At 37.4% G+C, this 72,089-nt stretch overlaps 1 protein-coding gene across 1 annotated transcript; it reads left to right on the forward strand.

The window, feature by feature from the left end:
• The first annotated feature begins 2,955 nt into the window (after window positions 1-2,955).
• On the forward strand, window positions 2,956-45,618 carry LOC127791850 (uridine kinase-like protein 3). Its single transcript, XM_052321985.1, has 15 exons — window positions 2,956-3,122; window positions 5,607-5,784; window positions 8,422-8,513; window positions 15,256-15,325; window positions 15,940-16,058; window positions 16,642-16,738; window positions 28,143-28,222; window positions 29,078-29,272; window positions 29,465-29,548; window positions 29,634-29,694; window positions 35,785-35,845; window positions 43,756-43,849; window positions 43,944-44,016; window positions 44,833-44,915; window positions 45,019-45,618. Exons 2-15 carry the CDS (start codon window positions 5,625-5,627, stop codon window positions 45,199-45,201), a joined length of 1,452 nt encoding a protein of 483 aa, XP_052177945.1. The 5' UTR covers window positions 2,956-3,122; window positions 5,607-5,624; the 3' UTR covers window positions 45,202-45,618.
• The last annotated feature ends 26,471 nt before the right edge of the window (window positions 45,619-72,089 follow it).

The following is a 72,089-nucleotide window of genomic DNA, read 5'->3' on the forward strand; positions in this document are numbered from 1 at the left end:
GGCAGATTGCAAATAGTGCCTGCATAATGCATAGTAAAATCAATTATTGATTGCATAGTGAAATCAATTATTGATTGCATAGTAAGTAGGGGCGACAAACGTGAGAAAAAATGTAATTAGGAGAATAAGAAAATGGGAAAGGATGAGGAAAAATTAAAAAATAAAGAAGCAGGGCCTCTGCCCATTTTTCTCTCTCTCACTCATTCTCTCTCCCTTACACGTTTTTGCTTTCTCTTATTCTTTTTTCTTCCATTGAAAAATTATAGAAATTATACGTGTATAATTTTGAGATGCGAACACCAATGATGCACATATTTTTTATGTCTAGCACGGGAAAAGGTAACCAAAACAGTACCTTATTATATACTAGGTATGGACATATTAGAATCACCACAATATGAGGTGGACACGGTCTCAGTATAGAAATAATTTCTGTACCCCAACCTTACATTAGACAACAAATATGCATTTATTTATGTATTCAATTGTTAAATATGTGTGTTGCTCAAATACCCAAGCTATGTATGGTGTGTATATTATATGTCGCTGCATGTATCTAATACACGATAAAAAATTTATTTTTACATATACTGTCGTACTAGTGATTCCTTTCAATCTACAAGTTTAAGACAACCTAAGAAACGAGGTGTGATCCATCATCCCGATGACCATTAAAGTAGTAGCATCCCTTATTAGCCCCATAGTTCTCAATAGAGCATTGCATCTTATAATGTGGTTTATTTTCTTTGCAATTATTTCATCATCTTTTATGTGGGCAAATGTTTATGTGAGTACATGTGCACGCAAGGCAATTACAATTCTGTGAACAATTACCAACAACGGGACTATTCCATTTTTACATTGCACCAGGGTGTTTGAAGAATACTACCATATCCGTTTAGGGTTTGACTATTTTTAAAGAAATTTTACAAATATAGATGTGTTACATCTCGCATTCCGCAAAGGCACACACTGGAAGAATAAATTCCCAGGCTCCTTAGCGATGAATAAGCTGGGGATAGCGGCGAGAATCGGTAAATCCTGACAATATTCATAAGTTTTAAACGATCTTGAAGGTTAGAATAGGTCCATCCTCCTAGTTGCGAAAATGGCAATAACTCCGCCCGCTGACGACATAATATATGGATGCCCATTGCACGCCCTTGCATGGCATAAAAGTGAGTAATGACAGATTAAGTATTCTTACATCTCTTATTGCATATTTAGGCCTAGCCTGAGATAACCCATATTCTAATTTTTGGGTATTAGGCACTCATCTTTTTTACTTTTCCCTTCGTCTTTCAGCCCAAGGCAAGAGTAGGGAGCTATTGTTGTGGGGTGCCCTAAAAAATTCTAAAAAATTCCTAAAGTTCTGAGAAGTCCTCCATTGAAGTCTGAAGACCCCAGAGAGTTTCCAGGGCAAGAGTTCCCCAGGGCCTCCGAAATGTCAATGGGATGGTTTGGCTTTATATTTACATAGCCCGAAGACTCTCGTAAAGTTTCCCGGGCACAAATTACTCGGTAGCCCTTAAGAGTTTTTCAGGACCACCCAAAGACATTTATCAGGGTATTTTCATCCTGAAGATTCCTCAAGGCCTTTCAATCTCACCCAAACATCTTTCGAAAAAAAGTCTAAGGTCTCATCTATGGACCCCACCAATCGTTTATAAATATTTTCCTTTTCCATGGGAAATAGATCTTTTTGAATCTTTTGGACCCCTACCATTTCTTACTCTAATACTCACCAAAAAAACCTTTACCTTATACTACTTTTCAGGATATCGAAAAACTCCTCAAGACACAAATCATATACGCATCTGCATATTTTTTACATAATTATCATGGATTACATTATCTAACTCAAGTATCGGAGGGTCTAGGTGGGGAAAATCTTCATGTCTTTTAACTATCTCTTTAGTTGCAGATCCATTAGGAGCCGAAGCCATGAGCTTCTCCCGAAGACTCTTTTCAAGTCTTCCGATGTCTCTACCCTCTTGAACGATAGTTTCAGCTCAATTCCCATGGTACCTTGGACTTCATCATCATCGGTTGAACTCTAATTTGACTGATCCCAAGATAAATAAATTTAATTGTTATAGTTTGACAATAATAATGAATTAATAGACTATTGTGAATTTTTAAAAATGGCACAATAAAGAGAAGTTATCATCAATTTCTATAAGTCTTGTAGCATATATAAAGGCTAAATAATGTTGTTGTTGGAAAAGATAAGAAAAAGAAATTGGTTTGAGGAAACAATGGAGGAAGAGACAAAGAAAAATTGTTTAAATTTGAATTGTATTTTGGATATTTTCAAAAGTTTAAGATAACGGACAGGAGAAAAGGAATGGGTTTAATAAAGTGAAAGAAAATTTCTGTAATTTCCAAAAACTGAGAATACCTAGTGTAATTTCACAAAATTTAGAGAGCGTCAGTCCAATTATTCTATGTATTATGTTTGCAAGAGAATCCATCCGACAAGGTTATGTCAGCTGGGCCCACATTGAGTCGGTGCCTACGTGTATCCTCTATCAAATCCCTCTCTCCTTCTCATTGGTTTGTACTGTTTAATGTTTCGATCAAAAGGAAGGGCACTATTAATTGTTATTAGTAATAATTAAAATACAAAAATATAATTTATTTTTAAATAATGCATATTTATTATATTTTATTTTTAATAGTTAAATAATTTAATTAATTATTTTAAAATACAATACATTTATTATCAATCAATTAAATTAATTAAAAAATAAAAATAAAAAATATTTATTTTACCTTGTTGTTATATTATTATATTATTCTAAATAATAATAATAATAATAATAATAAAACCCCTCCAATTGTTATATTGTTATATTGCATAGTGCGATTCGACCATTTCAGTTTCACTGTGCCACGGGGCGGGTGGAAGATGTCGTGAATAGAAATGTCCCATCCAACGTAATTAAGTCGAACTCCGGGGGCCATCAAATAGACCAGAATCCGCAAACCCCCCCGCCCTTGCTTATAAATTTGCTCCTCCGTAGAGCACATGAAGGCTTGTAAGCGCTCCTTCTCTCTCAGGTCCCGGAAGATACTATTTCTTCTTCTTAATTCTCCAATTCTCAGAGCAGAATCGCAAGGTATGTCCAGGAATCTGCTTTGATTCTATATAGATGTGTAGTTATATGTGTGTTTGTGATGTAATCTGCATTTGATGTCTATATCCGGTGCTGCATTCTTGGTGATCATCTGCATTTCTTAATCTCTTCTGAGATATGATTGTACGTTATCTGCTGTGAAATATGATCGTCAAGTTTTGTACCCCTTGGATCTGAATTTTGTAGTTATATGAATGGAAAAAATCGTGATTGTGTCTCATTGTACATTGCGGAGATTATTCCTATATTCAGTCTCTTTGATTTTAAGCCCAGGCAATCATTTAATCCTCTGCTCTACAAGAATGACAATCCATAAAATATAGAATTTACTAGCTGAGTGATGCTTAAGAGTAATTTGTGCTTCTTGCCTGGGCTTGATCAGAAGGAGATGATATATGGTATTGGCTGGCCCCATGCTCCGTTGGTGATATATCTAGAGTTAAAAGAGAATGGTAACCATAATACTATTATCCCCTCGGTTTATAAGTGGCACAGATGTTCCACTGGAAATATTCTTGTTATTGCTTCAAATCATATTCCCCAAAACACGGATCTGTCTGTAATAGCTCTGAATTAATTGCCTTCGAGTTGAACTTGGATGAACGCTATCAAGTAGAAGTTTCAGATAGTAATTTTAAAAGATCAAAGATAGATGAAGTGAATACTGTTGTTCTGCTGTTTTCTCTTTCTCCTGTGAAGGGGTTTCTCCAATCTGAAAATGCTTTCTAGTATTGAGTGACAATTCTGTTTATTGGCTGTCTTAACAAGTATTGAATCAGAATTGAAAGATACCATGATCGAGATTCAGAACTACACCACAAACACTAGATGATTTTCTCTGTGTGATCCTTAATACTATTGGGTTTGAGTGACCCATTTGTGGAATTACACCATAAGCACATTACAACAGCATTGCAAATTTATTACGCATGTGACTTGATTTATGTACATTTCAGGGGAGGAATTATTTCTGTATCATATTATCAACCCACCGAAGCAAATTCATAGATTCTTCCTGAATCCGATCAAGTTTTATCTTTTAACATAGACAGATAAATGCTGGCATACCTAATGCCAATATCTTCTTATGGTTAACTGCTGTAGTGACTGTGAAAAGATATAGTTCTTTTTAATATGTGAATTTAATAGATAGAAGAACATGAATGTTAGTTTTTCAAAGGATTCCGGCATTCTTGTGAGTTGTTGGCCGCCATTTTTTTTTTTTTTTTTCTGACTGGGTAAATCCATTAAGAAACAGGGGAAAGAGGAATACAATTCTGGAAACTACCATTTCTGGCTGAGGAGGAGGAGTTGAGTGCCTGATGAGGGTAGCCTTCTTGTTGTTTCCTGCAAAGCTTCTCTATTTAAGAAGGGAGGTTTTCTGGAGGGAGAGAGGTAGCAATGTCAGTTGTATTAGCCCATTCTGCCAATGAGTGAGCCACTGAGTTGGCTTCTTTATGAATCTGCATGATTGACCATTGTGGATTCCTTTGAAGTAACAATCTTATCCATGAGTGGCCTATGAATGAACTGTTGGAGCTCCTGGTTTGAGGCTCTAGCATGATGCACTAAGGTTAGAGAATCAGTTTCTAGAATCACCTCCTGCTAAACTCTGTTGTTTACTAGAGTTAGTGCTTTGCTTACTATTTCTAGTTCAGCAGCTAGAGGGGAGGATAAGTCCTGGAGAGAGGAGTTTGTGCACTGAACTAATCCAGAATTATCTCTAACCACAGTACCTCCATACAGTTTACTGTCTGTAAAACCTGCATCACGTTTATTTTGAGGTGCCCTTGACTGGGAGGGAACTATTTTGCTTGACTAATGCTGTGATTTCTATTCTTTGAAATTTCTTTCCCCTTTTCATTTGCTATGAGATTATGTTCAGTCCAGGATGAGGCTATATCTTGAAGGAGGACAGGAACTTGACAATTTTCTTGATGCAGTCTAATTTGATTTCTCTTAGCCCAAATTTATTCCATGATGATTGACAAAAGATCCTAGCTTGGTTCCATTTTGCGCTGTGTTTCTGTAAGATCTTCCTTTCCCTATACATATTTTGCTTGCCGAAAGAAAAAGATGATTGCCAAAAGATAAGCCATCTGTTCTGATCCTTTCTGCCTTAATTTGAACTCTGTGAGGGTTTAGAATTAGAGTCATCCAGCCTTTAGCGTCATCAAATATTCATTGATCTGATTGTAACCCTGAGAAGGGAAACCAGACTGCTCTAGCCACATCACAGTAGGCAAATAAATGGAGGGAGGATTCCAGTTCCTTCTCACATAAGTAGCTCTTATCATTTCTGATTGTAAATCTCTTCTCTAATTCTTATTTAGTAGGTAAAGCCTCTGCTGCTACTCTCCACAGTATCAAATTAAGTCTACTGTGCATATTGGATTCCCGTATTCTCATTCACTCTTCTTGCTTATATATGACTTAAGCAACGACCTTTTCTCTTCAAACATGCAGGGGTAGGAGGGTTCATCCATGGGTTCTGATTCTAAATCAGTTATTGATTTGATAGAAGCTTCATCAGGGGTTCATTTTTCTGGATTTCACTTGGATGGATTGAAGCAAAGAACTTTACAGGTGGATCAACCGACAACTTCAGAAGCTGAACATATGCATAAACAACCTTTTGTCATTGGTAAGTGCAGGCATATGAGATGTTATGTTCTATTTCCTTATATTTCTTGTTGTGATTACATCCATGCTGTTCAATGTTCATCACATTGCATAATAAATTTCTTGTTTTGAACTTTAAGTCACCTTTTGAGCTAGAAATTTGGAAATTGAGATGCTAGTCTATTCCGTTGACCTTATAGAGGTCAAAGATGGCTTATAGACTTTGTTTCATAATGGACCTACTGTGAACAGAAGTATGACACTATGGAGCTTTCTTGTGATTCATTGTAAGCTGATTTATGGAGGACAGCTGTGACAATTTTTTTTTTTTTTAGGTGATTGGATCCACGAAGCTAGTCTAAGTCCTTTTTATGCCGAGTGTGGATGCTTAACTTGAGTTGGTTTAGGTTGGGTTAGGTTAGTGTGTGTGAATTCTCACCTGCTTGGCTTTAAGTTTCAGTTGCATGTTGCCAATTGAATTATTGCGCCAATGAATGGAAAACACTTTTAGGAGCTGTTGGTTTAGAATGAATTGCATATAGAAGGCCCATTGATCTGTTACAGGAAAAGCTAAGGTTGGGCTTAAAAGTTGGATTCTCGTATTTGTCTTTGATCAATGACATTGACCATGCTATTAGTTAATGATGTGTGGATGCATCTAGGAGTTAATGCTTAGACCTGCAAAGAGGATTCTTGCAAAGTGGTTGATGAAGATCATGTGAAGGCTTTAGCAAATTCCTTGGAATCTTGCGTTGCTATTGAAGAACAGTAGTTGTTTAAAAGAGGGTGGGGATTGTCAAAGTGAAAATATGTGAGGTAAAACTAAAGAAACTATGGGGCTGAATTAAAACATAAAGCAAGAGAGCTTTGTGGGTCATTTTATTCAAAACCCAAACCATGACATCCCTTCTTTCCCACTTCACACCTCAGAATGCATCGTTCTTATAGAGATAAAAATGCTTTCATATCTTCTTAACTCGAAATGGTTGGAGAGAGGACTAGTTCCTTTTTTTGTGGGTGCTCCCGGGATCAGATCCAGTGGAGATGGGGTGGGGCCTATAGCTCAGAGGATTAGAGATCTCCCCAAGTAGGATTTGAACATACAATCAATCAGTTAACAGTCAACCGCTCTACCACTGAGCTACTGAGGAACAATGGGAGATTAGATCTCATAAAGTTCAATTCCCATTCTCAACCCATGACCAATATGAGCTTGAAGCTTCCTTCATAACTCTTGTAACTTCTTCATAGTGGCTCCCTTCCATGCCTCATTTCATAGGGAACCTCAAAGTGGGCTCTTTTCATTACCTTCCATCCTTATCCCAATTCCATTCATTTAATATCCCTTTAGTGTCATTGACATAACAGATGTCGTTTCTAGTCTATCATTGTAGCCTGGAAAAAGGAAGATTTACAGTTTTTGGTATTGGCACAGGGCAGTTTTTGCTTTGGAGCTAGTTATATTAAAAAAAAAAAAAAATGGAAAAAAAGAGAAAAAGAAAGAAAATGATTTTCCTTTTTGGGGATTATAGGGATTTTGGTCATTGCAGGAAGTCTCCTTGTTTGGAAGGTTAGAGAGGTGTTTAGGGCTTCTTTGCTAGTTCTTAGGGGTTGTGGTCTTCTACATTGTGTAATGTAAGGTTTCCAACTATTTGAATGATATTTTCCTGAAAGAAGTAAACAGATGTCTTAAACAGTCTCTTATCAGCAAATTACATTTTGAAGACAGTCTTAAGAACCTTTAATTTTATGGGACAAGATGAAAGGACAAACTTTGACTGTCACAGCGAGGTGGCTAACAGTGACACATACTAAGTACCTCTGTGGAATAAGATGGCTTTTATTTTCCAAAAGCAGTCTAAGAATAAGGTTTTAATTTCTGTGGAAATACAAACAGGCTCAGTTAACACTCCAAAATGAGAATTTTAACTGGTGGGATCAATGTTTATATAGAAATCTGTAGCAGAAACAAAATACCAGTCAAAGTCCAAGACTTGCAATAAACATGCATCATTTTGTCATTCTTTGACCTTGGTAAAAATGAAAGAGAGAGCAGGAATGGTTAAACTCAATGTGGAATTGAAAAACTGCATCAAAACTCTCCAGAAGTCACAGGCATCAAGAGTATGGAGTTCTCTTTTTTAATTTAATTCAAGCTTATTTTCAAAAAATTTGACAAACAAAAACTAACTTATTCCCAACAAAAAACCCTTTGTGTCAAATCATATTCACTTGATTGCCTAACACAATCAATTTGCTGTTTTTACCTTTGAGCCAAAAACCAAAGTTGTGGTTTTTGTTGGAAACTGAAATTGTGGTTTTTGCTCAAAATACAGAAACAACTTCAGTGGTTTTTTTCCTTTTTCTTTTTTTATATATGTTTGACATGGTTTGATGTAACATGAGAGTTTTATTGTTGGAATAACATTGGTTAGAGTTTCACTTTTTAATTTTTTTTTATAAATAAGCATAAAATTTAAAAAACAAAAAACTCTAGAATATGAATAGCAGCTCAAAAGAGCATGATCAAATCCTTGCTAATAAATTATATTGCCTTGTGAGGGAATAAAGGTCTTGTTTATATTTTTATTCATATCTAGATATTCTTTTCTTTCCTGTTTTAATTAAGGCTGTTTCCATTGAACTTGCTGTGGTAAAGGCGTTGCTGGAGGAGCAGCATCAGGAAAGACTACAGTTTGTGACATGATTATTGAACAGCTTCATGATCAGCGTGTTGTACTTGTTAACCAGGTATCTCTTTCTTACTTGGGCAATTAGATAAACTTATACTAGCTTGGACCTTGATGCCCTCCTTTTTTGTGTTATGCCTATGATGTTTTTGAGCTTTTTTTCTGATTAATTTTCTCTCCAATTTAACTTGTGGAAATTATGAAGTGTGGACTTCCAGATTTCAGTATTCATCTATTTCATTGAGTCTCGCTGCGAGCTCCCTTTTTACACACTTCGCTCAGTCAGCATGCATTCATGAGGCCGCTGGAAAGTCATTGATCCCTTCTTCCCATTTGTTCTGTACACCTTCAAAAGCTATCATCCAATGGCTAAGTTGGATTATCCTCGAACATCATGCTTGTCATTAATTGAACAATTTAAATTGTGTGCATAAGGTGATATAGGAAACACAGAAGATGAGTTTTTGGGAAAAGCAAAATTGAAATGAGGCCAACCAATGTCGAAACTTGGTTTAGGGGTAAAAGTGTCATTTAATAGTCATGCTTAAAATTGATTGAAAGTTTGTAAGTTAATTCTAGATGATCCAAGGAATAATACTCACCTATAGCACTGAATCCCAATAGTGTAGGTCAAATTCTTTCTTTTGGGTCTCAAAATAAGAAGTTTGCCATTTTTTATGTGATTCTTATTTCTTGTTTTAGGATTTTTTTTTTGGCCAAATAGCTTGAATTTTGGCTAGATTTTTTTTTTTTTTTTGAGAAGTTTCCTTTGGCTTTCTAGATCTTGGTCTGTATTAAAAAATTTCTATTTCTTGTAAATTTTATATTTTGTTGTATTTTCTACTTTCAAAAGGTCCAACTACATAATCTTATATTCATGGTTGTAATCTTCATACAGAAGTATTGAAGAATTTATAAGATTTCATTTTTCAAGAAATTTTGTGATCTTTCTTATGGATTCAAGAGTCCTTCATTCTGTAGAGTGTTGCTTAACATACTTCCTACTAAAATGATATCTAATTTTTATACGCATTATGTGTATCAGGAAAAGGTATTCCTTTGTCTTGATTGAAGAGTCGTGCATTCTGTAGAGCATTTCTTAACATACTTTCTACTAAAATGATATCTATTATTTATTTTTATGATATCAGAACAAGGTATTCCTTTGTCTTGATCCAATGGCCCACAACATAACATAACAACATAGTGGAACCTTACCCTGAGAAGCTTGGTGATGCAGAACAATGCAAAAGTTCACAGAAAATCAAAGAGAGATTAGAGATTTGAGAAGAAAGTAGGGGAAAAAAGAAGAGAAGAAGAAGTAGAAGAAGCAAGAATAAAGAGAGAAGAGAGAGTTCAAGGCAGACAATATTACTTGTATTCAAATAATCGAAGGCATGGATTTTCTGAATACATTGTATGCCTATTTAGAAGCAAATCCAATTATGAAATCATATCCTAACTATAATCAACAAAAGGTAAAATGAAAGATAAAACCTACTAAAAGATAATGATAACCATCTAAAACCTAAACCAACTATAACTCTAAACTTGATAAATTATAATGAAATAAGATAAAAAAATAAATTAACTAATATCTTATCATTTAGGGATTGATAACTTATAGGATGTTGTTACAGTATTGAGTTTGTGATCGATTTGTAGGATGATGTACTTGAACTTTGAGAAAAGGTTAATCGAAAGATTGTGTTTTTGAGTTTTCCTACCTCTACAACCTATTTTTTCTCTTTATAGATAACTGCAAACAAGAGCTCGTTGGAGGGAACTCATCAATCTTTGAGTTTAAGGAACTCAACCTTGAAGGAATTTTTTCTTAATCCTTTCATTGACTTCCCCTCCTTTTTAAATACAATTGAATTCAAGAAACAACAGCAATTGAAAGAGATTCAAAACTTGCTGTTGTTCTTGAGTTCTAATGCCAACAACCACCCCACCAATGGTTGAAGCATGTCAGGGATGTGGAACAAGGCAGCAAATAGATGTTAGAATAAGTCAAACCTAATCATATCCATTCAACTGCCCCACCTATGATGGTAATTCCATAGATTAAGAAATCTAGAGGATGACTATATGATGGTCTGAGAGAAGAAAGCCAAACTAGTAACTATGCCAACTTCAAGATGAGGATGAACCTTCCATCTTTTGATGACCAATTGGGTGTCAAAGATTTTCTTGATTAGCTGAAAGAAGTCAAGTGGTTCTTCAAATAACTGGCATCAAGAAAGAAAAAATTGTGAAGCTAGTAGGATACAAACTCAAGCGTAGCACTTTTTTCCTGGTGGGAGCAATTATGTTTTTCACATTTAAGGTAGCACAGGTGCAAGATATGGTCATGGGTCATATAAAGCAGTTGATAAAGGCCTGATAATCAGATGCTGTTTCAGCAGTGCCAAAGATGAAGACAAGGTGCAAAATTATTCATGAGTATTCTTCAAGTTCTTACTATTATTTACTTGCAACACTTGCCAGAGATGGAAAGCAGTTATTGTGACTGTGGATGGACTATGGACCAACACACAATATATGGTCATTCTCCCAATTCATGCCTTGCAAGAAATCATTAACTGGTTGCAGGAGTTAAATTGCAAAGGACCAACACACAATATATGGTCATTCTCCCAATTCATGCCTTGCAAGAAATCATTAACCGGTTGCAGGAGTTAAATTGCAATTAAGCTTATTTAAGTGTTTGAACATCACCAACCAGAATTTTTAACTCCACCTATTTGCAAAGCATGACCAAATTGCCTAGAGGCAAGCAACATGCAAGGAACGTAATGTATGGCTATGTAACCCTTGAGCCTTTGCCTGAGATGAAGTGTTTTTTTATGCAGTCAACTAGTTCATCATTTCAATTGCTGCTCATATAATGAAGTTGTCAATCTAGCAATGCATGAATGAGGAGGTGGGGTGGTCACTGCCTTCAAATAGAAAATTATGAGAAAGGTGATCCTGCAGAGTAGACTCATTAAGACAAAAGGCTGTCCCTAGTTGTCCGATAGCTGGTGCACATGACCTGGAGAGAGGAGATTCAACAACACAATATCTTCACAATTTGCTAAACTGTCCACCAGCGAGTTTGGATATGTTCATTGGTGGGGGAAGTGGTGAGAGAATGTGTAACACCCTGTGTTATTGGTGTTATAAAATAAGGATGTTTGAAACTTCCAAAAGTGCCCCTGAGGAAGAAGTGGGTATATGAGAATAATGGTGCCCTAGGAGAGGGGCATTTTGGTAAATTTGGATAGTGTAACATCTTGTGTTGTGTGAGTATTAAATGAGTTAAGTTTGAGATTGAAGGCAGGAGAATTTTTCCAAATTTACCTTAATTGGAGAAATAGGGGTGTATAAATTTAAGATGCCTTAAGAAGGGCAATTTGGAAATTTGAGTATAATTCCATGAGGGAATTAAATTATTGAAGAGGGAAAAATAATTATAATTCATTTAGTGAGAAAGTAATTTATTTTTCCCTAAAATTGTGAATAAGTGTGGTGGTGACACATGAATGACTTGGATTGAAGCTTGGAGGCCAAGTTTGTGTCTAGGAGTGACACTTGGCAAGCTCTTGTCCAAGAGAATGGAAAAAATTTATTTTTGTCTGAATTATGGAGAAATTAAAGGATGGCCAAGATTTAAGATTTGGAGCCAAGTAAGGGTGGATTGTGACTCTTGGCAAAGTCTTATGCAAGGAGATGAAGATAAATTATAGAAATAAGAAATTTGCTAATTAAGTGTGGTTGAGACACTTGTCAAGATCTTCTGAAGGAAGAATGTGGAATTAAAATTAATTCAAAAAGGAAAAAAAAGTGTCTCTCAAGCATTTAATGAAGGCCATCATTATGTTGAATAAAGAAAATGCAAAAGAAAATAGAAAATGGTCATGCATTTATCGTGGAAAATGGGAAGAATTAAATAAATGAGATTTAAATAGAAATTAGTCTTTCAAGATAATGGCATGAAAATAGTCTCCTTAAAATAAATGGGGAGAAATTGGAAATTCAAGATGGATCCAATGGATTAGATTTGGTCTTGGAATGGGAATTGATCTAAGGGCCACAAATGAGTCTTGAAAGTTGGCATGGATTGCCAACATAAATGGAAATTAATTTTAAATGATTAGAATGGATGGTAGAGATCATTCTTGGGTAAGAATCAAGGGCCAAGATGGAATCTTCCATGAAGACAAGGATTGTGCTTCTTCCAAGGGTGGAGATTAAATCTTATTAGATCAATGGATGAGATTAAGCCTCCCAAAGCACATGGATTGTGCTTGTAATGGAGGGCTAGGATTTGTTCTCCCAACCCATCAAGATCCAAGGGCTTGGATTAAGTCTTGGAATGGAAAAGAGAGGTAATATAAAAAGGAAGAAGGAGAAGAAGGCCAAACTTCTTTGGCCAAGAGTGAATTTTTGAAGAAGAAGAAGAGAGGAAGAAGTAAAGAGCAAGAAGAGGTAAGCTCTTAATCTAATTGATTCTAAGTAAAAGCAAGGAAAGTCTTCTTGTTTCTTTTATTTTCTAGTCTTCAAGAAAGCTTTTAATGATAAAAAAATTATTTTTTTAAGGGTTGAAAGCAAAGGGTCTTGAAAGCTAAAGTTTGTTGAAGATCTAGAGGAGATAAGGTAAGGGATGACCCCATGGGTGATGGTCTTGCATGCTTTGTAAGTGATATTTTATGAGTTTCCATGTAGTTGCAAGCATTATGCATTTTGTATGTGATCTAGTGAACCTATGGCCATAAGGAGGACTAGGAGTGGAAAAAGGGGTTGGTTGAAGCCTTCACCTTGAAAGGTTGTGAAGGCAAGGATGACTACCCTTGTTATGCATTACATTTTGCATTACATAACTACTTATGTTTTCATTTACTTTGCATTGCACCCTTACTGAGCAATGGCTCATAAGGTCATTTTGGACCTCTTTGTAGGTATTTTGGAAGGTTAATGGCTATGAGCATGGAGGACTAAAGTGGTGTAGTCTATGTATTTTGGTTTGTGATGTAAAGTTAAGTTTGTATTTCATTTTGGTTTAATGTGTATGAAGCCTTTCATGTGATGTATGGTGGCTAAAGTAAGGGATTTTTGGGCAATTTCGGCGAAAAATTCTATGTTTTGGAAAAATATAGATATGTGGGGAACTTCCCTTAGGCGTGGGAAAATAGGCCAATATTTTGGAAACCTAGGAGATCTTGGATGTTTTCTGAAGAGAAAATGAATGAATGGGTTTTTCTCGAAAAACGTGCAAGCTAAGGAGTTTTGAGCAAATGAAATAAAAATTAAATTTCACTCAAGAGTAAAAGCTGAACTAAGCAACACAACCTAGATATCACCCAAGCTTGGGGTAGTCATCTTGGGCTCAAGTTAGTCGAGCTGAAGAAGGATGGCGCTCACTTGAGGTTTTGGGTTCCTTCCGTTGCGATGTTTTTCGAAATCTCGAAACCGACTCCTCGAGTGGAGTGAAGGAAAAGACGAAGCCTAGTGCCCACCTAGGATGTTTCTTGTTGAAACATAGTGCAATCCTTCCGAATCTGGTTGATGGGTGAACAATTCAGTTGATTATTCACTCGTGACACCCGTAGATGGGAGTGGGGCGTCACAGAATATATCCAAAACATTTTGGTTTAGTTACAACTACAAACACATAATCACTCTTCTCCTATAGCATAGGTTGGATTGGAGATGTTGGAGTGAAGGGGTTGATAGAGTAGACACGATAAGGATGAGGCCATATCCAACATGGTGAAGATGGAAGCTTGCATGTACTGCATAGGTAGATGTGGTAATTTGATCCAAATATAGTGCACATAGGCAAAGACAACATGAAGATTATTCTTTCCCCCATGAAATAGGATGGTTTTGCAACAATTGCAGACAAAAGCAACACAACACCATCCCTAAGATCCAAGCACCTATAACCATGCACGTGCCTTTTACTTGAGAATGAGTTATTCTAGAAAAGGGAGCAATATGCAGGACATATTGAAGATGACCTTTGGGAGCATTGGCATCAAAACAAGGCTGACTGCCATTGAAACCAAGCTTAATATAATTGGTCATTTGGTAGGCATGCTCAAAATGGATTCGAAACTCAAAAGGTCAATTCAAGATGACTTAACAAAACAGTGAATTACAATGGCTTTCGATGAATTCCATTGGTTAGGGTCTTGAAATAGGAAGTTTTCCATTTTGGATGATTCTTGTTCTAAAAAATTCTGACTTTGGCTATATTTTTTGGTTACCTTCTAAAGTAAGTTTGATTTCTAGGATCTGAATTTGATCTTAATTCTTCCCCTCCCCCCCCCACCCTCCCTCCCCAACATTTTTCGTTTCTATTTTATTGTACTTGTACTTTCTGTTTTGGAAAGATCCAACCAGGTAGTTCAATATTAAGTCTGATATTGTCATGCAAAAGCATTGAAGAATTAATAAATAATATGCAGTGTTTCAAGAATTGTGTTCTTTCTTCTACATTCAAAAGCTTTACCTTCCTAGAACAATAACATATCTCTATTAGAAAGATCTCAAGTTTTTTCTTATCATTATTGCATTAGAACACAAATGCCAGTTAGCAGTGCTGAATTCATATTGTTGGTTTCTCATCAGCTTGCATAAGTTTTTAAATTTTATGTGGGTTGCTTGGCTTAAGTTTGTTTGTAGGGCTACATAATGAAGTTCATCAGCAGTAACATGAATTTCCTGCTAAAATTTACACTGTACATCTGTTTAATTTGATTAGGTGGTCTATTTTTTTCTTGCAAATAAATAATTTTCTATGAATAATTTGGCAGGATTCCTTTTATCACAATTTGACACCAGAGGAACTAACAAGGGTTCATGAATACAACTTTGACCACCCTGGTTTGTTCATTCCTTGAACTTAAATACATCATTATTTGGTACTGTTTACTTGAAATTGTTAAGTTATTTATCAGTTACTTTTAACTCCGAGAAAATTATTGCTTTATGTTGTTTGTGCAGAACATGAACTCATGACAATATACAAATGTAATTATTGCCATGCTGTTCATAATCACAATGTTTGATTGTTTTATTTTCTGCCACATTGTGCTATGATATGAGGGCTATTGACCTATGCCAAATAACTTTTGTTTAGCTTATGTGCTCCTTTCAGTAAGTTATGACCTTCAGCATCCAAAATTCTCCATTGAAGTTTCTGTGTACTTTTTGCTTCCAATGTTAATTCCTTTTTCTTAATTATCTTGTTAAACCATTTCTTCAGAACATGAGGACTGGATATAGTGTAGTGGATGCTTTCCATCTTGAAGCTCCAGGGATTATCATTTCTGAACCACTAACTTGCCACTTTGTTATGAGTGTCGTACTGTATTGCAAATACTTGTAGCTTATTCATCAGCTGAAAAGAAATGCTTTTAACAATTTCCCTGTTGGAAGTTTTCATTTGAATGCTGGTATTATTTTTTCTTTAAATATGTAAATCTTTGTGTCATCAGATGCATTTGACACTGAGCAATTATTAAGTGCAATGGAGAAGTTGAAGCATTGGCAAGCAGTAGATATTCCAAAGTATGATTCCAAGAGTTACAAGAATAATGTGTTCCCAGCTCGAAGGGTAAAATTATTTAAACATGGATCATAAGGACCAATTGATTTTGAATATATAAATGATCTGATCTTTTGAATTTTGAATAGGTTCACAGAGTAGCTTCTTCCTTTACTCCTTGCTTGTTATATTTTAAAATTGTTATCTTCTTTTTAAAAATCATGTTCTTCAATTTACTAGCTTCAATGAATTTATAGGTTGTACTTCCTATTTATATTTTCACCATTCGAAGCAAATGTTGCTGAATTAGATTGTTAATTTATATATATATATATATCACTTACATACATATGTTTATTGGGCCTCAAGTTGCGATTCTCATTTTTTCTATTATTTTACATTGATGATGCCATATATACTTACTACCTAATTCTTGTTATTTGACAACATTGTTAAGCACCTATATTACTAGTCCTCAAGTTGTTCCAGTTCCTTCAGCGAGCTTTCACCTGTCAAAAGAAAGGAAACAAAAGAAGGAAAAAAGAAAAAAAAAAAAAACTGTTTCTTAGTTTGTGAATAGAATCTCAAGTATTGATTATCTTCTTTGGTGTTAGTTCCACTGCTAATTATGTATACTTGTAAATCCTGGCAGGTGAATCCTTCAGATGTGATAATCTTGGAAGGCATACTGATTTTCCATGATCCTCGAGTCCGAGATCTGATGAATATGAAGATATTTGTTGATACAGGTTCTCCATTCCCCTTCCATGCTTAGGTACCTTGTTTTTGTTAACTGAATTTCACTTCACATGGCCAAATGTGGATGCTTGTTGAGGCAAGTTTTACAGATGGATTCTAGATATGAGGTAACATGCAGATTTGCAATAAGGGATTTTGGTTGTGGAAACATGAATTGTACAGCTGATTAAATTATCTCTTATGGCTTTGATAACATTTTCTAAGTACTTTCACATCCTGGTCAATTGTATGCCCAATTTCACAGTTTTTGCTAAATTGGCTTTGAACTTTTCCTATCATGTTAAACAGTGATATGATTATCAGTGTTCTAAAATGCGCTAGGCGCTAGTCGGGTGCCAGGCTAGGGCCTAGGGCCTAGGGCGTCTAGGCAGGCCTTGAAAAACTGTTGAATTTTTTTTATATTTTTCAATTTTATGATGTAACTTGATGTTATTTTTAATTAAATCAAAGTTAAAAGTGGTATGAAAATATATATATCTAATATATATATTAGATATATATCTAACATATAAATAGAAAAAAAAATATCTAATAAATAAATAGAAAAGAAAATATATATATATCTAACATATAAATAGAAATAGAAAAATATATATATCTAACACATTTAACATATAAATAAAAAGGAAAAAATATATATATATATATCTAACATATAAATAAAAAAAATTAAATAACATAATAAACCCTAATACTAACACCCAACAGCGCGCGAGAGAGAGAGACCCAACAGCGCCAGCGCGCGCGAGCGAGAGAGAGAGAGAGAGTCGGTGGGGGGGGGGGGGGGGAGGGGGGTCGGAAGCGGAAGCAGAGATGGATCTTGAAAGCGGCGGTGGTGGCATTGACGCAGCGAGGACGCGGTAGCAAGGATGGAGCTTGACAGCGTAGAGGCGGTGAGGAGATCGCGATGGAGCTCAAGGTAGCGAGGAGGTACTAGTGGCGTTGAGGCAGCGACGGCCTTGGGTTGAGAGGATTATGAGAGGGCGATGGCTGAGAGGAGTAAAAGAGGCTTCGGAATCGACGAAAGGTAAAATTTAAATACAAAAATTAGGCATCCCAGGCAGCTAGGCACTGCCTGGGCCGCCTAGGCCGATTTTTAGAACACTTGAAATTCTAAAATTGAAATAAAAAATTTCAAATCTTGTTTAAATCAAAATCAGAAACTATGATACATCTGACGGTCTCTTCTAGCGAAGTTAACCTTGAAAATGGAATCAAGATGCAGCAATTATCATCCACCTTGTCCAAATAGGCAAAAGGGCCATTTTCTTGGTTCCACTATTATAAATGACAACATTTGGAGGGGTAGACTAGATATGGTTCTTGTTAAAGATTCCTGAAATTATTCCTAGATGTTCTACACTAAGTTTAAAAAATAGCTAGAAATTAGGAAGAGATTCTTTTGACTTTTCTTTGACAGATCTTTCTGATGTTGTATTTCCTTTTATTTGTTCTTCCCTTTTTAGCTATGTCTGTATTTAGATAAGACAATCTCCTCTATATATTGTAAAGCACTATTCTCAATAAAATGAGAAAGAATTACACATAATTCTTCATTTCTAAACTTAATTATTTTCTGATGGTCTTTAGATGCTCACAAGTTACGTCTTTATCTAGAAGAAACTTTATAGACATAACTTTTATGAAGGATTCAAACCCCAAGTAAATAAAGCAATAATACAAGCTTCTCTGACATGTTAAGCACCAAGTATACCTAAGGAATATTAATGAAGATCTATCATGTTTTAAATGCAGGAGTGTTGACAAGCCAATACATATTTCCTAGTGTCTTATTACTTATGGTTTCTGATTTCATTAAGTCTTAGTTGTTGCTTTCTCCTAGAGTCTTCTAGCTAGACTTGTATTAGGAATTCGATATGAATATTTGGGACTTCTAGCTGTCTTCAGGAGTTGTCCATTTTTTATTTGCTTTGACTATTTTGTGACTTGTAGTTTAATCATTAGGAATTGTCCACCTTTATTGTGCGAATATCCAAGGATTCTGTATGTAGGCTGTTATCTCCTATGGAAAGAAATGAGAGAAAACTAGCTGAATACTTAACAAGCATTATTGTTTGGAGTGTGTGTTTCCTACTAAACCAATTGTCATCACTAGAAAATTGGATATCCATGACTAACATAGATCCCAATGTGAGAGTGGGTCCCACCATTGGTAACGACAAGCTTATTGAGGGAATTGAGCACATATGAATGTGGAAATCTTACCTTTGAAATGCTTAAGAGGTGGTTCCTAATTGGTCGGTGTTGGACCCCTAGTTAGCAACATTTCCAATACTTGAGCTTGGTGGGATCATCTTAGAAATAATCAAAGACCATATAGCTTGATTGATTACAATAAGCAAGAACAACATCCTCTTTTAAAGAGAGGATTATGAACAAAAAAGGAAGGAAATAAACTAATTATTGACAGCATCCTAACAACATCTTTGACTTACTATATTTACATAATATTTACATAAAACATAAATCCTGGAAAATTCTAGGATCAAGGCCAAATCTTCCTTAATTTGAGCATATTTCCAGAACTCCCCCTCAAGCTGGCTTGTAGATGTCTTCCATAGCTAGATTGCAAATACGTTTATCAAATTGTTTCTTGTGAAGACCCTTAGTTAGAACATTAGCAATTTGTTCAGTTGTTGGAAGATATGGCATGCATATTATTCCAGCATCGAGCTTCTCCTTGATGAAATGTTTGTCCACTTCTATATGTTTTGTATGATCATGTAACACCGGATTATGAGCAATAGAGGTGGAAGCCTTGTTGTCACAATAGACTTTTATCGGTTTTGACTGAGGAAACTTCATTTCTTCAAGTATCCTTTTGATCCACATTCCCTCACAGCCTTGTTGTCACAATAGACTTTTATCGGTTTCGACTGAGGAAACTTCAGTTCTTCAAGTATCCTTTTGATCCACATTCCCTCACAAATTTCATGAGCAACAGCTCTGAACTCTGCTTATGCCCTACTTCTAGCCATCACATTTTGTTTTTTGCTTTGCTAGGTGACTAGGTTTGCCCCAACAAAAGAACAGTAACCTGAAGTAGATCTCCTATCATTAACACTTCCTTCCCAATCTGCATCAGTGTAGATCTCAACTTGTAGGTGGCCATGTTTCTTGAACAGTAAGCCTCTTCCAAGAATCCCTTTCAGATATCTTAGGATTCTGTAGATTGCTTCAAAATACTCTGGCCCTGGTGAGTGCATGAATTGACTCACCATACTTACTACAAAAGCAATGTTAGGTCGCGTATTGACTCAACTTTACCATTTTTTGAGTGTTTATAAAATATAGTGTGATCTGCCTGACTTTGAAGGAAGCCATAACTGGTAATTGCCTTTCCAAAGCGTTTAAACCATCATCTTGGGGACTGTTTGAGACCATACAAGGATTTCTTCAGTCTACATACTTTGTCACTCCCAAGTTTATTTTCGAATCCCGGTGGCAAACTCATGAAAACCTCCTCTTCAAGATCACCATTAAGAAACGCATTTTTGACATCAAGTTGGTGTAGAGGCCAATCTGAGTTTACTACAAGAGATAATAGGACTCTGATAGAGTTTATTTTTGCAACAGGAGCAAAGGTCTCTTGATAATCAATCCCATAAGTCCAGGTGAAGCCTTTAGCCACCAGTCTGGCTTTGTACCTATCAACACTCCCGTCCGCCTTACATTTTATTGTAAACACCCATTTACACCCTACTACTTTTTTGTCTTTGGGCAGGTTCACTATCTCCTAGGTGCCACTTCTACTTAGAGCATTCATCTCCTCTATAATTGCTAATTTACAGTTTCGACCATCCAAAGCTTCCTGTATATTCCTTGGCACAAACAAGTGTGAAATCCTAAATGTGAAAGCCTTATGATTCTTTGATAGTCTGTGTTTTGAGAGATATTTAGCAATAGGATATTTAGTGCAACTTCTGACACCTTTCTTAATTGCTATAGGAACATCAAGATCAGAAATAGTAGGTAAATGATTGGAAATAGTTAAAGAATCAACTTGAGAACTATTAGGTAAAGTGGAAGGAGGTGGACTAAATGTTGAAGTGGGATTTCCTAAACTTACAGTGCCATTTCTCGGGTTTTCAGACTGGTTTTGTGTAGAATTAACATTCAAGTCTTTGTTTATTTGATGAAATCTCTTCCTTGTATAAACCTGAAGTTCAGAATTTAGATCATGATGATTAGTTTGTACTAATTCTCCCCCTGCCCCTTTACTTGGCATCAAAGAACCAGAGTCTTCTAAGTGACCATTATCAGAAACATGTGATTCCTGAGTAGGACAAATTGCGTTTGGAAGAGGGACATAAACATCCCAAAAATTGTCTTCATCTTCATGTTTCTCCCCTGAAGGAATTTTTTGGAAAAATAGGGTTTGTTTTCAACAAAGGAGACATTCATACTCACGTAGATCTTTTTGTGAGTGGATCATGACACTTATAGCCTTTTTTTTTGAGAGGTATAGCCCAAGAAAACACATTTGACAGCCCGAGGATCAAGTTTTGAGCGAAATTGAGTAGGTATATGAACATACACAGTACAGCCGAAAATTTTGATAGGGAGGTCCGAATGTAATCTAGTGTTGGGAAAAAAGTCTTTTAGGCATCAAGGGGTGTTTGGTACTTTAATACTTTAGTAGACATCTTGTTTATTAAATAGGATGCTGTCAAAACAGCTTCACCCCATAAGTATTTTAGAATATGCATAGAAAACATGATGGCATGTGCTACTTCGAGTAAATGCTTATTTTTACGTTCAACAATACCATTTTGTTGAGGAGTATGACAACAAGTAGATTGGTGGCGAATACCTTTGGTTTTCAAAAAATCCCCCAAGTGCTCATTGAAATACTCGGTGCCATTGTCAGAGTGTAAAATATCAATTTTGGTTTGAAATTGGTTTTTAATCATAGTGTAAAAGTTTTTGAATAAATATTCCACTTCAGATTTTTTGTGCATCAAATAAACCCATCACAAACAAGTATGATCGTCTATAAAGGAAACATACCATTTTTTTCTAGATAGAGTAGAAATTTTAGATGGACCCCAAACATCACTATGAATTATATAAAAAGGTTTGGATGCTTGGTAGGGTTTTGGTAAATATGTAGAACGATGATTTTTTGCCAAGATGCAACTTTCACATTGAAAAGAAGAACAATCCATTCCTTTAAATAATTCAGGAAATAAACGTTTCATATAGGCAAAACTAGGATGTTCTAGTCTAAGATGCCATAGCATAATTGTGTCTTGAACAGGAATTGAACTAGTACTACTAAAGCCCTCAGCTTTTTTATTACCAGAAGAAATTTCATCAAAGTAGTAAAGACCTTCAATCATCCTAGCACGCCCAATCATCGTCCCCAAGTTCTGGTCCTGAAATTCACAATGGGATTCAAAAAAAGTAACATGACAGTTAGAATCTTTGCAAAGTTTATTAACAGACAAAAGATTGCAAGCCAAGTTAGGAACATGAAGGATAGAATTGAGATTAATTTTCTCAGTTAGTTTAATAAGTCCTTTTCTTGCAATAGATGAAAAACTACCATCGACAATTCTGATTTTTTTATTGCCAAAGCAAGGATAATAGGCATTAAATAAATAAGGAGAACTAGTCATTTGATCGGAGGCTCCGGAGTCAATAACCCATGGAGAGGAATGTAGATAAGAAAGAGCTTTAGATTTTCTACCTGTGTGTGCCAAGGAAACACTAGGAATACCAGATGAGGAACTGGATTGTAACAGCTTGAAGAGTTGATCAATCTGCTCTTTGTTGAAGGGACCTGTGTCAACCTCATTCGTAGTAGGGACCCCATGGTTACTGCCCTTATCTCTTGCTCTTCGAATTGGCAGGCTTGCCATGAATTTTCCAGCAGGTCTCACGAGTATGGTGTGGTTTGTTGCAATGGTCACACCAGACCCGAGGCTGCTCATTGCTCCTACGCTGGTAATTTGTAGCCTTGTAGGCAGTAGAATCAGTAAACAAGGCAGAATTTTCAATCGACTCACCAGCAGTTTTTTTGCCGAGCATGACACTCCTTCGACTTTCTTCCCTTTTAACCTCAGCAAATACTTCACCAATAGGAGGAATGGGAGATCGGCTAATAATCCTCCCTCGCACCTCATCGAACTCGATATAAAGACCAGCAAGAAACTTGTAAATACGACCATCTTCAACCATTTTCTTGTGGTGGTTGCAATCTTCAGTAGATTTTCACTCATAAGTGTTGAAGAGATCAAGATCTTGCCACAGTCTCTTCAATAAATGGAAGTACTTAGTAACAGAATCATCTCCTTGCCGAATTTCTCCCAGCTTCAGAGTTAACTCAAAAACCTGTGATTGGTTACCCAGGTCAGAGTACATTTGATTTACATTATCCCAGAATTTCTTTGCAATAGGATAACACATATAATTGGAACTGATATCTTCATCCATAGAATTGGCCAGCTATGTCATGACCATAGAGTTTTTAGCATCCTAAACAGAGTGTGCTGGGTCATCCATTGTAGGTTCCTTCTTGTCTCTCGTGATGTAGCCAATTTTTCCTTGCCCGTGGATATACATCCGAACAGATTGAGACCAGCGAAGAAAATTATCACCATTTAAAAGAATGGTGGAGATTAGGACAAAATGGGTGCTAGAATGGTTTGGCTGGGTTGCTGGAATTTTTGTTTGGATGGCAGTGGCAAGGTTTAGGGTAGTTTCAGAAGTAACTTCCGACATAACTTATCACTTGGGAGTGGGAAAAAACAAGAAGAAAACACTGGGTTACCAAGATCTGGGAGATGGCTGCCGATGTAAGATCCCAGCAAGCAGTTGGTGGTCAAGGCAGAGAAGCCGCGAGCAATCGTTGGTTGAAGCATGTAGTAGGCGGTCAAGGCAGAGAGGCCGCAAGCAATCAGTGGTTGAAGCAAACACAACCGACCCAATTGAAGTGGTCGTCACCTTCCTGAAACGATCTGGTGGTTGACGATGGAGAGAAGACGACCTCGGGTAGGGCCTAGGGTAATGGATGGCTGAGATTTAACCTGGCTTTGATACCATCTTAGAAATAATCAAAGACCATATAGCTTGATTGATTACAATAAGCAAGAACAACATCCTCTTTTAAAGAGAGGATTATGAACAAAAAAGGAAGGAAATAAACTAAATATTGACAGCATCCTAACAACATCTTTGACTTACTATATTTACACAAAACATAAATCCTAGAATATTCTAGGATCAAGGCTAAATCTTCCTTAATTTGAGCATATTTCTAGCAGTTGGTCATTTTGATTACCATCAGGTTTTCTATCACCCTTGTCACCAGCATATTTAGCATCTGACAAAACCAATTAAATCCATATGTTTGTTCTTTTTGAGCCACAATCCTTTTCTTGGATTTTTTTTAATGTCTCATAGTGTTCTAAAAATCGGCCTACGCGACCACTGCGAATTTGGCCTAGTCGGCCCCCCTAGGCGTCGACCCGATTAATTGGCTGACGATGGCGCCTAGGCAGCCCAGGCGGCTAGGCACTGCTTGGGACGCCTAATTTTTTGCTTATATCTTAGTCGTCTCCCCTTTCTCTAACCCAAGGCCACCATTGCTTGAACGCCGCTGGTACCTCATTGCTGCCTCCAACTCCATCGCGACCTCCTCACTGCCTTTACGCCATCGCCGCCGTCAAGCTCCATCCTTGCCGGCGCATCCTCACTGACTCAGGCTCCATCTCCGTTGTTCTTTCTCTGCCCTAGCCATTCTCCGCCCTAGCCATCCCAGTTTATATATATATATATATAAGTTTCTATATAAACTGATCTGTTTATATATTTATCTGTTTATATATATAAACAGTATATTAATAAATCTATTTATATATTTATCTGTTTATGTTTATACATATATATAAGTTTTATTTATCTTTTTAACTTTAATTTATCTGAAAATAACATTAAATTATATTAAAAACTAAAAAAAAAAAGTAGTCTGCCTAGGCCCTTCCTAGGCGTCTTAGGCGCTAGGCTCCAATCTGACGCCCGACTAGCGCCTAGCGCATTTTAGAACACTGATATCTCAAACTATTGCAAACAGCTTCCCAGTGACACTTATTAGGTTTTTCCATAAACTAACTAATTAACCCCATGGCATGCACAATATCTGGCCTAGTCACTGTTAGATAAATAAGTTTCCCAACTAGTCGTCTGTATTTTGTACTGTTCTCAAGGTCTTCATCTTCCTTCCACAAGTCAAGTTTAGTTCCATAGGAATTGTTGCTGGTTCTGCCCCTAGTAGGCTTGTTTCTTGTAAAAGATCTCTAGAATACATTCTTTGAGATAACACAACACCTTGTTTACCACGAGTAACCTCGATACCAAGAAAATACCTCAATTGACCTAGGACTTTTGTAACAAATTGTTGCTGCAAGTATTTCATGGTTTCTGGAGTGCTAGTTATATCACTGCCTGATAACAGTATATCATTAACATATACAATAAGTATCACAATGCCAGATGAACTATGTCGCACAAAAACTGAATGATTAGCTTGACTTCGTCTAAATCCTGGAGCAAAAACTACTTGATTGAATTTGTCAAACCAAGCTCTGGGACTTTGCTTCAAACCATAAATAGCTTTCTTCAATTTACATACTAGATGAGTCTCCCTCGGAGCAACAAATCTAGGTGGTTGCTCCATATAAGCCTCTTCGGTCAAGTCACCATAAAGAAATGCATTCTTTCCATCCAATTGATACATGGGTTAATTGAGATTGACCGCCACAAACACAAGCACATGAACAAAGGTAAGATGAGAAATAGGAGAGAAAGTCTCAAAAAAGTCAATACTTGGGGTCTGTGTGTACCCTTTGGCAACTAGGCATGCTTTAAACCAAAATAACCACTAAACCGAAAATTAATAGTTTAATAATAAAAAATTAATAGTTTTTCCTTTAAATCAAAATAAAACTTTATAGTACCTTTATATCATCAGACACTACAATTACAAATTGACCGAATATGTTTACCTTCTTCCCCATTATCAAGATAAAAGGTAAGCTCCCCATGAAACCTATACTTTCATGCATTCATCCCAAAACGTAAAACAACCAATAGACAAGGTCTCCCTAATACATAAATCATGAAATAATGGTCTTCTAACAACTTTGACAACTCGTAGTCCCCTCGTGAACATTTGAATATGATGGAGATGAGACCATAACCTTTGAAAGCTCAATAAGTCTAAGCACGCACAACATGAAATGTAAACCCCCAACCACATTCTCCACATTTTCAAAGTCTCCATGACAATGGACCTCCATCCTTTATGAGTTAACCCTCCATGGTTCTTTACTCTTTGAAATTTCCCAACACTCCTTTCTCTTAGTGATGACACCCCCCAATGGGTATTCTTGTCTTAGATCCTAAGTGCATGGCCCCAACATGTCCTCATGACATTTATATAAATCAAAAGAGACAACAATGCACTCAACATGCAAACCACCATGTCATGAAAATGATGCTCAATGCATTATGAAAACGGGGGTAGAGGACTTACCAAAGATGAAGTTAGAAGCTAGATAACCCCTCCCCAAAAATAGTGATCTCTCACCTTTACACAACAATAAAAATCCAACCAAAAAATATTTAGACTATCTTTTGTGCCATCCATGAGAGTAAATCTAGCTACAAGAATAGAGAAAGACTCGTTACCTTATTAAGGGAAGATCCACTCAATGTCCAAGCTCCAAGATCCCTCAAACTCTCCCTAAACTCTCTCGCTCCACTTCCACTTGCATTTCAACAAAATAGAGGAGGAAAAATATGCTTCCCTTTTTATGGGCCCAAAACTTGGCCCTCTTCCAATTCATGTCTTAAGACACTCATTTATAGTTAGGGAAATAAATTTCAAATTGTATAAAAGACCCTACAAATTTGTGAAACCAGCGTCAATTTCACCAATTTAGTCCCTTCTTTTTTGTCCTTCGAGGAAGGTGAGTTTACAGGCCACTCCATGAAGAAAATCACATGGGGCCATAGGGTTCCGTTCATTTGACTTGCTGCCCACCTGCATTGCAGGGGGCAGCCTACATTTTGGCAGAAGGGATCGTGAGGTCCCTTCCACCCCTTAGCTTGCTAGTTGGTGAGATTTCTCTTGGCTGGCGGCTGCTGTTAGCTGGCGAGCAGCAGTCTGCCAGGACTTTTTTTTATTTATTATTTGTTTTTTTTAGTTTTTTTGCACTTGCCTTTTCCGACTGTCCAAAACGTTGCCATGTGCCTTTGGAAGAAATTTGGTCTCTTGGAAGTCCATTCCAATAACTTAGGTTTTTTCTTCTTCCGATTTAATTCTCATGATCAAATGAATGAAGTTTTTGAAGCAGGTCCTTGGCACTTTGCTCATCGTCCTTTTTTCCTTCGGTGCTGGGAACTTGGAATGATTTTATCCAAAGATGCTCATACGTCTGTTCCTTTGTGGGTAAAATTTTATGATGTCTCATTGGAATGTTGGTCCTCCCTGGATGAAAAGGGTGTCACTGGTTGTGCTGAACCCACCTAGATCTGTAGCTCCCGACCCCACGTCAAGCTCTCGAAGCAGCTCCACAAACAGCCACCAACTGCCATGAACAGTTCCAAACCTGTCTCCTTTGTTGTTTTAGTTTTATTTATTTTTCTCTTTTCTTTTTTCCTTTCTATATATATATATATATATATTTCCTCCTATATCAATATATACACACTCAATTTTTCTCCTCTTTTCCCACTTATACTTATATACCAATATATATCTACACATTTGACCACTACCTTGGTCAAACACACTGCTATCAAACTCCAATTTAATTTCACACTTATTAAATCAAATAAATCTTCAAGCCCCACCATTTTTTTTCTTTCTTTTCTTTTTTTTTTTCTTTTTATAAATTACAGTAATACCTTTTCCTCAACCATGGCTCACCCAAGCCATTCCCTCAACCCATAATTCATCGTATGGATCACTTTCACCTGTTTTAAGTCCAATTCCAAGGATATTTTGCCCCAAACTATTTTCTCTCAACTCAAATATTCTCCAAATTTATTCAATTATTCCCGAAATAGGAGATAAAATTATAGGTTGTTACCATATGAATGTTTCCACATTCAACATTCTGTACTCTTTAAATGGTCATAGTTTTTCCATGTCAGCTGCTTAGCCAAAGAGTCCTAATCTATTTTTGTCCCCATATTCACCGCATGCCGTTTTCTAACCCTTCAGTCTTGCTCATTAGAATTGAGCTAAAATTCAAATTTCAGGCTTGAAGAGCTAGTTTTGTCATGGCAATTTTATGGGCTTCTTAATAGCATTGACGAGTTGGATTGATATATGATCTTTACATTTGATAATTTTCAGTGCAGATGCTGATGTACGCCTGGCAAGGAGAATAAGGCGTGACACCGTTGAAAAGGGTAGGGATATCGACATGGTGCTTGATCAGGTTAGCAAATGGTCAATTTATTTTGAGTTCAATCTTGATTTCTGAATTTTTGATGCTGGACTTAGTGCAATTCAAAATCATAGTCTCCTTTATGGTCTGAGTCGGGTGATTGTATCATTGTAAGGCCAAACTATGTTGTGTAACATAGTACTAGAATCCACCTTGAATTCAGAAGTCCTGTCAGAGAAGTTGCTGGAAATGGGAAACAAAGTATTGATCTTAAAAATACATTCAGACTGGAAGCATGTTTTGTATCTAGAAATACTTATAATTAGCTAGGGGACACTGTTTTCTAAAATAGCTAAGTGGACGTGCACATTCATATATTTGCACTGCTGGTAATCTCTGATTCATTGTCTGAATATTTCTTTGTAATGTTGGGTCATATTTAAATTAGGTGTTATTATAGAAAGTGATACCAAGCTTTTTAGATTCGCTACTTAAATTAGGTTGCAGGTTTGCAACTCAATGATGGAAACTTTGAAAAGCTTAATGTTTTATGCATTAAATTAATATATACCGTTCCTAAATATTGAGATTTTGTGATGTTCATCTTCAACAGGTTATATATACTATATATTCATTTGGTAGGCTTTGCCTTTGGATTCACCTTTGACTCATAGTCACTAAAAGAGATGTCACTACATTTTGTTAAGATTATTTTTGGAATATCATGTTTGATTTTTTCTCCAATTTCTTTTTTTATGTAGTATTATCTAGGTTACAAATTCTAAATCTGTTATTAATTGTTATCTGTTCTTTTGTTTCCTTGGTTCATTCTGTTACTGATCTAATTTTTATGTAGTATTTTTTCTGCTCATCTCTTTGTTAAGAAAATTTGCATTTATGCTGCAGTACTCAAAATTTGTGAAGGCTGCTTTTGATGACTTTATACTTCCAACAAAGAAGTACGCAGACATTATTATCCCCCGTGGTGGTGACAATCATGTAGCTATTGATTTGATTGTTCAACATATCCGAACCAAACTTGGTCAACATGATCTTTGTAAAATATATCCCAACCTTTATGTCATTCAGTCAACATTTCAGGTACTGCTTGTCTTAACCTACTAGATATTTAGTTGTGTTAATTTAATTCATTGAGAGCTATATGCCTTCAGTTCAATGCTCGTTAAACTATTATGGATCTTCTAAGATTAACTCACTATAGTTAATTATTTTTTTCCATCAGAAATTCAACTCATTTATCTGTTTGCTGCTTGAAATTCTTGTTCCATCCAGATTAGGGGCATGCACACACTAATACGCGATGCTCAAACAACAAAACATGATTTTGTTTTTTATGCGGATCGGTTGATTCGTTTGGTGAGTGTTTCTGGCTGTGGATGCTAGTTCCCTATTCCATAATTGGGACAATTTCTTAACTTGCTACTTTTCCCCATGATGCCAGGTTGTTGAACATGGCCTCGGACATCTACCATTTACAGAAAAGCAGGTGATCACTCCAACTGGTAAGCTACTACTCAGATTTGTTCCATATTTTCGATTGAATTTGGGCCGTGAAATTTATATGTAGTCATCACAATTACAAACCTTAATCCTACTAGGTAGAGTTAGCTACATGAATTCTCTCTTTCCAATCATCCTCATCCATGGACATATCTTCTATAAGGTCATTATATCCTATGTCATGTTCATTTCTAAGGGTTTCTCTACCTCTTTTTCTACAAAAACTTCTTCCAATCCATCCAATCTTCTCTCAGGTACGTCTAATGGACTTCTTCTCCCATGTGCAAATCATCTTAATTGCATCTTGTTCATTTTTTTTCAATAAGCATCACGTCAACTTCATTGCGAATAATCTCGTTTCTGATTGTCTTTGTCGTGTACCTAAGGGGGGTCTTACTGTAATAAAAGTATAGTTGGAGTGGCGGGTGTCATTACTAGAATTTGTAGCAAATCAAAGGCGGTATGAGAGCCAGGCTATTGGCGCCAACCGTTGGGAACCGAGTATATAAAGCTTGGCCCAATTCAATTGTAAGCATCGAATACTTTTGAATTGATTCCTATTCAAATTCTTCCCCCTAATTCTACAATTCTCTCCCTCCTAATTCTTCTTCATTCCCTCTCTTTATTCTGGTGATTCCCGCCTGAGTGTTCTTACTAGAAGAACACTGTTGGATCCAAGAGGTCACGACAATTGGTATCAGAGCATTCGCTCCTGGTTTCCAAGGAAATTGAGGCAATAGCAATGGCAGATGGAACTCGTATGAAACAGATGGAACTGCAACTTCAGCAAGTGTCGGCTACGGTGATGGATGTTCAGACTTGAATCGGATCTGGAGGAATCATTGGGCTCGGTGATCGATCGGAGATTGGAAGAGGTAACGGATCGATTGCGTGGGGATATGCGCAACCACATCAGAGAGGAGATGAGAGAGCAGAGTAACATGCTGCATGATCAGATGCAACAATTCATGCTCATGTTCTCGAGTCAAGCTCAGGTGAGACTATCTCCAGATTTTCCTCCGAGAGAAAGGTCGGATCCAATTTTACCAAGAGCTGGTATGAGTCGGAGAATGGTTAGCTCGTCGGAAGCGAAGGATGATCCGACAGCTTTGGAAGACATTGGAATGGGAAGGAGACCGGAAACTCAGGTGAATTCTAATTTTCCTCTACCAAAATTAGAATTACCTGTGTTTGACGAGGCGAAACCTCGCTGGTGGTTACGTCGATGTGAGAAACTATTTGGGATACATCGGGGTGGCTGAGGACCAGAAGATCAGCCTGGCGGTAGCATATTTGAACGACATAGGGGATGTGTGGTACCAAGGCTGGTCACGAGTTAGGGAGGATTGTAATTGGGAGGAATTTGTCAAGGGAATATGTGAACGGTTCGGAGAAAAGAGGACCATGGACATCATGGAGGAATTTAATAAGATGAAGCAGAATGGTTTGGTGCCAGAGTACTAGCTCAGATTCGAGGAGCTGAAGTCTCAGATGTTGAGCCGCAATCCCTACTTGACTGAAGATTACTTCGTGTCGAGTTTTTTGAGCGGTTTGAATGAGGAGTTACGGTCCGCAGTGAAGATGACTAGGCCCCGAACGGTACAAGAAGCAGTAGAGAGTGCTTTACTACAGGAGATGAATGTAGAAGCTATAATGAAGGTGCAGAGGACTCAGGTGAGGGGACAGGGATCCGTCTCATCTCCAACTGTGGGAAGAGGTTTGTTAAGAGAGATGTACAGAACAGGATCGGTAACGAAGCCATCTGTTTTGCCGCCTCCAACTAATACGATGCAGCACGGGGGAAGGATGATGGAGCTAAAGAGGCCTCCCGGATTGTGTTATCGATGTGGCGATAAGTACTACCTTGGGCATCGCTGTGGCAAACAATTGTTATTACTAGAAGGAGGCGAAGTGGAGAATGATACAGGGGAGGAAAATTTTGTGGCCGAAGAGGAAGGAGAAGAGGAAGACAATGGCACTATCTCTATCCATGCTATTAAAAGGGTGGCTAGCAGTAAAATAATCAAGGTAGAAGGGAGGGTACCAGAGGGGTCACTCATGGTATTGATTGACAGTGGAAGCACACATAGCTTCATTAACGAGGGAACTGTGACGAAGATGAAGTGTGAGCTTTCCAACACTCAACCATTAGCGGTAACCGTAGCTAACGGAAGTCGAGTGTTGAGTAAGTCGACATGTCTGGGGTTTTGTTGGACAATGCAAGGGGAATCCTTCGAAGCTGATCTCAGATTATTAAAATTAGGAGGCTGCCAAATAGTGTTGGGAGTTGATTGGATGAGAGAAGTTAGCCCCATTAGCTTCGAATTTAACAAAATGAAAGTTACATTGGCTAGGGGAGACAGGAGAATTACGTTGCAGGGAAATGTGGAGACAAGGGTGTGCAAATTGATCAGAGGAAGAAAGCTGCATAAATTACTGAAGTGTAAGATGTCCCATGTGGCTTAGCTTTTTACCATTAAGGCTTATGTGGATTGGGAAGAACCAAGAGGTCAAGGGACGATGGCCAACAACATCCCAACGACCAACCAATGGCAGGTACAGGAATTATCTTCTCTTGATGCATTACTTATTGAGTTTGGGGACTTATTTGTAGAACCTAACAGCCTCCCTCCTAAGAGACCCTTTGATCACACAATTGCCCTTCAACCTAATGCAGAACCCATCAATATTCGATCATATAGATATCCTCCTAAACTTAAAATTGAGATTGAAACCATGGTCAAAGAAATCCTCGACCAATCCTTGATCCAACTGAGCAGAAGCCCTTTTGCATCTCCCTTCCTTTTAGTTAAGAAAAAGGATGGAACCTAGCGCTTCTGCATTGATTACCGCTAGCTCAATAGCATCACCATAAAAAATAAATTTCCTATCCCTATCATTAAGGATTTACTCGATGAACTAGCTAATGCTTCGGTATTTTCTAAACTTGACCTTAGGTCCAGATATCACCAAATTCGGATGCACCCCTCAGACATTCCTAAGACCGCTTTTAGAACTCACCATGGGCATTATGAATTTACCGTAATGCCTTTCGGTTTTACCAATGCCCCCGCAACCTTCCAAGTCCTTATGAACCATATCTTTGAACCCTACCTCCGCAAATTTATTTTGGTAGTCTTCGATGATATCCTCATATATAGCTCCTCTTTCACCCAACACTTAGAGCACCTGAGAGCAGCATTTCAAGTCCTTAGACTCAATCGGCTGTGCATAAAAAAGTTCAAATGTTCCTTTGCTCAGATGCAGGAGGAGTACTTGGGTTATGTCATCTCTAGTGCTGGAGTTAGCACTGATCCTAAGAAGATATCGGCAATGTTGTCATGGCCAAAACCTGGAATATTCGATCTCTAAGGGGCTTTCTGGGACTGATAGGGTATTACAAGCGTTTCGTAAGAAACTATGGGGTAATAAGCAAGCCATTAACGGACCTATTGAAGAAGGATGGTTTTAAGTGGAGTGAAAGAAGAAGTTGCATTTGAAAACCTTAAAAAAGCCATGAGTGAGGTGCCGATACTTGGCATTCTTGACTTCAACAAACCGTTTACACTAGAGACAAATGCGAGTGGTACAGGAGTGGGGGATATTCTATCTCAAGATGGGCGACCTTTGGCCACAAGGCATCAAGGGCTAAGTACGTATGATAAGGAGCTATTGACAATCCTTATGGCAGTCGAAAAATGGGGGCATTACTTGGAGGTAGGGCGGTTTATTATAAAGACTGATCACGAAAGCCTCAAATTCTTATCTCAACAAAAGTTGAATACCAATTTACAGAGAAAGGGGATGTCTAAGCTAATGGGATTGGAATTTATGATTCAATATCGAAAGGGAAAGGAGAATGTGGCAGTCGACGCGTTATCTCGGTGCCATGAGGAAGGGCAATGTGCAGTCACATCGGCAGTGATCCTGGATTGGTACCAAGAAGTCACAAATAGTTATGACAAGAATTTGTGGACAAAGGAATTGTTGGAACAATTGAGTCTAGGTCCCAACAGCAAGCAAGGGTACACCTTCAATAACGGTCTCATTCGATATCATGGACGGTTAGTAATAAGAGATTGTGAGGCGCTGAGGGGTAGGATACTCCAAATGATGCACGACTCTCCGGGATCCAAAATACATATAGAAAGGTGAAACAAGTCTTTTTCTGGCTTGGATTAAAAAAATCAGTGATGCAGTATGTACTTAAGTGCGGCGTTTGTAAAAGGTGCAAACATGAATCAGTGTCTAAACCAGGTCTGTTGCAACCACTGGCAGTACCTGATCGGGCTTGGGCTCACATTACAATGGATTTTGTCAAAGGGTTGCCACGTTCAGAAGGAAAGAAATGCGTGCTAGTCGTGGTAGACAGGTTGACCAAGTACATCCATTTCCTTAGTCTCGCTCATCCCTTCATAGCACCAGAAATAGCCCGAGAATTCTTGGATCAGGTCGTGAAGCTGCACAGGGTTCTCAGTAATCATTTCAGATAGGGATAAGGTGTTTACCAGCTTATTTTGGCGGGAGATGTTCAAAGCATTGGGTTCTAAGCTTCTTATGTCAACTGCCTACCATCCTAAGACCGATGGCCAATTTGAACGAGTCAATCAGTGCTTGGAAGCCTATCTCAGATGTTTTTGTTTTGCACAACCTAAAGGATGGAACAAATGGCTATCCTTGGCACAATGGTGGTATAATTCTAGCCACCATCGTTCCATAGGGATGATACCATTTGATGCTTTATACGGGTACAAACCCAATTTAGTGTGGATGGGTAGCGAGCCAACTTCATTGGCCGATGTGGACTCCTACCTACAACATCGTCAGGAGGTCTTACAGAATCTGAAAACAGAATTGGCCAAAGTTCAGAATTGAACGAAACAGATGGCCGATAAAAAGAGAAGTGAACGTGAATTCAAGGTAGGTGACGAAGTGTACCTCAAGCTCAGCCAACCCCAATTCAAATCCATCTTACAGCACAAGGTGACCAAGCTCAGTCCCAAATTCTATGGACCTTACCCTATCACCGAACGGGTGAGACCAGTTGCTTACAGATTGCAGCTACCCAAAAGAACCCAAATACACCCGGTGTTTTATGTGTCCCTTCTACGGAAAGCTACTGGGTTTCAGGTTGCCAGCCATCCCCTACCAGTTACCATCCGTGAACCGAAGCCAGTCCAACCAGTCGTTGTTATAGACAAGCGGGTCATCTTCCAGCAAGGGGCCCCGATCACTCAGGTGCTGGTTCAATGGTCTACCCTGCACCCCGATAGAAGTACGTGGGAATACCTTCCAGAATTCCTCAATCAGTTTCCCAACACAGCGAGCTTACTTACCATTCTTGGGGACAAGAATTAATTCAAGGGGAGGGGAGTTGTCGTGTACCTAAGGGGGGTCTTATTGTAATAAAAGTATAGTTGGAGTGGCTGGTGTCATTACTAGAATTTGTAGCAAATCAAAGGCGATATGCGAGCCAGGCTGTTGGCGCCAACCGCTGGGAACCGAGTATATAAAGCTCGGCCCAATTCAATTGTAAGCATCGAATACTTTTGAATTGATTCCTATTCAAATTCTTCCCCCTAATTCTACAATTCTCTCCCTCCTAATTCTTCTTCATTCCCTCTCTTTATTCTGGTGATTCCTGCTTAAGCGTTCTTACTAGAAGAACAGTGTCGGATCCAAGAGGTCACTACAGTCTTTTATTTTATGGTTGTACATCTACCTTGACATCCTTGTCTTAGATAGTCTTATAGCCGTCTAATAAAATTTCTCTTTTTGTTTGTGCAATGATTGTTATCTACCTAAAGCCTCCTCTTTTATCTAGGTTTAAGATCTGTTATGATAAGAAATGTACCTTCCATAATAGAAGAGTTGAGGGGATTTCTCCAACCATAGATGATTTTTAGTTTTGTTTTTAGCCACTTCAGTATGATTCCTTTTTTGTGATAGTGCCCTCTATTTTGTCTAGTTAAACTAGAGTTTTACCTTATTGTACTCTTTTTGGGTAGGCAATATCTATTGTTTTCATGATAGTGGAAGAATTATTAACAAGTTTTTTTGCCTTTTTTATATTTATTGTTTGTGTGGAACAGGTTCCGTCTATACTGGAGTGGATTTTTGTAAAAGGTTATGCGGTGTCTCCATAATTAGAAGGTACTTATAGCTTATGTTATTGAAGGTTTGAGGTGCTGATTAAAATTTCTTTTCTTTGTTTTTATCTGTTTATGTTGATCATGAATTTTTTTATATCAATGGAGGAGGTCTAATGACCCATTCATCCTTCTGAACATACTAAAACTAAAACAAAGCATATGCATGTCTGAAAATTGATGTGTGATTGTGTATTTATTGATATACATATATATTTTTTGTGTATAAGTGGTATGTGTATGCCCTCTAGTGGAATTTGTTATGACATTTATACTGAATTGTGTCAATATAAGTTGTTGTGTTACAATATGGTTTTTAGATGAAAGGCTAGACTACACTGGAATGCTTCATGAGTTTGCACCTTTTGCCACCAATTAGATGGCAATCAAAATTACAATAAATAATATTACTTCTGTATGTTTGTCACCATAAGTATTATGTATGCATACCTTATCTCAGCTTCAACTTATATGTTTCACTATTGTAAGGAATGGAAGAAAAACTATTTTCTTCTCTACTTCATCCAATTACACGAGCTCTTCTTTTATAGAAGAGGGATTTACATAAAAAGGAAAGCAATCAATCTATACAATAGGAAACTATAGATCTATACACAATAGGAAACAATACAATAGGAAAGAAGAGCAGTTGTACACTTAGGAAAGTTTCCCAAGACTAGTTTAGGCAAGATTTCCTAAACTGATTTTAGGAAACCCATGCCACCATGAAATCTCCGAATGCTAACATTCCTCCTTTAGCTGGAGACTGTATATCCCACATTCCCAGCTTGCTTACCAAGTCTTCAAACCTCTTTGTTGGTAGCCCTTTGGTTAGAATATCCCAACTTGTTCTTTGGATGGCATATAGGATAAATGAATTAGGCCGGCTTCCAACTTCTCGATGAAATGTCGGTCTATCTCAACATGTTTAGTCCTTGTTACAACCCTAGGATTTGATTAAGGTTAGAAAGGGAAGTGAGAAGAGTTCACGGGAGAGAGAGAGAGCAGAATTCAGAGGTAGAGATTGAATAGAATTAGGGAGAGAAGGGATGGAACAGTGAAGAACGAGAGAGAGAGAGAGAGAGAGAGAGAATTAGAATTCATTCCATTCAATTCAAGCATACTCTTCTCTACATACTATAACCTATTTATAAGCTATACAACTGAAAGAAACATCTAGAATAACAGCCCATGTGTTGTAACAAAATAACAGAAATAGCTCCTAACAAATTAAGGTAACTAATTACATAATTGCCCTTCTAATTACCCTTGGGTCGTGACAGTCCTGTCTTGTTGGACAGGATTATTGGCTATGTTGATTGCTGATTGGTTATCACACCAAAGCCCAATTGATCATTGGGCTTGAATCTTTAGGTCTTCAAGGATAGTTTGTAGCCAAAAAACTTCACATAGGCAAAGGGTTATAGCCCTAAATTTCACTTATGCACTTGATCTTGCTACAACACTTTGTTTCTTACTCCTCCATGACACCAAGTTCTCACCTAGATAAACACAATAACCACTTGTTGACCGCCTATTTGTTATAGACCCAGCATAGTCAGCATCTGAGAAACCCTTGATATCCAGTTCATTCCTTGCTTTAAATAGAATTTCCTTACCTGGAATGGCCTTGAGGTAACTTAGAATCTTTCTTACAGCAAGCGTACGCTCCTCAGTTGGGATATGCATGAATTGGCTCACAAGACTGATTGCAAAAGCGATGTTAGGCCTTGTGTGGCAGAGATATATCAGCCTTCCAACAAGTCTTTGGTACCTTTCTTTGTCCATCGGTTGGCTGCTAGGGTTGTTCCACAACCTACTGATAGGTTTAATAGGGATTTTAGACCCTTTTCCACCTGTTAACCTTGTTTCTACTAACAAGTCCAGCACATACTTCCTTTGAGAAAGAAAGATCCCAGCTTTAGAATTGGCAACTTCAATTCTTAGAAAATATTTGAGAACCCCCAAGTCTTTGATCTCGAATTCCCTAGTCAACCTTTCCTTGAGTTTTCCTTGCTCCTCCTTATCATTGCCTGTGACAATCATATTATCTACATATACTAACAGAACTGTCACTTTACCTTCTTTGGAGTGTTTTATGAAGAGAGTGTGGTCTCCCCTACTTTGACCATACTCGAGAGTTTTTACAGCTTTGGAAAACCGTCCAAACCAAGCCCTAAGAGATTGCTTAAGCCCATATAGAGCTTTCTTGAGCTTACATACCTGCCCTTCTTAGAACCCTGGTGGCAATTCCATACATACGTCCTCCTCCAAACCCTCATGGAGGAATGCATTTTTTACATCTAGTTGCTGCAAGTTCCATCCAAAATAGGCTGTCAATGAGAGGAGGATTCGTACCACGGTCATTTTTGCTACTAGAGCAAATGTCTCATGATAATCTACTCCATAAGATTGTGTGTATCCCTTAGCTACCATCCTGGCCTTATATCTCTCTAGCATGTCATCAGCTTTATATTTTACATTGCAAATCCATCTACACCCCACCGGATTCATCCCCTTAGGTCTGGACACAAGATCCCATGTATGGTTCTTTTTTAGGGCATTCATTTCCTCTAACATAACTTGTTTCTAGTTTCGATCCTTTAATGCCTCATTTAGTGACTTAGGAATGATAATTGAATCTAAGGAAACGAGGAAACTTTTATGCTTTTGGGAGAGACGATGATAGGAGAGAAAATTGGTTAAGGGATGTTGGGTACAGATCCTAACCCCCTTTCTAACTGCATTAGGTAGGTCTAAATCATCAAAGATAGGGTCATTAGAAGAGAAAGTATCTTGCTTGAGATTCATACCTAGACCAGGATTCGAGGGTGGTGTATGCTGAGTGTCTTGGATAGGCTGCCTTTGCTTGTAGATGTAAGGAGATCCCTTGTACCGAATTGGAGAGGGCATCCTTTTGATGGCTGCTTGTTCACCCAACTTAGCCTGATCATGCTTTTCTTTGTGACTGCCAAAGGACAAGTTAATGAGAAGATGAGAAGGTCGTGTTGGTGATGGTTGAGTTGTTTGAGTGGTAGTAGGGCTGGTTTTGTCAAGAGAATTAGAACTGGAGTGAGGGGTATGCTGTGAGGTAGACAAGAGAGTGTCATCAAAGCTGTAGTCCCCATAGTAAAGTCTCTCTCCCTAGGGACCAGCTAGAGAGGAACCAAAAAAAGGAAGGGACTCAATAAAGGTAACATCTTTGGAAACATACAGCTTGCAAGTAGAAGGATGGTAACACGTATATCCCTTTTGGGCAGGAGAATACCCTAGGAAAACACACTTGAGTGCCCTTGGATCCAACTTATCTTAATGTTGTTTGGATATGTGAACAAAGGATACACACCCAAACACTTTTAAGAGGGAGAGGATTATGCACATTGAAATCTAGAAAATGAGTGGTGAGACAAGAGGTCTTTGTTGGTGAAGGAGCTTAGTGGGTACTCGATTAATAAGAAAGGTAGCAGTGAGGACAACATCCCCCCAAAAAATTTTAGGAACTCTATGATGATGAAATAGGGTACGGGCCACATTGAGATGTCTCATCTTCCTCTTAGCTACTCCATTTTTTGTGGAGTATCTACACAAAAAGAATCGTGGACAATTCCTTCTTGTTGGAAAAACTGATGCATATGATGGTTAAAATACTCTCGGGCATTCTTAGTTCTAAGTTTCTGTATAGGTGTTCCAAATTGAGTAGTAATCATCTTACACAAATTTGGCAACACTGTTCCTATGGTTGCCTTATCTTTTAGCAAAAACACCCATGTCATTCGAGTACAATCATCAATGAAGGAGATAAACCACTAAGTCCCAGAATAATTAGGAATTTTGCAAGGCCCCCATACATCAGAATGAATTAGGGAAAAGGGTTTAGAATTGATTTTATTACTCATGGAATAAGAAACACGATGTTGTTTGGAAAGAATGCATACATCACAATGAAAGATACTAGGATCAATAGAATGAAATAAAGTAGGAAACATAACTTTTAATAAAGTAAATGGAGGGTGACCAAGGTGGTAATGAAGCAACCATATATTGTGATGATTTGCTATAGTTTGAGAGGAACAAACCACCGGCAACTAATCTTTAGATGGATAAGAAGCCTCCCCTACAAAGCAGTACAAGCCACCTTTTTCTTTAGCAACACCAATCCTCTTCCCTGTCTTCAATACCTGAAACTCACACATATTAGGTAAAAAGACAGCTTGACAATTTAAGGATTTAGTGAGCTGATGAATGGACATGAGATTAGATGATAAGTGTGGGACATGAAGGACTAGTTTAATGGAGAGATTAGGGCTAAGATCTATACTGCCACGGCCCACAATAGGAACTGTCATGCCATTAGCAATTGTAATCATTCTGATGGTCTTGAGAGGTTGATAAGTGGAAAATACACAGGGGTTAGTAGTCATATGGTCTGTTGCTCCTGAATCCAAGATCCAAACATCATTCTGATCAGTATTTAAGGTAGAAAAGAATGCAGAATGAATGCATTTACCTAGGGTTTCCAATTGTGCTAGGGAGTAAGTTCCATCTTGCATTGATTTGAGGAAGGACTTCAGCTTGTTGATCTCCTCAGCATTAAATGGAGTGAGATATCAGCCTCGACCTTCACTCCTATCTGGTCCTTCTTTTACCCCTTGTGTGATAGATAAACCTAGTTTCTTGCAACCAAGTTCTTGAATCCTCCTCCACTCCTATTTAGGACAGCCTCTTTGCCATGTAGCTTGAAGCATGTGCCACGGATATGCCTAGGTTTCTAACAATGAGTGCACTATAGTCCCTCTCTTCCATTAGCTCAAGTTTGAGCCTTTATTCTCCCAGATCTAGGTCGTGTCCCCTTTCCTTTGTTCATTGCCATTGCAAATCCGTCAAGCAGATTCCCTTAGCATCACCAACCTCCTATTTTCTTCACTCTTTACCACAGCAAATACCTCATTAAGAGAGGGGAGTTTTTCCCGACCAAGTAGCTGCACCCTCGCTTGATCAAATTCAGGGTTAAAACCAACCAAAAACTAAAAAATCCTATCCCGTTCGACTATTTGGTTAAGGGTTGCAGCATCCATGCTACAAATCATCTTTATATTTTGGTAGTGGTCTAACTCTAGCCAAAGACTATTCATACGATTATAATACTCAATGACAGACAACCCCCATTGTTTAGAACCGCGAATTTTAGTTTTTACTTCATAGATGACTGATGCATCTTGAATTTTGGAGTAAGTTCACTTCACAACTTCCCAAATCTCCCAAGCAGTACCCAAAAATATGTAATTCTTACTTACCTCTAGAAGCATAGCATTCCACAGCCAAGACATTATTTGGGAATCCTCAATATCCCATGTCAGGTACTTAGGATCTATTGCCTTTGGAGGAAAGAAAGTGAGATGACCGATCTTACCCCTTCCTTTAAGAAATGTCCTTACCAATTGAGCCCACTGCAGGTAGTTTCTTCCATCTAGTTGATAGGATAGATGGATATTGGGCAACTCCCTTGCTACTGCTCCATGCCCAGCTTCTGGGATTGCTTCAGGAACTTAATCCACTGCTGGTGAGATCTCTCCAATTACCATTGCTTCAAACATTTCAGACATGTTTTAGAGAGTTTAATTGAAACACAAGAAGGTTGACATCGAGAAAGAAAATGTACGTGTGATGTAGGTAAGGTTTCGGAAGGCTGCGATGGCGCTGAAAGGTGCAATGAAGGCACTAGGGTTTGTAGGACTGTGGCGGCTCTGATACCATGTAAGAAATGGAGGAAAAACTCTTTTCTTCTCTACTTCATCCAATTACACGAGCTCTTCTTTTATAGAAGAGGGATTTATATAAAAAGGAAAGCAATCAATTTGTACAATAAGAAACTATAGATCTATACACAATAGGAAACTATACAATAGGAAAAAAGAGCAACTGTACACTTAAGAAAGTTTCCTAAGACCGATTTAGACAAGATTTCCTAAACTGATTTTAGGAAACCCATGCCACCTTGAAATCTCCAAATGCCAACAACTATTTTATCAGATATATGAAAAAAATAATCTACAATAATGATACATAAAAATATTTTGTTGTCATGACCGTGGTCTTGAAATTAGATTCAGTGGAACTGAGATGAAGAATTTTATTGTGGATATGTGGCTTTACAAGAAAATACAAAAATAGAAAAACAAGATCATACATAATAAGGTTGGAGTGGTGCCTATTGAAGATAAAATGTGGAAGTCTCAATTAAGATGATTTGAATATGTGAGAAGAAGACCGATAGAGCCATCTATGTGACAAGTTGTTGTAATGGAAAAAATTTGTAGCAGAAGAGCAAGTGGAAAACCAAAGAAAATTTGAAGGAAACTCTTAGACATAACCTAGGATATAATGGTCACAGAGGAAATGATCATGCATAGAGATGGTTGTAGGTCTAGAATGCTGTAGCCAACCTCACCTAGTGGGATGAAGGCTTAATTGTTGTTGTATGAGCACAAACTAATGCTTGAGATCATCTTTAACCATATAAAGCAAATGTAGCTATCAAATGTGCAGGTGGCTTCCTGCTTGCTGAGCTTTAATTCTTTCCCTTTCAGCAGCACAATCATCTTTTTAAGATAAATGTTGTGAAGGATGATTGTCTTTTATGTAAGAAAATATAGGAAACAGAGAAGAAACTTGTTCTCTAAAATATTCTAGGAATGACTCTCTAATATAAGCTTCAGCAAAATATGTCCTATTTATAGGATTACAAGAACCACTAGATACATGCACATACATCCTTAATAACTAAGGTTCATGTATCCACTACAAAAGACAAGAACAAAGAAGATGCATCAGCATAAGACCAAAGGTCACCTACCATGTATCTAGAAACTGTGTCCAATAAAGATGAAGCTAGCTTACTAGTTCCAACATTTTAATCCTATGGAGAAATGATGCAATTAAATTTTACTTTGCAAAATGCTTTTGATGTTCATTATAAACCTCTTACCTTTTAAACATATAGTCACAATATATAACACGAAAATCATCTTGCTTTCCAGCATTATGTCTTCTCTTTAAGTATTCAATGCCATGGTCATGTGATACTTGAAGAAAGAACTAAATAACTTTGGAAAATTGGCATCAACTGTATGAAGGGTTTTTGTGCTTTGTATGCCTTTGATATTCTTGGGGATAATAAATTATGCTTTTTCTAACTTGAAAGAAGTTAGGACGTTGGCAGTGTATGTCTTTATTTTGTCACATAATTGTCTGTTATCATTTAAAGATATCAGTGTGAATTACCATCTTAAGTGGATCTGGTTCATGTGGAAATTTCTTTTGAGGTGGTTCCTATTGACATTTCTTACTTTAATTGTAAAAGGCCTTCTTTCTTTTTGCCTTCGTTTGTTTCAATGTAAAACATTTTACATTGGAAAATATTTTACAAAAAAAAAAAAATCATCTTATTTTCCTGTGTTTGGTTTGCATATGAAAATATTTCCAAAAATTAACACTATGAATATATGTCTGTGTATGTATATGTACATGCTTATATATATGTATATACACGTGTATGTGTGGACATATATGTATGTATATATGTGTGCATGTATGCATGTATTTTATAGATATGTTTGCGTATATGTATATTTATGTATAGATGTGTACATGTACATATATATGTATGTGTATTTATATGTATATATGCATGCATTTATACATACATATATACATACATGAAACGTGTTTTGATAAAAGGAAATGTAATTTAAAGAAATATTTTCCATATTTTTTACCATCCAAACACCAAAAAATAGGTAAAACATTTTTCTAAAAAATGTTCCACTTTAAAACCAACGGAGCCTTTTCATGAGCATTAAGTAATTGGTAAATGGTTGGGGTCATGTAATTACTGAACTTCACTTGCTGTGGTAGTGGCGAGAGCATGGAGAACGCTTTGCGGGCCTGCTGTAAAGGTATTAAGATTGGAAAGATCCTGATTCATAGAGAAGGTGACAATGGGCAACAGGTTTGCATCAGTGTGTGGATTGAATATGCAGGTATCTGCCTTCTTATTTCCTAATCCTTTGGCTGTTAATCTTGATGCTTCATTGACTAAGCAGCTGATATACGAAAAGTTGCCCAAGGACATCTCAGATAGGCATGTGCTTCTGTTGGATCCTATCCTAGGCACAGGTTTGTCTATTCTGTACGGATATTTTTCTTGTCAGCTTCCTTTTACTCTTTTTTTTTTTTTTTTAACAAATATGTTATGACCTTGCAAATATTTAAAAACTAAGGCTCCCTTTGTTTTGAATTGAAGTGTTTTGTATTAAAATATTTTACTCGTTTTCCCTTGTGTGTGACAAAAAGTGAAATATTTTTTAAACAAAAATAGTTTACATCAAAATAATTTACCTAAAAATATTATTTCTACTTTCTTTTTGAAAAATATTTTATCCTAGGCACAGGTTAGAAAAAAAAATTATTTTTCTTTTTAAAAGTTTTAGTATATGCAAACCAAACACTAGACAATAAAATGAAAAATAATTTTTTGTGCATAACATTTTCATTTGAAAATTATTTTTGAATGTAAAGCATTTTACCTTGACTCAAACGGAGCAATAAAGAAACAAAACATTCATGTGGCTGCTCAAGGGAGAGTTTGCTTATTGTCTCCAACAATTTTGACCAACAAAAAGTTTTAAGTCATCTATCTTCCGTGAGGTTGAGTTTTGGTAATAATGGTAAAACTGCTTTTGTTTTTTTACAACTAGAGGGTTACAAGTTTTGAGTTGTGAAAATAGTCTTTTTTTTTTTTTTACAAAACAAAGATAAAGTTGCATACAAAAATGACCATCCTCTATCCCTTACTAGGAATTGCCCTGTTGTTTATGTTCGGATCACCTTTGCATTGTTTGGTTGCACACATTTCTTGTTGAGAGGTAGTTGTAGCTATTAGCTCAAATAAATAAGATAGCATGTTTTTTAATTGCAAAACCATTTCTCTAGGGAATTCGGCTGTTCAAGCTATATCTTTACTGATAAAGAAGGGTGTCCCAGAGGCCAACATCATATTCCTTAACCTCATATCAGTAAGTTAATTATCATGCCCTTGTGTACTGGACACCATTCAGTAATGTTGAATTACTGCCAACGTTATGCTCCAATTACCAATCTTTATTTTTTCCTCTCCAGGCACCCCAAGGAGTTCATGTGGTTTGCAAGCGTTTCCCAAGAATAAAGATTGTTACCTCAGAGATTGAAATTGGTTTGAACAAAGATTTTCGAGTTATCCCGGGGATGGGCGAATTTGGAGATCGGTATTTCGGCACCGATGACGACGAGCAATCCTCCATGGTTCCTCCAAAACAGTTTTGAGTTGAGAGGTAAATTTCATTAGTTTGATCCATCCACCATCTTCTACAGTCAACGACGGAGTATATATGGACCTGCTGCAGTCAAATTCTCAAATTCTAATATATATCCTCTTCAAGTTCAATACGCATACCCACGACGGCTAAAATATAGTTGAAAGTTGCATTTTGGAATTTTGTCTTTGCTCTTGACTTTCTGTTTGTTTGTAGTCCCTGGTTATTGGGCTACTTGGATTCACACCCAATTTAGGCTTGCTTCTAAATTTCTTGTATGTTATGTGAAAATTTTTCATAAAGAGCTATAGCTTTTAGAATTTTAAATTTCATGATTTGTATCAATATGATGATATACAACTATTGATGAGATATCTTGGGTGATGGGGGGATATAGAAACAAATCTTTTGGAAAGCATTATCATAACTGGTACTGTTTATTTTCTTTCTTTTTACTAATTTCTTTTTTTCTTTTTGTTTTTATTGCTCCAAAAATATAACAATAAATTTGTAACGTGGGAAAACAAGATCTCGAGATAGAATCATGAGAATTCCAAGTTGGCGGTGTCGGTGATCAGGAGACCTTGAGGCCAATGATTAGGAGACTAGATGATCAGGTGCTTTGATGAAAGGATGGCTTGTTGATGAATGAGTGCCCTCTAAAGATTGAGAGGTCCTAAATGATCGAGAGGCCTGATAAGACGAACAAACAATTAGAGGTGTGGGAGCATGTCCCCACTTAAATCCTCCGATACTTAAGTTAATCTTTGAGTGTTTGAGTGCAAAAATGGAGTCTATCAAAGTAAGCATACCTGAGAGAAGACGCGGGACTTCTATTCATTTGTAGCCTTGACATTTTTGTATTTCAGCTTCCTATAAATGCCAATGGTTCAGAGATGATAAGGTAGATGCTTCGGAGGACGCATTCTATACTGAAGCTTCTACTCTCACAGCTGAGGTCTGGTGTTCAATTGTCCATCCTCGAAAGTGCAGACATAATTCATTTTTTGTGCAATCGAGAGGGCGAAGGCTCTTCTTCTCTTTGTTTCTTATGATGCTTATTAATGACTCAATGCTTCACAGGAAAGATCTTCAAATCTGCTCAAGAATGTTAGACACAGACTTGGTGACTGGGCTCGGTGATGGCTCGTATATGCACTTATATTTCACCGAGAGAAGTATTGGCATATTGGGAACTTTCTCCGAATCATGGATGTTCGTGTTGATTAACATTCCATTTTCTTGTTGTCAGGTTACTTGCGGGACAACGTATGTGACACTTATTAGTTGTCAAGCTTTTTGTGGGACAACGAATATTATGCCATTCAGTCACCGAGTGAAGCAATGTATGTCGCTCGTGAGGCAACGAATATTATACCTTCTTATTGTCGGGCTATTTGTGGGACAACAGTCTTATACCTTTTCGTTATCGGGCTACTTGCAAGATAACGGATTTATTTTTCCTCCATTGTTTGGTTACGTGCGGGACGATGGGTTTGTGGTTGTTTTTACCTTGTTATCGGGCTATGCGTAGGGCAACGGGCTTGTTTTCTCCTTGTTGCTAGGCTGTAAACAAGACAACAGTCTTTTTGTTTTTACCTCTTTGTCGGGCTATTAGCGAGACAACGAGCCTTTTGTGTTTACCTCGTTGTCGAGTTATAAGTAGGACAACGGACTTTTTGTTTTTAACTCGTTGTCGGGTTGTTAGCAGGACAACGAGCCTTTTGTGTTTTCCTCATTGTCGGGTTGTAAGCAACACAAGAAGCTTTTTGTTTTTACCTTGTTATCAGGTTGTTAATGGGACAACGGGCCTTTTGTGTTTTTCGCGTTGCAGAGCTATAAGCAAAACAATAAGTTTTTTGTTTTTACCTTGTTGTCGGGCTATTAGCGGCACAACGAGCCTTTTGTGTTTTCCTCATTGCTAGGCAGAAAGCAAGACAACAGGCTTTTTGTTTTTTCCTCGTTGTCTAGTTATTAGTGGCACAACGGGCCTTAGATTTTTCACCTTGTTGTCAGGCTGTAAGCAGGATAATAGGCTTTTTGTTTGTATCTCATTGTTAGGTTGTTAATGGGATAACGGGCCTTTTGTGTTTTTCTCGTTGCCAAGTTGTAAGCAGGACAACAAGCTTTTTGTTTTTACCTCGTTGTAGGGTTATTAGTCGGATAACAGACCTTGAATTTTTAACCTTGTTATGGGGCTGTAAACAGGATAACGGGTTTTTTTTGTCTTTACCTCATTGTTAGGCTATTAGCGAGACAATAAGCCTTAATTTTTCATCTTGTTGCTGGGCTACAAGCAGGACAATGGGCTTTTTGTTTGTACCTCATTGTCAAGTTGTTAACAGGATAATGAACCTTTTGTGTTTTTCTTGTTGCCAAGTTGTAAGCATGACAATGGACTTTTTGTTTTTACCTCGTTGGGCTATTAGGCAAATAACAAACCTTGAATTTTTCACCTTGTTGGATTGTAAGCAGGATAATGGGTTTTTTGTCTTTACCTCATTGTCGGGTTATTAGCGGGACAATGGGCCTTGGATTTTTCATCTCGTTGTCGAGCTGTAAGCAGGACAACGGGCCTTGTGTTTTCCTTGTTGTCAGGCTGTAAGCAAGACAACGAGCTTTTTATTTTTACCTCGTTGTCGGGTTGTTAACTGGACAACGGGCCTTGGATTTTTCACCTTGTTATCGAGCTGTAAGCAGGGCAACGAGCCTTTCATTCAAACAGAACTTTTGATTAATCTTTCTTTTTATCCTGAGAAATAAAATAAGCAGATTATAATGGACACACTAATGCTAATGTATTGTACGAGAGAGTATAAGCATTTTTTTTTTTTTTTATGTAGTTAAGCCAAATATGCATATGTCCACGGGTAGCTTCCCGTCACAAATTAACGATAAAATAATTTAATTTTATTTAAATTTAATATATAATTTTTATTTTTTATAATTAAAAAATAATTTAGTGACGGGGCTACCCATCGCTGATCTGTGACAGGAGGAACCCCATCGCTAATTAGCGACGAAAATCAACGACGGGGGATTTTCATCACAGATCTGCGACGAGAAGCCCCCGTCGCTGATTCCGTAACTAAAATTATTCGTTACTAAATCCGTGACTAAATTTCTATGACGCCAGTTTTAGTGACGGATTTTTTCCATCACTAAATTGTTTAGTGACGGATTTTCCTATTTTAGTGACGAATTTTTTCGTCACTAAATTTGATTTTTCTTGTAGTGTATATAGAGGAGAGAAAGGGGGAGTCCCCCTATATGCATGCTTGCCTTGGGTGTTGTAGAGTGATGGGACTATGATATTCGGTGCCAGTGAGGCTTCTTGACGGAGGTGTGGTGCCAACAGGACCGACAATAAGTGCAAATGGAACTTGCAATAAATGCGGATGGCATCCATAATGAGCACAAGAGTGTTAATAAGTAGTGGTGATGATTATCACTACAAGCTGAAGTTGGGTTGAGATTGGATTGGAAGGCCAATGGAGGTTTTGGGCCTCTATCGAGCCGGGCCCAATTGGGTCACTATGGTCCACAACCCCCCGAGTCGGATGTTCGCTAGGGCGAGCATTCGAGCTCGGAATGCAAAGATGATGGATGGACTTTTGTCGTGTATAATCAAGATAACTTGACAGTTGGGCTCGGGACGAGACCCTTGGGTTGGATGGTCATGAGGGCTAGTTTCTAAGCACGAATTATTGAGTCGTTTATAAGAGAGCTCATAGTGCATCAAAAAGATGGGGCTTCGTAATAAGAGCCAAGCTCGGGATGCGTAACCGAGATGATTGAGGTCTGGCCATGCCTATTTGATACAATCCATGACTTGAGTGAGACCAAGGTGACTCGAGGTCCAGCCATGCCTGTTTGATACAAGGCATGGTTTGAATGAGACTAAGGTGACTGTGCCGATCTGACCCCCGTCTTTGTCTGATTTAGGGGATGGTAGACGGCACAACGAGAGAGACCAGGATGGCCCTGAGGTCCGCCCATCAAGGTAGACCTGGGCACTTGGGGGCAGACTGACCGTGTTGAATTGACCCCTGTCCCTGTCTGATCCAGGGGATGATAGATGGTACAGCAAGAGAAAGACCAGGATGGCCTCGAGGCCCGCCCGTTGGGGTAGACCTGGGCATTTGGGGGCGACTGGCCGTGCCAAACTGACCCCCATCCTTATCTGATCCAGGGGACGATAGACAGCACTGTGAGAGAGAAATGTTGGGATTGACCCGAGGTCCGCCTGCAAGGGTAGACCTAGGAGCTTGGGGGCGAACTGGCCACATCAGTTTGAGCCCTGAGCACGGCAAGAGAGAGAGAGAGAGAGAGAAACCTAAAAAAATTAAAAGCACTCTGTCGAATGTTGGAAGAGAATAAGACGAAATTTGGGGTTGGGCCTGTTTCGACATGAATCTATGAATGAAACAGATATGAAATCCAATTAATCAGTAAATAATACAGGTAAACAAATTTTAGGCCACTTAGTTTTAGTACTGTTATAGGCTGGCCGCATTCCGTGCTCGCGTTAGAGGTTGGCTTAAGGGCTCGGCCAGGTGGTATGCTCCATTACTAAGGTTACAGGTGACTTGGTAGGGGTCTTCCTAGTTAGCGCCTAGCTTCCCTTCTTTAACTCCGAGCTATCGGCTTACTATTCCTTTATTTTCTAGTTGGATAGTTGTTCTTGGTGGCCGAGACCTCCTTTATGGTGATGTAACTTGTCACTCGCCTCTTGAGGTCGTCAAGGTCGGCTGACGACTTTCTTGCTAGTGAATTAGCGAATGGCCCGGGTTTAAGCTTGGTTATAATAGCTTGTAGGGAAACGATCAAGTTTAGATCTCTGATCCGAATGGCCTCCTGGTTGAACCTGTGCAAGAAGGCTCGGAGTGACTCATTTTCTCCTTGCCTCCGATTGATGAGCCTTGTTGATGTTTTACAATGTGCCTGGTTGGTGAAGAAGTGGGTGAGGAAGCATGTGGTTAGCTCGGAGAAATCATGAATAGAGTTTGGTTCCAGGAGGAGAACCACAGCATGACCAACTTCTTAAGTGTGCTGGGAAATGCTTGACACATGATCGGATCTATGCCCCTGCTTAATAGCATCGTGGCGTTGAACATGGTCAAGTGTTCTTGGGGGTCGGAGGTGCCGTTATATGGTTCCAAGGTGTTGGGAAGGCGAAAGCCATCTAGCAAAGATACAAACATAATGAACTCTGAGAAGGAGTGGCCTGGAGCACGTAGGGATGTGGAAGGTGGAAGAACGAAAGTGTGGGTAGCTTGGTGTTGTTGGTGGCAGCTACCTTTTGTGTCGTCATCGACCCGCCCGCTGTGTTGGTCACACTGTGGATTTTGGGTTAACTCAGCAACCTGGTTTTGGAGTTGGTGGATGGTTCGGAGGAGGACCTCCATGGTGGTTTGATTTTCTGGTTGGTGGTTTTTAGTGTTTGGTTCTTGGTTAGGGACCATTTTGGTTCGCACTATGGGAAGGTGATGAGATTGGTTTGAAAGACTCTGGTGAGATTATGGGGTAGGTAAGTTTTACCAAGCCCCACGGTGGGCGTCAAATGTTCCTTCCGGCCCAAAAAGTTGTCAAATGGGAGATTTCGGGACATCAAAACTAGTTTCGGTGATCGGAATAAGAGATGACAACACTTGCTAAACACTCAAATGGTGAAAGTGAGTAAGGGATTAATTTGGCAGGGTGTCGATAGGCTAAAATGAACATACTTTGGCATGTGATAAGACTGATTTATATAGAGGAGAGAAGGGGGGAGTCCCCTATATGCATGCTTGCCTTGAGGGTCACAGGGTGATGGGACTGTGATATCTGGCACTAGCAAGGCTCCCAGATGGAGGTGTGGTGTCGAGGACACTGGTAATAAATGCGGATGGAATTTGCAATAAATACGGATGGGATCCATAGTGGGTGAGAGAGTACTAGTACGCAGTGGTGATATGGATGGTATGTTATTTGATGTGGTGAATCGTCGAGTTTGTTTAACTAATGAAGTAGAGGCTTGAGTTAATGGGATTGGTTTTTTGGCTTCTTTTTGTTTTGCAGTATTCATAATGGTTGTCTTCTGATTCCTACAAGAATGACCATAAACTAAATTATCCATAAGACTAGGAAGGTGCTGATCTAATGATTCGGCCAAGCAAACTTTGATAGCAATATTATTGATAATATCTGTTGGAAGACTGATATTGCTAGGGCAAAATTCCCGAACAATTCTGATTCTTCTTTTTTCCATTCATTCATAGAGGATAGGAGAGATAGTATATTGAATTTCCTGATACAAGTAATATGGGTCAAGTTTCCCATATTCAACAAGGAACTGATATTTGGATTCGTCTGATAGGGGGCTAACTATTGGATCTGCCATCTTATACCTGTCCTGTAGGGATCGTGTGACCACCATTTTACGAGTTTTTGGGCTTTTTGGAAAACTCTCCGGCCATGCTAACGAATTTGGTAAGTCTTTACCACGAGCCATTTGTTGTGGACTAGCCAGACCTTTACCCCGAGCCTGATTAGGTTGGTCGTCCTGGATGGACTTTGTGGTTTTGTGAGTTGATTCTAATGTCTGAGGGAATATAAGAATAAACTGATTATGTGAGGTTAGATTTGAATATAAAGACTGGGCTTTAGAAAGAGTCTGATCTGCTGATAAGAAAAGTTCTCTATAGGAAAGGTTAGGAATAAAACATTTTCTAATAAAATTGAAAATAACTGATAATACTATTTTTATTGATTTATAATTTGTTATTAAGAAATTATGATTTGATATATAAGATAAAAGATAAAAGTTTAATGAAACTTTTAAAATTTCATCCCGATGTGCGTGAGACTGATGATGTTCTAACCCTGATTTAACCTCTAATGCAAATGATGGGGAAATACAGCTCAAGTGCAATAGAGAAGGATGCTGATATATGTCTGATTTGGATCCTAAGGAGAGATTCTCTTCCTTAGTCTGATTACCACTTTCCTGATGATTTGTGTTTTGAGACTGATTGTTGAGATTACCTATTTCTGATGGGTTAGTTAAGTTTTCTTTTGGGTTGATTAAGTCAGAGATTTTGAGGTTATTTTTTTTTTTTTTGCATATTTTTTAAGTTTTCTTTATTCTTTTCTCCCGAGTCTTTTACCTTCTATGTCAGTTTTATTCATTCTTGTTTCACAGTTAGCTGATGCATGACCTTGTTATCTGCTGTAGAAATAGGTTATTTTGTTTAGTTTTTTAGGGTTTATTATCTTGTTGGCGTGTTGATTATTTTCGTGTAGGTTAGTTTGAGATATCTCGCAGATTTGAGATATCTCTTGGGTTGGCTCTTTCTGAGGTGGATATAGGGATTTTATTTTGAGAGTTTTATTTTGATATTTTTTATATGAGATCTTAAGTTCTTTTTGTGAGGGTTTCTCTTCTGGATTTTGTTTTATGGTATTGAGGTTTTTGATCGATACTCCCATATCTGATAGTTGGATTTCTATCTTTGAGAGTAGGATTTGGTTTTTAATGCGACCTGTAATCCCATCCTCTTTATTATTGGAAGAGAGACATGTATACAGGTCTTGGAGGTTATTAACGGTCTTTTCTGATACTTTGAGTTTGGTTAGTTGTTCTTCTATTTGTTGGAAAATTTTCTTTGTTGAGGTTGTGGGTGGTTTACTAGGTAGGCTTTCTTCAGTTGTGAACCTATAAGAACTGGTTATGGGAGTGGAGGACGATTCTCCTGGTTCAAGGGATTTATTTGATTTATTCCCTAAGTGAATAACGTATTCACTGATAAAGTTATTTTGTTTGATTATCTTATCAACGCCATCCTTAAGTGCTACGGAATCCTTGTTATTTGGTGAGGATATTTGTTTAAAGGGTGAAGCTAATACTCTGGTATTGGCTCCATGACCTTTAACCACATGTTCTATAAGAGGTGGTTGGGTCGATTAGACTGTTTCTCCTGTAGAAAGCTTATAGGTGTTTGATCTTTTGAGAATTGACAATTGATTTCTAAGGATTGCTAACTGATTATCTTTCATCTGAATATACTTCTCAGATTCTGCTAACCACCTAAAGAAGGGGATATTAGTTTTGACAAGTCTCATGGTCTGATGCCACTGATCCTTATGGGTTCTAATTTCCTCCTGGGTATAGCACCCGTCATAGTGTTCTTGAAAATTTCTATTTTCTGCAATAAAGAAATCTTTTTTAAGAGACTGGATGTTTATCTCAAAAGGTTTCTCTAACACATTTAGATAATAAGCATTATGCATATCACTATGGGTTGGTGACATACTTTGGTTATCCTCATAGATTGGTTGTGCCAATCCTTGACTCCTACTAATGTTACTGATGTGAGTTCTAGTAGTATGAAAGGATTTTCTACTACTAGTTTCTCCTAAGCAATCATCCGAAGAATTTACTTCTTCTAGATAAGCTGTCTTAGATCTAGGTATACTCCTAGATCTATTGAATCTGATGGTTATAGATCCACATGGATCTTGGCTAATAAACCTAAAATTTGAGTTTTGAAGAGGAGCTGGTTCAGTGACTTGGTCAAAGTTCCAGTTTTCAGGGAAGCTAATCTCCTCATGTCTAATGGTTTTTGGAGTAAACATGTTTACTCTCTGGTCTGCCTCATAACAGATGGTGTGTCCTGATGGTACTGATGGGGACCTATAACGAGGGTTTAGTCCTGTGGTTAGAACTTTATAATGGATCCTATAGATGATAGAGTACGTGATTGATCTTGAAAGGAACTCATAGTAATGAGTTTGAATGTTAAGGGTTAGGACCTTTTCCACATGTTGATCCATTAGGGAGACAGTGAAATTTGGATAACAGTTGATATAAATCGGACCGTTGTATAGGCTGGTTTCTGCCATACTGATGATTGAGTTCTGATAGTTTGTATGTCTTGCATCTCTAAGGGCAACACATAAGGAGTTGTTAATTCCTCTTAGTGTTAAAGGCTTTAATCTAATTTGGACTAACCCTACGTGCAAGAACCTATAACCAAGATTATGGAATTTCCTTAGGTTTTTCCCAGACAGTAGATGCACTGTCTGAAAGTGTTCTGAGCCTCTGATAGTAGTAGTAGAGAAAGGAATAACTTTTTCTACCATTATGATAGCAAGAAGAGATCTGAAATCAAAAGTTGATTTGTGATAGATCTGTTTAGCTTCTATCTTAGGAAGTTTCCAGTTTGCTAACTCTTTGTCATCCCAATATTGTTCAAATTTTCCTATAGTCTATTCTGATTTAAAGTGCAATGACCGAGGAGTGGACATCGACTAGTTTAAGGATTGTGCCATGTGAATCTGTGATGAGTGTTTGAGCAAGTCTTTAGATGGTGTTATGGTTTCCCTCCAGTATTACGCAAAAGACAGCAAACAACAATCTCATTCAAAATGCCTAAAACTGCGTACGCCTCGGGTCAAGAAATATGAACATGACTCTCGATTGGCTCCTAACAACTACATGCAACGATGCAGCACGCACACAACCCGCACAAACCATACGATATCTCAAGTAAAACGGAAGGGGAACTATCGATAACTGCAGGCAAATTGTCGACAGTTGTTGCTAATTGTTGCTACACCACTCACCCTGCAAACTTATTCATCAAAAGAGGAGTAAAATGTTTATACTTGCCACTATATGAGTGTAGTGTAACTGGGGTTCGTTTAAAGGGCTTGCACCTTTTTTCAGATCTATGAACTTCCATTCTAACATTAGTTTGAATTACAATTAGAGTGTGTTTGATATTACACATTTACCATGAAAAATGTGTAATTATTACACATATTTTTCTATAGAAGTAATTAAACACTCTTAACTTTTTTATGAAAAATATGTGTATGGTACAAGCATTTAAAGTTTCTTTCTGTAGAATTCATTTTCCAATGGAGTGAGGTGGTTTTTATTTTCTAAGCAATGAAATTAAATCATTTTTTGCTCTTTTCAATCTATTTTTTTTTCTTTTTCTTTCAAAAATTACTCTCTAAATCCTGAAGTCCCCTCCTGCTAGTCTAGTGCACCCTCATTTCCGATTCCAATCGTTGCTCCCTTGCTCAATTCCCTCACTTCAGGTTCTAGTTCATTCGTTGAGAAGAAGTAGAAAAGGTGAGTTGTTTTATTGTGTGCAAGCTTTAGATGCAACTTTGTGTTTCATCCACCAACTATATTATATTTATATATATATATAGGTGTAGCTTTGTGTTTTGTCCACTAGCTATATTATATATATAGCGTGTTCATTAAGGAGGCGTTTGTTAAAATGAGCAAGATAAGAAGTATCAAGATAAGACTGTAAAGCATTTCAAGATTTCTATCAGAATGTTTGTTAAATTTTTTGGAATCCATTGATAATTGTATTTTGTCTTCTTATGTGTTTGTTAATACATATGATAAGTACCAAGATAAGAGTTTTTTTTTATCAAAATATTCCTATTATTAAATCTTTAAAATGCATTAAATGGTATTAACTATCATATAAGGGGCATATAAGTAATTGAGACTTATCTTGAAAGAGTCAGATAAATTTATTCGATTGGGGAGGTCAAATAAATTTATCTTGAAAGGGAGAGATAAGAGGTCACGTGAGGTTTTTTCGAAAATTGTTAGATAAGTTTAACAAACATGTGTGTGTTAATGGTTCCCCAATTCCCACAAGATATATACCACGAGATATATATATATATATATATATGATTTAATTTGATGGTGGCAAAAGTTGCTGACACTGTCATCATACTAACATTATTTATTGTTTATATTTATTTGTATTATGTTTGAATTATTTTTTTATATTAAAAATTATATATTTTTTAAATTTATAGTTTACACCGCATTTTCATTTCTTACTTTTTTTAGAAAAATATCATTTTTTTTATTTCCATTTCGTAAATGAGATCTGAATGGAGTGTATTGATCGGAATTTTAGTTAGTTCTTTAGTTAAACTCTATTAACCAGTTACAATAAATTTAGGAAATTATTTTGTTCATTAGTCAATTATAGTAAGAATTGGTGAACCATAATTACTAAACTCAAAATAACACTAAATGCATAAATTATATATGAATATTAGATTAATTGCATCACAGGGCTAATGAAACCAATCCCTTTATATTTAATTTAGCCTTAGATTTTGTTTTTTTTTACTCAAATTTACACTTAGTTTTTTAAAATGGTTTACTTCATCCTAAAAATAATAGTTTTTCTTCACTTCACCCTTTAAATGCTTGTTTTTTGGTTCAGATTTATCCATAAATTAAATTATTTAAAAAGTTCAGAGGCAGACTTAAAAAAAAAAAAGAATTAGAAACTGGACAGATCAAAATAAAAAAAAAATTAAATAGTCAAATTAACTTTCTTATTTAATCATTATAGTATCATTGTTAAATATCCTATTAATGCCAATTTGACAGATGTACATCATTATCACATTCTTCTATTAATTATCATAATAATAACAATAATAATAGTAGTAAGTCTAATTATTAAATCCAAAAAGTCATCAATAGTAATAATACAAAAGCAATTTGAATAAGACAAACATTATCATACTGTATGAATTCATACTCAAAATGACAAAACACAATAACATCACATTTTCTTTTTACATTAACCATATGCATCCTATCGGATCAAAAGATACATCCTCTTAATATAATTATCAAATCATATATATAAAATATATATATACCCTCAAGCCACAAGAGCATAATTAGCTCTAGCAATTCAATACAAAAATCCCCAATACCTATTCTCCAGGTGAGTTCTGTATATATCTATTGACAAAAGATCAGCCCCTATTAGACTCGCCCTCAGCCTTATCTTTGCCTTTACTTAGAATCATACAAAACAAGAGAATGAGCCACAAGCAATATAAGCAATAGAAATTAGAGACATGAATAACAAAAATGGAGTGGAATAAACTCCCCATGACAATTCCATTACCCTCCAACCCCAGCCTTTCGAGTCATGCCTTGCCACAATGTATCAAAATGTATACACACATACAAGCCCACTGGTAATAATAATTGCACCAAATAATAATAATATCATGTAACACACCCACCCACACGTGGCTATATGCCCCAACTATTTTATGAAAATGCTCATACACAATCATACACTATTCTCTTCATCATGTTCATTAGTACTTACCACACACTTATGATTTCTCTTATATCAACAACTTTATCATATCATCATAAGGACCAACATCCTACCACACATCGGAATCATGTCGGGCGAGCATCATGAGCCAAAGCTCCACATGCACAACATTACATTTGGTAGACATCACTCCACATGAACTAGATTACACTAGGCAAGCATCAAAAGCCAACGCTCCACATGCACTTGATTACTCTACGCAAGCATCACTCTACATGCACTAGGTTTCTCTAGGCAAGCATCATGACCAATACATCACACGCATCGACCGTCTCGGGTGAGTATCACACACATTAGATTATGCTACGCAAGCATCATGAGTATATTCCATGTATCATTCCAAAACATTATTCTACACCATTACATGCTAATACTTCACCAAACTCATACACATAGGCCATTTCCAACACATTTAATGCAATCATAACATATCAAAAATATCACGTATAAGGCCTATACATCACCAATTTCTATACACATTACAACGCCACAATCGCACATGCCTGATATATACACATACTGCTTCCATGGCAACCAATCAAGACACGATGCCCATAATTGAACACTTTGATAATTAAGACGGTTTTGAATTACTTAAACAACTTCTCCCATAGACATTACTCGACTTTAACACAGTTTATAAATTAACTCTTCATCAAACATTCACACATAGGCCATTCCGATCACATTTAATACAATCATGCTATTACCATGATTCGTGCACACGTATATAAGCAATTCTGACTTAACATTCATGAACGCATTTAATCCCCCAATGTTAACCAATCAACATCATGCACAATAACATCCATGCAAGTAGCACCAAAATCTTGCATGTTCTCTGCTCTATCAAAGAAAACATAATTCCCAAAGAATTATAGGGTGAATCGAAACCCTATTGAGGCTTCTAAATAAAATTCATCAAGTAATTAAGGAAGATCAACAAGTTTAAACATGGTAAAATAGATAAGATTCATCATCTCAATTGTATGAAGAATAGCCAACACAAAAAGGATTGTTGAGGCAAAATTCTAGAAAATTTCCAAATTATGAGTTGTAAATTCAAGGGCCTATATCTGCTCGAAACTTAACCAAATGATCCAAGAAGTATCTCAAGACAAAGATTATAAAGTCTAGTTTATGGAACAAAAAGGGGATTTCAATTTGGATATCACCACATAAAGTTATACTCCAAAAACCAGAGCATTGTCCAATTGGAAACATAAATTTTAGATTTCAAATAGGTATTTCACAGGAATTCATAGGCTCAATACTTGTCCAAATAATTTGACTTATATATCAAAATGAATTTTATCGATTTTAATTTACAACGCAAAAAGCGGATCTCAAATTGGATATAACCACAGAAAATTATACCCAAAAGAGTACAGCATGTGCAAGCTGTCAAGCAAAACATAAGGGGAACTATCGACAACTACAGGCAAACTGTCGACAGTTGTTGCTAACTGTTGCTGCACCACTCACCCTGCAAACTTATTCATCAAAAGAGGAGTAAAATGTTTATACTTGCCAGTTTACGAGTGTACGTGTAGCACAATTTAATTTTCTGGATGAGTCCAAGTCGATTCATTGGGAGATTGTTTATGAAAGAAAATGAACGTACTAGAACACTTGGGTTGAGAAGAATATGTTGGAATAATCTGAATTTGAGAAATGAATTAAACTAATATTGAATATAGGTAATCTTGAGTCAAGACAATTTCAATGTCAATCCAATTATTTCCCAAATAGACAGAAAAATGGTAACATAGGTCTGAACTAAGCTTAAGGTTTTTCCATTAGATACATTTCAAGATAATGATAATTCTTGGTTTAATAATCTCCATGCATGATATGAGAGATTCTAAATTAAGCAATTACCATAAATTGAAATATGATTAACACGCAAAACATATGAATACAGATTTCTCCTTTGAGTTTGGGTATGATAGCATTTATAGTTCTAGTAACCTCCATACATGATATGGAGACTCTAAGTTAAACTTACGCTCAAATCCATACCCAAAGATTCTACATACAAACACTACTCAATTTAAATCAGACTTATGTTTACGCATTTGAAGTTCAGCTTCATTGGAATTTCAGTGGCATTGAACACTGTCCTTATCTTGGCCCAAGTATGGATTTAGCCACACATCTTCAAAAGTTACATGGATGATTAATCCAAAAAAAAAAAAAACATGGAATGTAATTTGTAGAAGTAAACACAGGAGATAAAATCACACAATTTAATTAAAAATGAAGAGATACAGTAACTGAAGCAGTATATATATTACAATGGATCGTAAACACAAACTTTAAATAACTGAAAATGAAGGGTAGAAACAAGAACAGAAGTAACAGAGCAATGAAATAACAGAACAGAAGTATGCAGATCACACTAAAACAATAGAATATGAACTCTCATCTACTCCTATCTTTGTATTGATGAAAATCCTTAATTTTGATCTCTCCAAAAAAATCCCCCCTCCAATCAACTACGATGTGTATTTATAGGATTATTTTCTGCAAACGACCCATCGTTTGGTGAGAATTTACCATCGGGTGTCACTGTGTTCTTCTCGCAAATTCTTTGAAAGGGCCTTCAGATTAGGATGCATCTGAATAGCTGGCTTGGGCTATTCGGATATCCTTTGTTGAATGGGTCTTGTATCCAGATGTGGGCTTTGGTATCCGGATGTGTTTCTTGTGTTCAGATAGCCTCCCTAGGTATCTGAATATGCCTTCGCTTTTTCCTTATATTCGAATACCTCACCTCAAATCCGGATAATCCCTACAAAACATGTATAAATGACAATTTAACACATTTATTTAATGGGAATAGAGTGAATATATGATAGAATTCAACATGTTTAAGCCACTTATCAACTATCGACAGTTTCCTTGCAAACTTTCGACAGGCAACAAGGAAAAGTCTCGAAACTCATCCCAAACTTGCACACCGACCTCAAATACTTACCCAAACTACACCACTTCCTTTCAATTTATGAGGTAGAACAAACTCTATTTTGAGACTTAAGGGAAACTAGCAAGATTAAACCAAAGATGGGAGAGATTTACAAACATTTCTACATAGGACCCTCAAACACCAAGTCTTCGCAAAACATGGATATTTTTTGCTTTATCCTTCACAACAACAAGAACCAAGAATGTAGAAGAGTCAGAGAAAAGTAGAACTTGCCTTGATCAAGCTTTCCTTAAAGTCTTGCTTAAAGAAAAACCACCACAATCTCCACACCTCTAAAACCAAGAAACCAAGCCAAGAGGAGGAAAAGAAGATGAAACCACTTCTAGTTTGCTCAAACTTCACTTGAAACACCAAAAGCAAAGAAAAAATAAAGAAGTAGTTGAGCCCTAGCTTCTCCCTTTGCTCTCCTGATCACCTTCTCTTCTTTTCTTCCCCTTTTCCCTTTCTTTTCCACATATATACATAACCTAACTCACACACACACACACACACATATATATATATGTATAATATCTCCCTAATTACCAATATGCCCTTAATGCATAATAACTTAAATAGAAAAATGCTTATATGCAAATAATAGCTTGGCTTGAATTAAATACCACAAACTTTTCAAATAATAGCCACACCCATACCTTGTAAATAATTTTGGGTCCCACTTTCCCTTATGTCAAATCTTTGACTTTTTCCACTTCCTTTACCAATCACCTAAAAATATAACAGAAATAATTCCTCAAAAATCATTACTCTAATAAAATAAATGTTTTGTTCCCAGATAGATCACCCAAACCCACTAACGAGTCATTACAGATTCTCTCCCCCCCCCCCCCCAAAAAAAAAAAACATAATTTAATCCTCCAAATTCGCACCTAGCCTATCAATCGACTAGGGGGTAGAGACACCTCATTTCCTTTAGATTTGGAAAATAATGGAGAATGCCACCAATAGACTTAATTGCAAGGCAACCTAAATATTCCTTGAAAATCCTGATCATTGAATCTATAAAAACTGCAAGGGAAACTCAAAATGAATTATTTCCCATAGATAATCGACCTTGGCATATGCTCAGACAATCTACCCATGCCTAAGATAAGATCGAAGCCCATAATATTTGGCACCACCAAATTACCTGGTAGTTCCCTGTCATGTACCCTAATCTTGTAATCTTTAAATATTTCACTACCCATCTAGACAACATCCCCAAGCGTACCCACCATCAAATAATATGACAGTAAAGTTCTAGGGACGGGAGCATGATAGATAACTTAAGGTGCAATAAATGAATGGGCGGAACCCGCATCTAATAGGACACACACATCAGTATCATACAAGGAATAAATACCTAGAACAATGCCATCATCCCTCTCTATATCTATTGTCATCAAAGCAAAAACCCTTCCCTGCACATGGGGTCTATCAACAATAATGGGGTGTTGTGGTTGAGGTAATGCTAACTGGGGAGTTGCTCCCTGAACTCTAGGCACCATAAGCCTCTGCCCTTGACCTCCATAGTGTTGTAGCAGAGTCCAACAAATACTAGCCTTGTGGCCTTTTTGGCCACACTGAAAACGCGTCACATCTCTAACCAACATTGTATTTGAATTTTGAGGGAAATCCCTTCGAACATGACTTGCCTAACCACACAGATAACAATTTCCTCTTATAAAGTGATAAGGGTCTTTGTACCTCTTACCACAAGTCTCGCATGGCGATATTTCCATTGTAATTTTAGCTAGGTCAGTATCCCATCTTCTCTTTTTATCACTACCCTGGCCTTGAAAAGAACCCACTCCTCAATTTATTTAGGTCCCTCTATGTGGCATATGATCTCTGCACAATAGTGGGGTAGTCCGTGATTCGGGTGCTCATCAACACATGTCGGATATCCACTTGTAGACCCCTCTAAAATTTGACCGCTTTCTTGGACTCAATGGACACTAACTCTAGGGGCAAATCTAGCTAAGGAGTTGAACTCCACCTCATACTACACTACCGTCTTGTTTCCCTGTGAAAGCTCAATGAACCCATACACCTTCTGCTCTCTCACCCATTCAAGAAAGAAATTCCCATTAAAGGCTTCCTAAAATTCTGTCCATGTTGGTTCCCTGTCGTTATACCACAACCTCACCGTTTCCCACCATCGTTTCACATCACCTCTCAACAAGGAAGCCAACCGTACCTTATGAATATCATCACATCCCAGCGAGCTCAAATGCTTCTCCATAGATAACATCCAGTTCCCAGCTATTGAAACATCAACGCCTCCATAGAATTTAGGGGGTCGAAGCGCCATGAAGTCCTTAAGTAACTGTCCACCCGTATTACCCTCTACCCCTTGTACCACTAGCTTAGGGACCTAATCTACATCATGTTCAACTAGATTTCCCCCAGTTTCGTGGGGCATTTGATCCTACCTCACACGGTCGGCAATAAACATCTCCACTACCCTTTGCATCCTTGCTAAAGCTCCTCGTAGTTTTGCCATCTCCTGACGCCAGTCTCCACTCGACTCTCCTAGAGACTTAGAAGTAACGGAAGGTGCGGATGCAAATTGACCACGACCCCAACTCTAAGTCGGTGGCCTTCCTCTTCGAGTTCTCATCTTTTTTTTTTTTGGGGGGGGTAATGTCCCATCATGAGTGCCCTAGCCACCCCACCCCTAAAGCATCGTTGAGGATGTAAATCATGGGATGTGCTCCACGTGGCCAGGAATTGAACCCGGGTGATACTGGACAAGCCGGCAAGCATCCTACGGGCACGCCCTTTACCACACGGCTTATGCCCTGGGGAGGGGGGCGGGGAATTCTCATCTTCCTATACAATCAACATGTCTAAAACTTAAGTCCACATTTAAACAAATATCTACTCATAATACATACCCTTATTCGAACTTACATCAAACCAAAAGACATATTCTTAACTCTACCCCATATTCTTATGTGTACAGAGACTCATCCTAAACTATGCTCTGATACCAAACTATAACGACCTGCATCCTGGAGCCCCCACTAGCATAGAGTATCGGTGAGAAGGTCATTAATAGTAATGATACAGAAGCAACATGAACAAGACAAACATTATCATACTACATAAACTCATACTCGAAACGACAAAACACAATAACATCACATTTTCTTTTTATATTAACCATATACATCACACCGAGACAAAAGACACATCCTCTTAATATAATACATCGTCATATTCACAAAACATACAAATACCCTCAAGGCACAAGATCATAACTAGCTTTGACAATTCAATGAAAAAATCCCCAAGACTTATTCTTTAAGTGAGCTCTGTACACATCTATTGACAAAAGATCAGCCCCTATTAGACTCGCCTTAGCTTTCTCTTTGCCTTTACTTGAAATGATAGAAAGCAAGAGAATGAGCCACAAGGTTCAATAAGTATATAATAAGCAATGTAAGAAATAGGAATTTGAGGCATGAATAACAAGAATGGAGTAGAATAAACTCCCCATAACAATTCCATTACCCTCCAACCACGGCCTTTCGAGTCATGCCTTGCCACAACGTATCAAAACGTATACACACATACATGCCCTTTGATAATAATAATTGCACCGAATAATAATAATATCACATCACACACCCACCCACATGTGGCTATATGCCCTAATTATTTTATGAAAATGCTCATACACAATCATACATTATTCTCATCATCATGTTCATTAGTACTTTCCACATACTTATGATTTCTCTTATATCAACAACTTTATCATTTCATCATAAAGACTAATGTCCTACAACGCACCGGAATCACACCGGGCGAGCATCATGAGTCGAACCTCCACATGCACTAGATTACACTAGGCAGGCATCACTCCACATGCACTAGATTACTCTAAGCAATCATCAATCTACATGCACTAGGTTTCACTAGGAAAGCATCATGACCAATACCTCACATGCACCGACCATCTCGGGCGAGTATCACATGCACTAGATCATGCTAGGCAAGCATCATGAGTATACTCCATGTATCATTCCAAAACATTATTCTACACCATTACATGCTAATACTTCACAAAACTCATACATCTAGGTCATTTCCAACACATTTAATTCAATCATAACATATCACAAATATCATGTATAAGGCTTATACATCACCAATTTCTACACACATTACAAAGCCACAATCACACATGCCTAATATATACACATATATAGCTTCCATGGCAACCAATCAAGACACGATGCCCATAATTGAACACTTTGATAATTAAGACGGCTTTGAATTACTTAAACAACTTCCCCCATAGACATTACTTGACTTTAACACAATTATAAATTAACTCTTCATCAAACATTCACACGTAGGCAATTCCAATCACATTTAATACAATCATGTTGTTACCATGATTCGTGCACACATATATAAGCAATTTCGACTTAACATTCATGAATGCATTTAATCCCCCAATGTCAACCAATCAACATCACGCACAATAACAACATCCATGCAAGTAACACCAAAATCTTGCATGTTCTCTGCTCTATCAAAGAAAACATCATTCCCAAGGAATTATAGAGTGAATTGAAACCTTATTGAGGCTTCTGAATAAAATCCATCAAGTAATTAAGGAAGATCAACAAGTTTAAACATGGTAAAATAGAAAAGATTCATCATCTCAATTGTAGGAAGAATAGCAAACACAAAAAGGATTGCTGAGGCAAAATTCTAGAAAATTTCAAAATTACGAGTGGTAAATTCAAGGGCCTATCTTCGCTTGAAACTTAACCAAATGATCCAAGAAGTATCTCAAGACAAAGATTATAAAGTCTAGTTTATGGAATAGAAAGCGGATTTCAATTTGGATATCACCACATAAAGTTATACTCCAAAAATCGGAGCATTGTCGGATTGGATACAAAAATTTTAGATTTCAAATAGGTATTTCATAGGAATTCACAAGCTCAATACTTGTCCAAATAATCTAAATTATATATCAAAATGAAGCTTATTGAGTCTAGTTTACAACACAAAAAGCAAATGTCGAATTGGATATAACCACATAAAGTTATACCTAAAAGAGTACAACATGTGCAAGTTGCCAAGCAAAATGGGACGGAACTATCAACAGATGTAGGTAAACTATCGATAGTTTCCTTGCAAACCTTTGACAGACAGCAAGGTAAAAGCCCCAAAAACTTATCCCAAACTTGCACACCGACGTCAAACACTTGCACAAACTACACCCTAATAAGAAAACACCATTTCCTTTTAGTTTATGAGGTAGAACAAGCCCTATTTTGAGATTCAAGGGAAACTAGCAAAATTAAACCAAGAATGGGAGAGATTTACAAACATTTCTACATAGGACCCTCAAACACCAAGTCTTTGAAAAACATGGATATTTTTGGCTCTATCCTTCACAACAACAAGAACCAAGAATGTAGAAGAGTAAAATGAGAGTAGAACTTGCATTGATCAAGCTTTCCTTAAAGTCTTGCTTGAAGGAAAACCACCGCAATCTCCACACCTCCAAAACCAAGAAACCAAGCCAAGAGGAGGAGAAGAAGATGAAACCACTTATAGTTTGCTCAAACTTCACTTGAAGCACCAAAAGCAAAGAAAAATAGAGAAGAAATTGAGCCCTAGCTTCTCCATTTGCTCTCCTAATCACCTTCTCTTCTTTTCTTCCCTTTTTCCCCTGCTTTTCCACCTATATACATAACCTAACTCACATTATATATATATGTATAATATCTCCCTAATTACCAATATGCCCTTAATGCGTAATAACTTAAATGGAAAAATGCTTATATGTAAATAATAGCTTGACTTAAATTAAATACCACAAACTTTTCAAATAATAGCCACACTTGTACCTTGTAAATAATTGTGGGTCCCACTTTCGCTTAAGTCAAATTTTCAACTTTTTCCACTTCTTTTACCAATCACCTAAAAATATAACCCAAATAATTCCTCAAAACTCATTACTCTAATAAAATAAATGTTTTGTTCCCAGATAGATCACCCAAACCCACTAATGGGTCATTACAAAAGTTCTCCCAAACAATCAAAGGAGGAAGTCTTTCTGGACAGTCTAGTCACTCACAAACATTACATGACAAAGACTCGATCAAGGCATTCTCCCGAGGAATAGTAAGAAGACATTTCTCTCAGACAAATTCTACCCTACATTGTCCCACACAATGTAGCCTGCCTCACAAGGCTCTTCTTCTCGTAGAGGAACATTTTTCCGGAAGGTTTCTCACCAAGTCTATTATGTGCTTAACTTGAGACAACACCATGCAGTAACAGTACTTATGTGCCACGTGTCCCTCTCACCAACATTGAGGGGTATAAATACCCTCTGACCCTTCATTTTCAGGGACTTTTCTCTAACCATTTGACCTTTTGACTTCCACACACCTCTACACACTTGTGCTCCTGGAGAAATGGGCTATCATTCTCCCAGACAATAAAATCAAGCCACATCCCCACACATTTTACTTGCATCTTCATAACATTATGCAGACGTTTGACTTAAGCATTGAGGGCTTGCATAGGAGAGATCCCCACATGACTTATGATTGATTGTTGACTTGCAAAAGCCTCTCCCGGACAGCTACCTTTTCTCTCGGACAATGGCGTGAGTTCACCCAAACAACAATGAGACTCCTCCTGGCCTTGTTCTTTGCCTGGCTTTGACCCAACTTAAGCTATATCTCGGTACAAGTTTTACTAGTTCTATTCTTGACAACAACAAGTTGGTGTTGTATATGGGAAAGGGAAAAAAGTTACTAAAATGGAAATAACATGGTCCGCTTGTGTTGGAGAACCACAACATACAAGAGAAGGAACCACTCGAGTTGAAACAAATCCTCCTAGATAATGGAGAACTGTCAGAGAACCCCTTTCAGTTGTCTCTCTGAGATAGCTTGCTATAAAAACTTTGCTTGGACAAAGACCTAGGGAACTCGAAACCAGCCTATAGTATTCCATGGAGCAAGGCTGGTTTCTTGAACAACGTTATCCCGAACAAATCAACTACTCTCCCAAGCAACATCAGTCTATTCGTAGACAATGCATTACTCATGATGATTTTCGCGATGTACACTCATCGAGATACTCTACTACCCCTAAGACCTTCGAGATGAGTAGGGCCACAAACTGTCTCTCTTGTGGAATATCAAGAGCTTAAGAAGAATTATGACAATTTGAGAAAAATCCATGAAGATAACATGCAAAGGACCTAAGAGACCTCAAATTTGCTACATGTCATTTTGCCTTCTATTGAACTGCCACCGTCAACAAGGCACTTGGTTTAAGGGATTCCACCTCATTTAGCCTCAAGACATACATATATGCCACTTCTAGCCCCCACAAAGACAACAGCCTCATATACCCATGCCTGAAGAAGAATATGTAGAAAGACATAGGCGAACCAGTAAAGCACTACTTCCATGGAAAGCACTACTTCCACCAAAGGTGCTCAAATTTCGATGTGGGAAATTTTCTTCAAACCTACCAAGGCTACTCCTCAAACTCCATAAGGGTTTGAGGTGAGAAGGATTGTTGAGGAGATTCTTGAGCATAATAGGGCTTTATCAACTTATAGCGACATGCACCACTAAAGGATACCTTTTTATGCTAAGTTGTTCAAGCGACCGCTCCCTCTTAGATTCAAACTCCTACAAGTACCTGTCTACTCAAAAAGGGGAAATTCCAACCACCATGCGTAGTGATACAAGTTCCTGTAAGAAATTGAAATTAAACAAAAAACAAGAGAAGAAGGAAGTTCTGATTTCAAGTGTATATTTTATTGATAAAATCAACAGCTTAAATAGAAAACAAAGGAAACAAACTTGCAAAAGATAAGTAACAAACTAACCCATGGCTAACAACTCCTATTCTCATGGGATCTCCTAAAGAATTGGTAAAAACTACATCCAATTTCCTGTATAATAAGATTCCAACATTTATTCTACTAAACAAAATAAAACTTTAACACCCTCACTTAAACTGAATGTTATTCATACAATCAGTTTAAAGTAGAAATCGAACGAACTCCAAGTAAATCATGTAGCTTCACAAATGCAGCCAACTTGAGAGGCTTGGTTAAAATATCGCCAACTTGGTCTTCACTACGATAATAACCCAATTCAACGACTCCTTCTTTTGTGAGATTGTGACGGAAATGATATCTCACATCTATGTGCTTGCTCATTCCATGTAAAACTGGATTCTTAGAGAGTTTAATGGTTGAACTATTATCACAATAAATCTGTACAGGTCCCTACTGGAAACAATGCAACAATTTGAGTATCCTCTTTAACCAAATAGCTTGACATGCATAAGATGTTGTTGTTATAAACTCTGCTTCAGTTGTAGACAAGGTAACAACTTCTTGCTTCTTTAATGACCATGATACAACCCTTGAACTCGTCATAAATACATGACCAGAAGTACTTCTCTTATCCTCTAAGTCTCCTGCATAATCACTATCACTGAAGACGATAAGATTTGATCCTTCCCTTTTTTGATAGAAAATACCAAAATCCAGTGTACCTTTCAAGTAGCAGATGACTCTTTTTCCAACAAGGAGATGAAGCTCAGTTGGACATTCCATAAATATGCTAATAAGGCTAATATCAAACATAATATCAGGCTTCAATAATTTGTTTGTAAAATGTGTTGTTAACCTTCTTTCCTTCAGAATCCTTTGTGAGCTTCAAACCTGGTTTAATTGAGTTCCAACTGAGTTACAATCCATCAGTTGAAATCTATCCAAAATCTCCAAAGCATATTTCTTTTGTGTGATGAAGGTTCCACTTGTTGATTGCACTACTTCTATATTAAGAAAATAGTGCATCATTCCCAAATCAGTCATCTCAAATCTATCATCATAGACCTTTTAAAATCCTCAAACATTGCTAGATCATTTCCTGTGTAGATCAAGTCATCTACGTATAAACAAACAATAAGAATTTTGCCTCCAACTCTAGGTTTAATAAAGAGAGTATGCTCATATGGACAATTTTGGAACCCTACTTCTACAAAATAAGTATTTATACAGTTGTACCAAGCTCTGGGTGCTTCTTTTAGCCTGTATAAGGTCTTCTTCAACCGGTACACCTTCTCTTCACTTCCTTGTTTCACATAGCCAAGGGGTTGGTCAACATAAACCTGCTCATTTAGATTTCCATGTAGAAAGGTTGGTTTCACGTCCAATTGAAAGATTAAGCCAAGAATTTTGCAATGCCATTGACACTATTAGTCGTATTGTACTGTGCCTTGCAACTAGAGCAAAAACTTTCTTGTAATCAATGCCAAATTCCTGCTTGTATCCCTTTGCAACGAGCTAGGCTTTATGCTTGTCAACTTTTACATCTTTGTTCAACTTCGTCTTATAAACCCATTTAACACCAATAGATTTTTGCCCTTTCAGAAGTTCTGATAGCTCTTATGTATTGTTTTTCTCGATAGACCTAATTTCTCCATCCATGGCTTTTTTCCATTTCGAATCTTTCATAGCCTCTTGGAATGTTATAGGATCACAATATGCTAGTAGGGGAAAATTAACTAGACTATCATCAGATGGATCGCTACTAACCTCATAATCAGTCATCCAAGCAGGCCTCTTTCTGATTCGTTTGAGATCAAGAGCTTTCACTTACTGCCTGAGCTTCGTTGACATCAATTAGCTGTTGCAGGTGTTGGTTTGTTTGCACAAATGGAGGAATATTAGGAAGAGTAGATTGCTCCTATATTTCTGCTTATTTCACTTTAAAATTCACAAGTATTTGCTGCTACCCTACATCATTTTCAATCCAATTCCATGTATTTTCTTCATCAAAAACAACATCTCGATTGATGATAATCTTCCCTGTGATGAGATTAAACAATTTGTAGGCTTTAGATTGTTTACTAATCCCAAGAAAGACATATTTTTCGCCTTTGTCATCTAACTTCTTTCTCTTCTCATCTGGAATATGTGCATATGCAATGCACCTAAAGACTTTGAAGAGGTCAACATTAGGCTTTCATCCATTCCAAGCTTCTTTAGGAGTCATGTTTTAAACAGCAAATGTAAAACTTCAATTCAAAACATGAGAACTCCAATTCATTACTTTTGGCTAGAAATTCTTTGGAACTCTCCTATTTGCCAGCATGCTTCCCGCCATATTTAAGATAGTTCGGTTCTTTTTTTCCGCTGCACCGTTTTGTTGTGGTGTGTAGGCTGCTGCCAGTTACTTTCTAATACCATGCTCATCACAAAAAATTGCAAATTCTTGTGACATATTTTGTAATACCCCGAGAGCCTGAGGTCAGGTCCAAGAAAGGACTCTAGAGAAGCTACTATATATATCGAGGATAGTAAAAAAGGAAAAACACCAACTGGATACCTTTTGAGCTGAATATGGATAAAGAACTCTCGAATTAAGCATGCTTGAGCTAGGGTAGCTCAAGGATGGGTGACCCCTGGAAAGTTCGCGTAGGCTCATTAAGGTAAGCTAATCCGGTCTTTCATATCGCTCGATGCAGGATGTTACATATTCTCCACCATAATCAGTCTGGAGCGTTTGAATGGCTCTCCCAACTTCATTCTCTACTTGGGCTTTGAAGCTTTTAAAGGTTGTGAAGGCTTTAGATTTGTAACGCCCCAGCCTTTTCAGGGCATTGCATTATATGCTAGGATTTTTTTTTTTTTTTTGTACATACATGAATCAAGCTAAAATCCTCAACACATTCAATAAGAATAACACTCCCAAAATAGACTAAGGGAAATAAATACTTAAACCTAAGCGGAAACAAGATCAGAACCTTAAAAAAAACCATAACATACACGGGTTCATACATATCGTTTTCCCAGCATATCATTATAATGACTATTCAAAACATATAACATAATTGACTGAAATGACTGGTACTTAGCCCTGCATAGGGCCCACGAAACTTCTATCACGATCATGCCTCAATCACTCATTTGCCCTTCCGGCTGCTTGTCTCGCCTGGAACGTGAAATATTCTAGGGACAGATGTCCAACATTAGAAGATGAATCTTTTAAGAGAGGGTTATAATAATTATGAATGAGTGATGCATGGACATGAACAAACATATACCCTAATATAACTTCCCTAGTCCACAGGCTCGGCACCGAACCCTAGGCAGAATCACGACCTACTTTTAAGATAATCTTAACGTTGTTCCCTCAATTTCCATTGGAAAATTATGGCTACACTATCAGGGTGACATCTCATCCCAACACAAGTATCGATATGCCAATAATATCATGCCAATGAAACATCTTGAATAATGATGCAACGATACATGCATAGGTATGACAAAATGCTCATATAACTTAGCCACTTTCGTGACTATCATGCTCAACATAGTCAATTCGTATCATATATAAGCTTTTGGAGAAAACCACTCACCTTCAAATTAAGTTTCAAAATACCTCGAAAAGTGTGCATTGCCTCGATTTGCGTGTTAATCCTTCAAAGTCGCACAATCACATAGGTTTGAGCCACCAAGCACCCTATTCATCATATTTATTCAAATAAGTATTAAACCCTATTTTTCCTCAATTTATTTCTATTTTTCTCCGATCTTTCTTAACATATATTCCAAAATAAAAACCTATATAAACATTTTCCCAAATATTTTTCCACAAAATCGAGCCTCCAAACGAGGAATCTCACTTCATCCAAGGCCACTAACATCTTTTCTTGCCCTAGATTAGT

This window comes from Diospyros lotus, chromosome 15 (assembly GCF_014633365.1).
Source record: "Diospyros lotus cultivar Yz01 chromosome 15, ASM1463336v1, whole genome shotgun sequence".
Lineage (NCBI taxonomy): Eukaryota > Viridiplantae > Streptophyta > Magnoliopsida > Ericales > Ebenaceae > Diospyros > Diospyros lotus.

Excerpts from the sequence above, each read along its gene's own strand:
- LOC127791850 (XM_052321985.1), top strand. The coding sequence starts at position 5,625 with ATGGGTTCTGATTCTAAATCAGTTATTGATTTGATAGAAGCTTCATCA. Across the intron at positions 16,739-28,142 it reads GAAGATATTTGTTGATACAG|ATGCTGATGTACGCCTGGCA; the intron begins GTTCTCCATTCC and ends TTTTCAGTGCAG. Across the intron at positions 44,916-45,018 it reads TATTCCTTAACCTCATATCA|GCACCCCAAGGAGTTCATGT; the intron begins GTAAGTTAATTA and ends TTTCCTCTCCAG.